General features: G+C 35.1%; 3 protein-coding genes and 1 pseudogene across 6 annotated transcripts in view; all 4 read right to left on the bottom strand.

Annotated features, from left to right (window-relative positions):
- Nucleotides 1-35,215: 35,215 nt before the first annotated feature.
- On the bottom strand, nt 35,216-39,454 carry LOC131661319 (uncharacterized). Its single transcript, XM_058930822.1, has 3 exons — nt 39,283-39,454; nt 39,047-39,105; nt 35,216-37,904 (listed from the first exon to the last, which is right to left on the bottom strand). Exon 3 carries the CDS (start codon nt 37,795-37,797, stop codon nt 35,665-35,667), a length of 2,133 nt encoding a protein of 710 aa, XP_058786805.1. The 5' UTR covers nt 37,798-37,904; nt 39,047-39,105; nt 39,283-39,454; the 3' UTR covers nt 35,216-35,664.
- Nucleotides 39,455-40,057: 603 nt separating this feature from the next.
- Nucleotides 40,058-43,108, bottom strand: LOC131658003 (putative dehydration-responsive element-binding protein 2H; annotated as a pseudogene).
- Nucleotides 43,109-52,170: 9,062 nt separating this feature from the next.
- Nucleotides 52,171-58,752, bottom strand: LOC131661318 (probable protein phosphatase 2C member 13, mitochondrial). Of its 4 annotated transcripts, none has more exons than XM_058930818.1 (9): nt 58,435-58,752; nt 58,031-58,304; nt 56,479-56,606; nt 55,212-55,310; nt 54,670-54,828; nt 54,240-54,326; nt 53,803-53,894; nt 53,054-53,128; nt 52,171-52,657 (listed from the first exon to the last, which is right to left on the bottom strand). In XM_058930818.1, the coding sequence occupies exons 2-9, from the start codon at nt 58,297-58,299 to the stop codon at nt 52,463-52,465; spliced, it is 1,104 nt and encodes a 367-aa protein (XP_058786801.1). In that variant the 5' UTR covers nt 58,300-58,304; nt 58,435-58,752; the 3' UTR covers nt 52,171-52,462. The 4 variants fall into 4 exon arrangements, with proteins under 4 accessions (XP_058786801.1, XP_058786802.1, XP_058786803.1 ...); XM_058930819.1 differs by having other exon boundaries at nt 58,031-58,299; XM_058930820.1 differs by having other exon boundaries at nt 58,463-58,752.
- Nucleotides 58,753-68,510: 9,758 nt separating this feature from the next.
- LOC131655643 (uncharacterized) overlaps nt 68,511-72,089 on the bottom strand; it is a 3,754-nt gene continuing 175 nt past the window's right edge. The window contains exons 1-9 of the mRNA XM_058925480.1: nt 71,924-72,089; nt 71,771-71,837; nt 71,509-71,537; nt 71,210-71,418; nt 70,681-70,799; nt 70,437-70,532; nt 70,276-70,351; nt 69,375-69,528; nt 68,511-69,127 (exon numbers count right to left, since the gene is read on the bottom strand). The exon at nt 71,924-72,089 is cut by the window's right edge and continues 175 nt beyond it. Of these exons, the coding sequence (XP_058781463.1) occupies nt 68,975-69,127; nt 69,375-69,528; nt 70,276-70,351; nt 70,437-70,532; nt 70,681-70,799; nt 71,210-71,418; nt 71,509-71,537; nt 71,771-71,837; nt 71,924-72,089 (1,069 nt within the window). The 3' untranslated portion in view covers nt 68,511-68,974. The remainder of the gene's footprint in view (nt 69,128-69,374; nt 69,529-70,275; nt 70,352-70,436; nt 70,533-70,680; nt 70,800-71,209; nt 71,419-71,508; nt 71,538-71,770; nt 71,838-71,923) is intronic.

Here is a 72,089-nt window from a genome sequence, read left to right as displayed (position 1 = left end):
GGTGGGATGTTCTATGAGGTAAAAGGCCCAATACCCAGACCAGAGTGACACATAGGATACCTAGGATAGAGTGGATAGTCATGACGCCGATGAGATGTCAGGTCTTGTCTAGTGCGATCATGAGACCCACGCCCAGTCGAGGTCCAAATGGGGTATCATTGTTGGCATGTAGATGCAACAACATTGGTGCCTCAGGAGGACTGATAACGCTGGTTGCCATTTTGACCTACCCTGACCTAGACTACACCTGTGAGTGGGGAGGGATATACATGACAGGTACCGTTGGTGACTATTCTGTTAGGATGGTGACTATTGTTCCTATGGTTCCATGATACAAGGTCGGACCTTTGATCTCATGACATCTGACCTATATCAGTTATTCAGAAGATTATGCAATGGTTACTTAAATTATATGGATCCTGATCCCATACTTTTGCATTGCATAACATCATCGCTTTATCCATTTCATTCGTGGGGGATCCTAAAGTCTATTTCCAAAAAAAGAGAAAAAGAAAAAGGAAATAGAAAATCAGAAAAAAGAAAAAGGAAAGATATTCTATACAAAAAAAAAGGCTTTGATTCCAAAAGAAAAAGAGAAACAAAAGTTGATGAAAAGACTTTAGGATCTCTCATAAATGAAACATGCATTCATATTATCATGCATTTCATGGTTCTCTCAGAAGCATATGGAGCCCTTTCTACTCAGATTCTAACTTCATCAGCAAAATTGACTTCTCACCGCTATGTGCTCGAAAGTTAACAATGGAACAACTCTGTGGGGTTTTGACTGAGATGAGGATAGAAATGGGGACTAACATGAATTGGTGTATGGAGGTTATTCAAGCTTTTTCTCTTAGACAAGAAGAATTAAGACAAGTCCCTCAAAGGCCAAATGCATTGTTGAGATTCCTATTCTTGGTAAAGAGAGTTCACATCATGGAAGTCTTCAGGTTCCCGATTATTGAAGTTGAAAAAAAGATTCCACCTCTTGGAGAAGAGTTTGAAAGTCATAGAAGAATGTGACTCCATTGACCTATACTTTGTTGGTTTGTGCCTAGTGTCTGATATCAAGAATTGCAAGGCTCATTAACTCTCACTCTGAATGGTTTGGATATTGAAGCTAAAATGGTAATCATCTCTTGTACATGTGTGGAAGTTGCTTGGGGCTCCCGCACGAGGGATAAGCAAGACGTACTCTTATCTTGAGCATTGCGCCATTTGCATTGCTCGAATCCCTAAAAGCATTACAAATTCCTATGTGACTTCGTCAGAATCTTCTTCCGTGTGGTAATCAAGAGTGTTCTTCATAATGCTTCTCATCCTCAAGGTTCTACTTCATATCTCAGTTGCCTTTTCTCATGATTTCCTTCTCAGTGGCCCTTGCTTGTTAACAGAGAGAAAAATATAAGAAACAAATTGATTGCCCTGTGCCCAGTTGCTTCCTCGTTTGTCAAAATTTCAGTTGGTTAAGATTCGTGTTTTGGGTCTTCTTCACCACAAATAGATCCCCTCAATCTGATGATGATGCAAGGTTATTCCATTTTATGATGGCGATTACTATTCTAGCAATTATGCTTGGGGCTCCCGCACGAGGGATAAGCAAGACGTACTCTTATCTTGAGCATTGCATCACTCGCATTGCTCGAATCCCTAAAGCAAGGCAAAAGTTTACGACTCATGGGTGACTTCGTTGGAGTTCTCTTTTGAAGTAATCTGAAGTGTTTGGAAGGAACTGCAGAAAGTATTCAAGCTCAACAAGTCCAGACGGAGTCAAGTCTCCTCAACAATGGCATTCATTTAGTTTCTTATTGCATTCTCACTTGTAACATTTCATTGTTTGTTTAAGCACTGATTGCATGTAAAAACTTGTTAATTTCTGAATGAAAATCATAATACATTGTTTATGTTTGTCTTGAAGAAATCCATTCGTTTTCACTCATATAAGATTTTGGCATTACGATACCAACTTTACTAATCGCTTGCTTAGGCAAAAAGCTGAGGGAAAATGATGAAAGATAAAAATGAAAAATCTCTAATCATGTGTTTTCGAATAAAAACCCTACTGAGGATGTACAGGCATTGTTTCAAATCCCCAAACACCGGAGATATAAGGGAGATAGACCCTCGTAAACCCCTTTGAGCCTTGGAGAAGGAGTTTATTTTCTAATCATAAAAAACCCTTATTTTAACCTTGGGGCAGGGTAGTGTTCATTTAACTTGATCGAGTGTTCAAAACTCACCAAAAGGTGCACATAAGGATACAACAATGGTTATCCTTCAAAAGGTTGAGGAATTTCAAAACCGCAATGATTATCCTTATTCCATCAAGAGGTCAAAAGAGGACGATGCCACAATGGTTATCCCTCATCAATCAGAGAATGAGGCAGTCACAATATTTCAAACAAATCGAGAGCAACGCGATATCACACGACTTGTTCAAAACAGGAGACTAAAAAAAAAAGAGCCCGCTAAGTCAATAACATGAAAATAAGTGACTTAGGCAAAAGTTAGGGCATCCCGCTGGACTCCAAAATAAAATTCAAGAGAATTTGTCCCGGCAAAAGTTAGGGAAAGCAGAAGCGAAAAACAAGAATTACGAAATAAAAATCCTCATCAAAGGGATAAAGTCGTGTGATGATGAATCAGAAGAATAAAAGGTGAGTGACTGCCATGTCCAAAGAACCTCATTGGTTCCTCAACCATTTCAAACTCCTTGTGAGGGATGAACACTCGTGTCGAGTTAACTGAACATAGGAATGGAGAACATCACGAAGGGGGTGGGTACAAATAATTTTGAGCCTAAAAATCCGTTGTTTTCTAAAAACCGTGAACCTGGCCAAATTACAACCCTTAAAAGTCCTAATTGAAGTAGGGTTTATTTCGAAGAGCGCACTCCTATGAGATAGCGTTTAACTGACTCCCAATGAAGCGAGACTCATTTCCATGTTGGTATCGTATGCTTGCTTTATCTTCTATATGCAAAAATCGAGGTTGTGTCAACTAGTGATTCGGTCACAAGAGGTCGCAACCTCACTTCATAAAAAGGTTTTACAACTTCAAGACTAACATAGGCTTTGCATTAGAATCATCATTCTTAGAATTAACATTCTTTTGCATGCAAAATATGTGCTTAATATCAAGGAAATTTTCAAGGATGAGAATCAATGAGCAACTTGATCATGTCAAAATACAAGAGACTTGAGAACTCCGAGGAGTAAAAGCTAATCATTTCAAATGTTGACCATCAAGGGGCAGATTCTCTAAAAACTCCGTTGGGCATGAACAGTTAATGCTTTCCTTGATTACCTCAAAGGGGAGAGTTTGAGGACTCCGTTGAGCGTGGTAAAGTTGTTTCCATGTTTGTTTGACTTCAAAACAAAGAAAGCTTGGGGATTCTAGTAAGATGTACCTAATCTGGGGCAATTGAGTCGAGGAATCTCTATCAAGTTCAACATATATGGGGCAATCAGGTTGAGGAATATCTCTTGAGTTTGACCAATCCGGGGCAGTTACGTCGAGATTCGACAAATCTCTCCAAGGATTCTTTAGTGCAAATCCCTTCATGGGTCATGAAACTTGGGGCACGATCTTCTGAGTTTTATTGTCCTCTCCCCAATCATAGGAGTGTATTTCTCCTGGAACCTTGGTTTCTCCCCAAGCACGGAGTGTATTTCTCCCGAGAGTTTGTTCCATTCCTCAAGCATAGGAGTTTATTTCTCCTAGGAGTTGCTCTACTTCCCCCACCTGGGCTTCTTATCTGGATCTCTCATCCCCTACATGGTGAATCGAGGGAATCTCCTCAAGCTGAAAATCCTCCAAGCAATGGCACATGGTGAGAAGTCAGAAATCATTCTTCAAGTCAAAGAAAAGTGCATCTTACAAATCAAAGTCCAATGCCTATTGGCACCTCCACATGGTCCTTAACACTAAGGGGATTCTCCCTGGTGTTTACCTCACCAATGCCTTCATTTGGCATCCTGCATATAGTGTTCACTGCATATAACATTGCATCCTCAAAAGCGTAGCATATCCGTCAAAGCGGATCATTACGCCGTAAAAACTCAAACATGCATACAAAGCATAAGCCAGATAATAGGAGCCAATGTTGAATCAGAACAATGACCCATCCTCTCAAGTTGTTACCTGTACAAACTTTGCCTGATATCTGCTATCATACTACAAACACTTCCAACCACGGTGCCGATGCGAGGTATCTTCAATCTCTGATGAGTGTCTGTGTTGAATGCAGTATAGGGCAAGCAACAGAAAAGATTTGGAAATATTGATCCGGGAATTATCGTCCACAGAGATGGAGAGATGCCATTCAACAGTTTCTACGGTTTCGAACTTTGGATTGAATGAGCAAAAAGTAAACAAAGATATAGACAGAAAAAGAATAAATACATTCTTAGAAGAGAAATAACTTATCAGGAATGTAAATATATTCACTCTTCACAAACATATACTTACCAACCCGTTATACTCAACCTACGATACTCATCTATGTCATCACATATCTCTCACACAAGTGTCCATCTCTGGAGCACAAACGAGATCATCTCACAACTAAGGTTATCTCTAACGCGAAGTCGCGAGAGCATCCGTATTCTCGCGTCGGCGATCTCTCGCGCGCCGCTCAAACACGAAAGCATTAAGTACAGATACCCACAGTGAATGCTAGCTCTAAATCTATCTCTAGAGTTCAGAACCAACAGATAATCATCCTAGATAAGGATTCAAGAAGTTTATCTCTAAAGCAACCCAAATCCCCAGCATAGAGCAAAAATCCAAGATAACATCAACACAGATTTGTAAAGCAAGTTAAACATAGCATTATAATCGGTAAATATACATAAGATTCAAGTAAATATACAAACAAAACACAACCAAAGAGAAATACACAAAGAAGAAGAGAAATGAACCGAAAATCTCCCGGTTTGTCAGCTCCGTTCGACGCTCAATCCACCCCCAATCATCCAAATGCAACCTCCGAAGTTGTTTTCTAAGCTAATCTACCCTAAGAATGAAGGTTTGATGATTTGGGAACAATTTCCCCAAAACATAACCTAAAAATGTGATTTTTACCCCTATTTAACGAGCTGCTATCTGTCATGGTCGCTCAGCGGAGGTACTCCCGCTTAGCGGCTGACAGCAAAAGTGAAATCTTGTTTTCGCCATAAGTTGAGAACCGTAACTCCGAATTGCGCCCGGTTCGAAGCGTTGGAAAGCTTATTCAATGCTCTATCCAATAATGAATGAATTGAAACCAAAATGATGATTTTGGTCATCCTTATTTTGAGCCTATGGAAGTCCGCTTGACGGTGGCTAAGCGGGCTTGCACCAAAACTGCGAAATCGAAGCCGTGCCTTTGACACTTTATTCCTCAAGGCTCCAATAAGCATGAATACCTATAAAAACAAAGAAAAAAAACTATCAAATGGTATAAAAGTATATGAAAATACAACTATTCACAAAGTATATGTATTTATACACAAAACGGGGAATTATTCAAACGGTATTAACAAAAGTATCGATAAGTGCCACTATTTACATACACAAAATAAGTACATTTTGGCACTTATCAAACTCTCCCCAACTTGAAACTTTGTTTGTCCTCAAACAATGTCAGATAAATCAAAGAATTGAAAGTAATAAACCAAAGAATTGTGAATCAACAAGTTTTGAAAAACCAAAAACAAATGTATGGCTCAATACAAAAACGTATAAACAAAGTAAATACTTACCACTATCCTACAACAACAACATGTAAACGAAACGAATCCTAAGCACAAAAAGCATACAAAACATTCTAACACAATACATGCTCACATCATGAATCACACCTAGCAAAAATTCATCAATGGATGAAGAACACACAAAGGTGAAGGACTTTTAACACTCATCCAACAATCTTGCAAACAAAAGATTAAATTATGCATTCATCCAAAAATCACATTGAAGATACAAAAGCAAGAATCACAAGGACTTTTCAAGGTTGTAATGTGGCTTGATTAACAAACAAAGGATAAGTCCTAAGGCTAATCGAAACAAAAACTTGCCTAAACCTAAGGGAGTGATCAATCCACCAAAGATTCAAACAACAAAATCTCAATTAAACTTCTTCCTTAACCACAAGTTTCTCAAACCAATCACAATACTTATTAGCACAATTATTAGCTTCTCTTTTCTTTTTGTTTTTCAAAACTTTTTCTCCTTTTTTTTCTTTCTTTTTCTTTTCTTTTCTTTTCACATTTTTTCTTTTTTTTTCTTTCTTTTCAACCTCATATCAACAACCACATAAGTAGAAACCATTTCTCTCCCCAACTTGAATTCAACCACACCATCATATGAATACTCCCTACTTTCTAAGGCAAGGTAAAAATTCATAACAAAAACCATGGTTGAGGGTTCAAGAAAACAAAGAAACAATCATCCATGCAAAAATGAGAACTAAACACTCAACGATAAGCATTTAGCAAAAACAACATGGACATTGACAAAAAGGCTCAAAAGGGTTAACAAATGATCACACACTCACAAGGTGAATTGACTATTTGGTTATGGTAGTTGTGCTCAAAATGAAACAAAATGCCTTGATCCTTTTCATGCTTTCATAAAATCAACATAAACAAAAGATTAAGCATAATAAAATCCAGTTAAAACAAACATTGTGGCCTCCAGCATATGTGAATAATGGAAAGCTTCCTCACATTTATGGTTTGGGAACTAAAGTGATTCAATCAATAAGCAAGTAATGCAAAAGAATGAATGGCATGGTAATTGTACAAATGAAAAGTTTCCTAAACATGTTATGCTATAGAAAGTGATAAATGAATACCTTGAATGATACAACTTCAAAAATAATATCCTACCATACATCCGCAAGTTGAAACACTCAAGCTTCAGAAAATCACCTCAAAAATCTTCGAATCACCGAACAAAATTTGAGTACAAACAACCAACAAAAGAATTAGAAAAAGAAAACTAATATATACTACTAATTAGCCTTGGTGAAAGTGGGAAAAATGAGTGAACCAAGTGGAATGGGAACCCCACTGGTACAAAGCAAGAAAACAAAATTTTACTGTCATCGCTTAGCGGAGCTAGGCTCGCTTAGCGGATGACAGAAAAACCAGAAAAATCATAACAGCAACAGCTGTTCTAATTTTCTTCCACTTCACCTAAATACTTCTTAATCATAAAAATAAACAAAACTTTACAACCGTTGGGGTGCCTCCCAACAAGCGCTTGTTTTACGTCGTTAGCTCGACGCCTTTATTATTTTGGTGTTTGGAAAGTAGCTTCCTCCAATCATGCCATGGTGACGTCTCACCGCACAAGCCTAAAGAAAGTGTCCTAACCAAAGCACTCAACAAACGTTACGGGTACAAATATATACAACAACTAAACGAACATAAAAATGAAAGTATACAACTATATACACAAACAAACACATATGCACAAGTATGGAACACAAACAACTATTATCATACAAAAAGGAAAAATTGGTGAATATAAACAAGTAAACATATACAAGTGAAACTATAAAAATATATATGTTATATACAAAAGTATAATTATATGTAATTATAAACAAGTAAGCTAAATTGGTGAACATAAACATGTAAACATGTACAAGTGAAAATATACAAGTAAACATATACAATATATACGTTATATACAAAGTTCAAAACCACGAAAACTATTGCGATGCAATCCACAACCATCCCCGGCAACGGCGCCATTTTGTTGAATGCAGTATAGGGCAAGCAACAGAAAAGATTTGGAAATATTGATCCGGGAATTATCGTCCACAGAGATGGAGAGATGCCATTCAACAGTTTCTACGGTTTCGAACTTTGGATTGAATGAGCAAAAAGTAAACAAAGATATAGACAGAAAAAGAATAAATACATTCTTAGAAGAGAAATAACTTATCAGGAATGTAAATATATTCACTCTTCACAAACATATACTTACCAACCCGTTATACTCAACCTACGATACTCATCTATGTCATCACATATCTCTCACACAAGCGTCCATCTCTGGAGCACAAACGAGATCATCTCACAACTAAGGTTATCTCTAACGCGAAGTCGCGAGAGCATCCGTATTCTCGCGTCGGCGATCTCTCGCGCGCCGCTCAAACACGAAAGCATTAAGTACAGATACCCACAGTGAATGCTAGCTCTAAATCTATCTCTAGAGTTCAGAACCAACAGATAATCATCCTAGATAAGGATTCAAGAAGTTTATCTCTAAAGCAACCCAAATCCCCAGCATAGAGCAAAAATCCAAGATAACATCAACACAGATTTGTAAAGCAAGTTAAACATAGCATTATAATCGGTAAATATACATAAGATTCAAGTAAATATACAAACAAAACCCAACCAAAGAGAAATACACAAAGAAGAAGAGAAATGAACCGAAAATCTCCCGGTTTGTCAGCTCCGTTCGACGCTCAATCCACCCCCAATCATCCAAATGCAACCTCCGAAGTTGTTTTCTAAGCTAATCTACCCTAAGAATGAAGGTTTGATGATTTGGGAACAATTTCCCCAAAACATAACCTAAAAATGTGATTTTTACCCCTATTTAACGAGCTGCTATCTGTCATGGTCGCTCAGCGGAGGTACTCCCGCTTAGCGGCTGACAGCAAAAGTGAAATCTTGTTTTCGCCATAAGTTGAGAACCGTAACTCCGAATTGCGCCCGGTTCAAAGCGTTGGAAAGCTTATTCAATGCTCTATCCAATAATGAATGAATTGAAACCAAAATGATGATTTTGGTCATCCTTATTTTGAGCCTATGGAAGTCCGCTTGACGGTGGCTAAGCGGGCTTGCACCAAAACTGCGAAATCGAAGCCGTGCCTTTGACACTTTATTCCTCAAGGCTCCAATAAGCATGAATACCTATAAAAACAAAGAAAAAACTATCAAATGGTATAAAAGTATATGAAAATACAACTATTCACAAAGTATATGTATTTATACACAAAACGGGGAATTATTCAAACGGTATTAACAAAAGTATCGATAAGTGCCACTATTTACATACACAAAATAAGTACATTTTGGCACTTATCAGTCTGACACAATGTCTTCTTCCGTCCCTCGATGTCGAGTCGATGTTGAGTCATAGATCGCCACGAGATCTTATTCCCTTTTCTTCTGTTGACGAGTTGATCGCCACGAGATCTTCTTTCGATGTTGAGTCATAGATCGCCACGAGATCTCTTTCCCTTTTCATCTGTTGACGGAGTTGATCGCCACGAGATCTTCTTTCGATGTTGAGTCATAGATCGCCACGAGATCTTATTCCTTTCCAAAGTGTGGAAAACCGCACGAGATCTTCTTTCGATGTTGAGTCATAAGATCGCCAGGAGATCTTATTCCCTTTTCTTCTGTTGACGAGTTGATCGCCACGAGATCTTCTTTCGATGTTGAGTCATAGATCGCCACGAGATCTTATTCCTGTCCAAAGTGTGGAAAATCCCACGAGATCTTCTTTCGATGTTGAGTCATAAGATCGCCACGAGATCTTATTCCCTTTTCTTCTGTTGACGAGTTGATCGCCACGAGATCTTCTTTCGATGTTGAGTCATAAGATCGCCACGAGATCTTATTCCCTTGTCTTCTGTTGACGAGTTGATCGCCACGAGATCTTCTTTCGATGTTGAGTCATAAGATCGCCACGAGATCTTATTCCCTTTTCTTCTGTTGACGAGTTGATCGCCACGAGATCTTCTTTCGATGTTGAGTCATAGATCGCCACGAGATCTTATTCCTTTCAGTCCTGACGAGGTCTTTTTTCTTTCGATCATTGTTTCATACAACCATTCTCTTTGAAAACCCCGTGTCGGCACCTCTACCACGTTATAAGCTATCTCCATTCAAACCCATTACCCACTGTAAATTCTTCCACCAGAAAAAACAAAAAATTTCTATCTGGCTTACGCTTTGCATTCATCTGCATCTTTCCATTAGGTCATTAACACTCATGCACCATTAATCAATAACAATTGACTTGGGACCAAGGATCATGGAATAAATAGGTTTTAACTTGGTTTGAGATGTCCGCTTGATTCTAATGGAATTCTCAATGGGTAAGGATCGGAGGGACTGAAGTTTTAGCTGGTGATTAAACAGAGACATCTTTCTCATCAACATACAAGATTATCCCTCATCAAAAGTTTCCAATGATCAAGAATTAAGGTTTTATTTCCCTAAAACTTGAGTTTGACAAATCAACCAGAGATTGGTCCTACAATCATCGCGAGCTCCTTCTCAATACTCAGGTTATAGCTACATTTTGAAAAGAGAAGGAAAAATGTGAGGCATTCAAAGAAGGGCTGACTTTTGGTTGACAAAGTAAACTACGGAGATTTGACTTGTTGACCTGCGCTCACAAAGGCTCTCTTGGTGGAATTTGAGTATTGGTGCGGTTGTTAGACACATTAATTGGTCCACACAAATAATTGTGAAAGATCCATTCATTGGAATTCAAATACAAAAGGATAGAAGTTCTCATCTGAAATGAATTCTAAAAGGATACAAGTCCAAGTACTTGTTCACATTACATTCACAAATTTCTAAGCCCATCCATACAAAGCCCATTACAAGATGAAATGAATTATAAAAGAAAAAAATCAACAATACATTATCATGTCCATATTCTATTACAAGGTCACTAAGCATGGCATTCATTATCAACCTTCAAGGGCCACGTATAATAATCCATACAGTAAGGAAACAAATTGGTCCTATTCTAATCATCATTTTCACCATGGGCATTCATGCTTCACTTCCTACAATCTACGCTACCTGCAGCATGCCATTTCATCCTCCACACCATACAATGTCTTCTATATCTAGAGCTGCCTAACTTCATGGTTATAGGAATGTCAACTCGGCTTCTCTATGGATCATTTTATGGACCGAACATGAGGAATCCGTTCTCAACGATGATGGTGTGTCCGACGAAGCTGCTTCCGAAACGTTCTCTCTGTACAGCATATCACATTTCATCGCTCCTCTAATGCCGAGACCACACAAAGTCCAGCCCTGCATAAAATTCAATAAGAACAGCTATATCAGAATTACATGCTAATCTTCAAAGTTACAAACTCGGCATAACAGGAAAACGATAGCAGCATTCAGAGTATTGGAAAACCAAATATTCAAGAAACCAAGGCAGCCACAAACCATACATTCAAAACACCTGCTCAATGTTCAGAAAACCATAACAAATCCCTACAGCATCACTACCAAAGTTCTCACAAAATCATACAAAACTAGAGCAAATTTCATACACATAAAACCATCTCATACATGACAAAAAGAAATCAATTCAAAGCCATACCAAATACTCACATTCACTCACCCATACAGTCATAAACATCACCCAGAATCACTCACACATCCCTGCATATTATCAAAGAAACCGGTTCCGAGTATTACCAACATATCCTAACAGTCCCTTCTCCCGAACTCTAACCTAACAACCTGTAACTAGCCTTTTTCTACTTTGATTCACCAACAAAATTTCACGATGTAACTAACTCAGCACCTTTAACAGAATTCCCAGCTCACTCATAACATCCCCAGTTCAAACCATTCCCTAACTACCAACTATACTAACTAACTAACAGAATGTAACTAACTTTGTTACAGTTCTAACTTCCTATAACTGAATCCATAACCCCATAACAAACTCCTAACTGATTCAATCACTACCCTTAATCCTCCAACTAACTGACTTCAATCGAGCGGCTCAGAACTTCCCACTTCAACCTATAAATTCAAATCTCCCTCCACAATTCAAAAGGGGCGCCATTTTTTCATCTTCACCCTTTCTCTCTTCTCACTCTCTGCTTCTTCTCTCTTCAATCTCCATAACCATCACTCTCCCTAAACACACGCCATAAACTTCATTCTCGTTCACCATCCAACCTTCACTCTCTGCAACCATATCCTCTCCACTCTCACCAAAGCACAACCACCAATCTTCATCAGAGTTTCGCCTTTGAACTCTGAATGAAGATGTGCTAAACCTGATTTCCATCACACCTTCAATCATCATCTCTCAGCTCTCAATGGAAATTCGCACAGAAAATTCAAAAAAAATGAAGTAGAAGAAGAAGAAGAATCGAACAAAAGAAAGGTTGCAACAAGAAAACTCACCGCGGAATCTTCACCGGAGTTCGCCGCCAATCGCCAGAATCGGTCTTCGTTCGCCACCACGATTCATCGTCGCATCACAACCGCTTCGTACAAATCTTCAACAACAACGTCTCATCATCATCATCTTTGAATCATCACCGGATCCTCAACCACCTTCGCAAAACTCCATATCTTAGGAAGATCACCTCCACCGAAATCTGCGAGAAAAAACGTAAATCATCATCAACCTCATCGTCGTCGTGAATCCGGAGATAGAAGCAGAGATGAATCGGGGAAGAGGTCGTTTATGAGGTTGCCGGAAGAAGAACGAGGACGAGTATTCGCCGGATGAGGAGAAATCCGCCGTCGCGAAAGAGGAAGAGAGAAGCTGAGAGTCCATTTGGAAGTTCAATCGTCTCAAGTAACAACCCTAATTCCCAATCTAATTTTCTTTTTTCGTCTTTTATTAATCATTTTATTTTTGGTTTTATTTTTGAATCAATAATAATAAGGGTGATAAAATGATAATCTGATAATGAGTCCATTGGATCATGAACAACACAACTATTGGGCCTATCACGAATCTGCCTTCACACCCCCCACCTGGCCCATGCGTTCTCCATTTCTCTTTCCGTTTGTTTGCTACAAAATTCTGTTGGGCCTAATTCCCATGGGCCCTGCGCCCAGTTTCATGCGTGCACCTCTATTTTAATTTTGCACCCCCCTGTGTACATATCTTCATGTTAGATTTAGGTTTTTAACATAGTTTTGTATGCTATTTTTTTAGGTAATAAAAAATGACTTAGAGGACAATAAAATCAATAAACTTGTTAGATTTTTAGGCCACTTCTAGATTTAATTTTAGTCTTAGAATTCCCCTTCACTAAAAACTCATAAAAAATATTAGCTTCTTAATTAGGTTTTAGGCTAGTTTAATTTTGACTTTTATTTGATTTCGCCTTCATAAAAAACTCGTAAAAATAGTAGTATTTTTTAGTTTCATTTTCGTACTAATGCTTGAATCATTTTTGTACTATTTCCATGTTCGTTTTGTATAATTTTTGTGTGACTTTGTTGCTTAGTTTTTGGCCTTATTTTAGGCCTATGTGGTTATACCACTTGTATGCTTCTCTTAGGACCTACCCCATGTTAACATTAGGATTTAGACTTGTATAGACAACTTAGATTAGAATCTAGATATAGTTCCCTATTGCATTCTTTTTTCTTTTCAACTTTTAAAACACTTAATAAAATACCGACAAGGATCATACCGTTACTATATTTCATAGTAGGAAAGAAATGATTGGGGCGTAGGCCCCGATGTATATTCTTTTCTACTTAGCGGAGAAGAAATGATTGAGGTGTGAAGCCTCGGTGTATTTCTTAACCGTTATTTAGAGAAACGATTGTGGCGTAGGCCTCGTTGTGCATTCTCTAAATATTCACAAAAGAACTCCTTTTTGTATTTCCTTTACTTAGCGGAGAAGAAATGATTGAGGTGTGAAGCCTCGATGTATTTCTTAACCGTTATTTAGAGAAACGATTGTGGCGTAGGCCTCGATGTGCGTTCTCTAAATATACAAAACAAAACTCTTTTTGGTATGATCTAAGTCACAAACAAAATTCCCTTAAAAAACACCAACCGAAAACACTTAAAACCTAATAAATGGTCAGATTTAAAGCAAAAGTAAGGAAGTGATGCGAGACCTTGTAGTGGGTTCTCGTCATCATGGAATTACCCTAAAAGATACAAACCAATTCTCTCTCTCTCTCTTCCCTCTTTTCTTAAGGGCATTGTTATCTCCGCTCCATTGCATCCTAGGCTGTCCCCTTATGCAAGAGCGCGAGCGTTAACGCCGCCCAACTAAAAAACACAAAAACAAACAGAAAATCGTGAGCCGAGCTACGGTAACTCTGATTCCTGAAAAGGATACGTAGGCAGCGGGGTAGGGCCCGTGCGAGTACAATTCTTTCTTTTCCCTACATTTTGCATTCATTCGCATTTAGATTTAGACATAGACATAGTACACACCCTTTAGATAGAAACAAACATAGGTGGATACCATCGAGTACGATGGGCGTGAGGGGTGCTAATACCTTCCCCTCACGTAACCGACTCCCGTACCTTGATTCTCTGGTCGCAAGACCCTGTTCCTTCCCTTGTTAGGTTTTCTGATATTCCTTTCCCTTATGGGATAAATATATTGGTGGCGACTCTGTTCATTTTTCGCGAGCGTGCGACACAAGTATGCTGCAATTTCCCAGGGGAGCTTGGTATCAAGTTGTCCTTTTGATAGTGTCGATGACATTGTACTGTGGCTGTGTATGGTGCAGGCCCTGTTTCTTTATAAGATTAGCTGTGTATTTATTGATATTTATTATTTGTCCAAGTTTGGGGTATTGGTTTTAGAACATTTATGTATTTTATTGATATATTTATTATTTGCATTCTCAAGTAAAGAAAAATAATGAAAGTTTGAGTATTCTTTTTTTACATATTTACAATATATAGCGGAGGTCAAACCCCCCCCCCCCCCCACAAATTGGCTAAAAAACCCCCGCAAATCAGCCGCATTTTTTTAGTGAAAGTAGGCCTAAGAAAGCGCTTTTCTGGAAAAAGCGCTGCTATAGGGGGTGCTATGAGAGCGCTTTTATGGAAAAAGCGCTGCTATAGAGGAGGCTACGAGAGCGCTTTTCTGGAAAAGCGCTGCTATAGGCGAGGCTACGAGAGCGCTTTTGGCGTACCAAAAAACACTGTCTTTACCTACGGCAGCGCTGGCTATGGCAGCGCTTTTAAGCGCTCTAATAGCCCAAAAAAGCGCTGTAAAAGCTGCTGTTTGGCATAGTGGTATTTTATTTTTTAAATGTTGAACTTTATGTTAATAATAAACATAACAAAGTATGGAAGACAGGAGGATAACTTGTGAATAGCATAACTTGTGAAAGTAAGGATTATAAAAAGAATATATATATAATATATAAATAGATTAAATTATTCTTAGTCAAATTATTGTCTCAATGGTATTCTAGTTTGTAAAACTGTGGATTTTAAGAATCTCTCATTTTGTTTTTCTTAGTTTAAGTTGTTGGGATTTCAACTCTCTCATTTTCTTATCCAAAAAGGGTTGAATGTCGTTTAACGGTGTTAGGAGAAGCACATTGTGTTTTCTTGAAATGTACTGTGTTTTTTAAAAAATGCGCGAATGCATTGTGTTCCCCTATGATACATTGCGTTCATGTCAAACACAATGTGTTTGCATGAATCTTTCAAATAAATTTTGAAGGCAATTCTCATAATTCTCCACTTTGAACTTAAAATTTATAATGATGTTAATATATCAATCAATCACCTTCTTGCTCTCTCCAAAGTTTGAATCACTTTTCAACAAACTTGATCAAGTTTAAGCAAAGTTTGAACCTTGATTTAGGCAATGATTTGGTGAACATAGCCGTCAGATTCTCTACATAAGCCACTTTCTAAAACACAGTCTTATTTGAATCTATCGTGTCCCTTATGAAGTGAAAATTAATGTCAATGTGATTTTTCTTCTCATGATACACTTGATTGTTGGCCAAGTGAATATAACTTTGAGTATCACAATGTATCTTCTCACATTCTTGAGTGATCTCTAACCCTTTAATCCTGCCTCTCAATCATATGACTTCCTTTATCTTTCAACAAGGGAAATATAGTTTGCTTGGGTAGTAGATAATGCAACCATAGATTGTTGATTTACCTTTCTAGATTATAGTTGTTCCAAACAACATAAACACAAAATTAAAAAGGAATTTTTTAGTGTCCACATTTTTCGCATAGATTGCATCAACAAAATCCTCCAAAACAATTTTCTCTTGATTTGTATTTGTATATTTCAAAACACACTTCAATGAACCATTCAAATATCTCAGCGCCCACTTCAAAGCTTTTCAATAAAATTGATCAGGATTAGCCATAAATCGACTTACTATACTAATTACATATACTAATTTTGGTCTACTACAAACCATGCCGTACATGATTCTTCCAACCCCATTTTCATAGGAAGTACTATTCACCATATTTGTTTCTTCTTCGATTTGATGACATTGCGTATTTAAAACTTTGTATGATCACCCAAAGAAGTATTGACAATGTTAGCATCTTACATTATAAACTCATTCACCTGTTTCTTTAAGTAATTTGATTGAGATAAAAATAGTTCACTTATTTTACAGTTTCTTATGATATACATACAGGTCCACTCTGTGGCTGTACAACAAGTACTATAGCACAGGCCCAAAATGTATAGAGGGTCTCAAAATAAAAAGATACTATATAGTGTAAATTTTTTATAACATAATACGATTAGATTGTGTGATATTACATTAAAATAATACAATGTATTTATGATATTACTAGTATATAACCCGCGCGTTGCGCGGTTGATTGTAATATATTGTATATAAATTTTAAACTTTAGATTATTATTTTGTTTATGGAGTATTTCTTAAATAATTTTATTTGAGTAATTATATGCAGTTTTATAAATTTTAAGAATAATATAGAGGATTAATTGGTTATGTTTATAGGATTTTTTTCTAGTAATTTAATTTGAATAATTATTATATGTTTATTATAATATTTGAGAATATGTATTTTATGGAATAATAAAAAAGATAGATGTAATTGTAAGTAATATTAGATTGTATCTTAAAAATTTAATAATTTTAATAAACAAATAATATATAAAATAATAGTTTGATTAGTTGTCATTTAAACGGTTAAAATTTCTATCAATAATTAGTAAAAATTATAATTTTAAAATTTCTAATAGTGAGAAATATCAAAATTTGGTACTAAGTGCAAAGTTAAAATTTTTATAAGTAGATAATATCATTAATATAATAAAATGGAGTTTCAATTTTTTAAGAGTTACAATTTGGATTGATAAATATCATAAATAGTGAAAAATATATTTTATTATTTTTAATAACTCATTAATGGTTGAAATTGAATGTAAATTCAAAGATTATTATAATTAAAAAAGAAATAAAACACAAATTTTTATAACAATTAAAATGAAAATTAAATATTATCATTATGCATTAATTATAGTGTAAGAATCTTGACTGATAGAAATAATTTGTCTAAACGAATAAAATCTTTATTTATATAAAGAATAACAACATCAACCATTCCCTGATGCTAAACCATAAAAATATTTTCAAATTGATATAACGGAAATTAAAACAAAAAAAATAAACTTCCTAACAATTAAATGGAAATTAAATATTATTGATATGGTTATATTTGAAAGAATCATAAGGGAAAGAAGAAAATTAAACAAATAATAATAATCTAATTAATATGATTGTATTTCGACGAAAGCATGTGTATTATTATAGTTCTAGAAATTTGATGATCTAAATTATTGCAAAATTCGTATATTTCAATACACATTTTAAGGTTGTTATTCGTAATGATTAAAATAATATTTAGAATTTATACTATAAAAAATAAGAATTTATTTACAAAACAAAACATAATAGCAGTGTAGCACAATTCTAGAATTGTGAAGAAAGAGGAAGAAAATTAAACAAAGAACATTAAAAATCAATAAAAAAATAAAAATTTATTAACATAAGCATATGTATTACAACTTTTAGAATTTAAATGCTCTAGATGATTGTAAGAGATATATATTTCAAATTTCGTTCTAAAATTGTTGTTTGTAGGAGCTTGCCTGATTAGACTCATTCAAATTGCAAAACCTGTAAAATAATAATTAGTAATTATATTACACAATATGAATATGAAATAAAGTTGAATATGATCAAAATAATACTTATAAAATAAATTTGAATATGATCAAAAGTAATACAATAAAATTTATATGGAAAAATATGGACATGAAATAGATTTGAATAGATGTAAAATAAAAAGAGTGAACCTTCCAAGAGCTTTTGGATTAGATAAAGATAGAAAAATCTATTCTAATTTTTAATGGTGTAGAATAGTTCACCAATTCGTCCCATCAAATGAAATGATAGTAAGAAACTAAAGGATGGTTTGAGGAAGGAATGAAATGAGTTTATCTATTTAAGGAAGAGAGTGAGACAAAAATCACGTATATTTTGATTGAATTTATAATAGCAACACAATCTACAAAATTTAATTTATATTAAATTTATAATTTAAATTTTTATTGAATGGACTGTTTCATATAACACTTTATTTCCTAAACATTAATTTTCGCAATAATTAAAAATTAATCTAATTAGAAAATTGTAACTGATTTTTCTTCCAAAAATAAATTGTAATTAAATGCAATATATTTTGCAATAATGTGTCATTATTCAAAACTATAAATATTAGAGTAATTGTAACTGAATAATTTATTTAATTAATATTTTCATAATAAATTATTTCAAAAGTTTAAATTTAAATTTTATTTAAATTTTTATTCTATTCCTATTATATATTTTTATTAATTTTCAAAGAATTGAAAAACTATTTTTAGATAATATTATAGAAAGATGGTTTAATAATATTGCTAGAAAAAAGTGGTATATAAATGCTAGTAATATTTTTTGAAAAAGATTTGTATTAATAAAGGATATTAAAATAAATAAATAAAAAAATGGTTACAAAATTGAAAATTGATTATTCACTAATGAGGTATAAAGAATAATAAGAGATATGAGAGTTACACAATATTAAAGGGATAGAGAAGTTACACGATATAGGATTTACAAAATTAAAGGGATATGAAAATTCTAAGAATAGAAAACTATTATATTTTTTTATTAATTTTTCAAAGACTGAAAAAATAATTTTAAATAACAATCACTAATGAAATGTTATGAGAATTCTAAGAGAGGTATAATAATTGTCAAACAATAATAATAATAATAATAATAATAATAATAATAATAATAAATGAGTATATATTTTTAATTAATATATTAAAAAAAATAAAAACTACTTATTAGAAATAATATTCAAATTTCGAAATTCTGAAATTTAAAATTAATCTTATTTTCATTTATATTTCCATGAGCATATATTTATTATAAAATGCAAAACTAATTTTTTTGAGTTTTGTATATATTTTATTTTCACTCACTTAAAGTACAAAAAGTTGTCTAACAAAAATAAAAATAATAATAATAATATTAAATATTAATATATCACAATTTTAATTTTATATTTTATTTTTATTTCCACTTTTATGATTCTATATTTTTATAAAATTTATTAAAAAATTTAAGGATTATTAATAAAATATAATTATTGAAGGATTAGTAATAAAGTAATAACGGTTTATTAATATTATTATACTATTGTTATTGCTAGAAAGATGATTTAATAATATTTTTAAAATATAGTGGTTAAAAAGGTGGTTTTAATAATATTGTTAGAAAAAAATAGTGGCTCATAAAAATTGAAAATTCTAAAATTATGCCACATAAGCATTATAGTTAGGATTGTGTTCAAAGTTACTAAAATCATGCCACATAAGCATTAGGGTTAGGAAGGTTGTCATCATGACAACCTTGCATTTAGATTAAGTAGATTTCAAGACAGGATCATCATTTATTGCCAATTCATTATTTGTTCTAATTATTGTATTCTTTTATTCATAAACACTTTAAGACATAGAACACGCTATAAAACTATGTCACTTCACCACTGCATTTTCCTTATCAATTAACAAGAAAGCATTTAATATATATCTTCACTTAATTTTGTAAATCCTTTTTTATTGAAATATCATTCATTATTCTTTTATACAATGCATCAATTTATGCTCTTTTATAGTGATTTAATATTTTTTTAATGTATTCTTTAACTTTTATTTTTATAATAATATATTAAAAAGTTAGTAAATTTATAATTATTTTAGTTAAATCATTACAATTTAATAAATAATAAATTAAATTGGTAAATTTAAAAGCTATTTGATTAATCTAGTCTAATATATGGTGAGAAGTTTAAATTGATCGGTTTAATTAATTGAGTTAATGATTAAAAGGAGTTAATGTACATAGTTCAATTCATAACACTAACTAGTTTAATGATAGTTATTTTTTTTATCAAATAATCTAGTGATTGAGAATCTCACTTTTAAAAATAAATGAATTGAATGTCGCGAGTTTGAATTCAAACCCTACATTTGATGTGTCTACACAGCTATGAACTAACTTAACTTTCTATTATATCTGTTATTTATAAAAGTTTTACATAATTTTTAAAGTTGAATTTAATATATATGTTATATTTTATTTTATTAACGGTTTATTATAAAAATTAGAATAGGACCTCCAGTTTGTTTGGGCCGGCCCTGTATACATACATGTGTTCCTCTTAGATTCACCAAGATTTTTCATATCCAATTCTCTATTTAAATTTTTTTTGAGGTTACCGGTCTCTTCCTTGCTAGAGTTTGCCATCAAGATATCATCAACATACAAAATGAGATTGAGAATAATTTCTCAATATTTTTCAATATGTATGTATACACAACTATCATAATTGTTTCTCACGAATCCATATTTAAATAGAAATTCATTAAACCGACAATACGACTGCTTTGAACTTTGTTTCAACCCATACAAAGATTTATTCAACAAACAATACCTTACAATTCTCCTCTACAAAACCTTTAGGTTGCTCCATGTAAATTGTCTCTTCAAGGTCTCCATGTAAGAAGTTGTTTTGACTTTCATCTATGCCAACTTAAGATTATATTCATTTAAAATTTCCATGAGTACCTTTATAGAACAATGTCTTTCCATAAGTGAAAAAATCTCATTATCAGCGGTGTCATCCACTTGAGTAAACCATTTTTCTAGTCTTTCCTTAAACCATAGTTCTTCAATTTCTCGAATAACTTCTTTTTTTTTGAAAATTAATTTGAATTTAACCATAATTTTTTACTAGGTAGTTTCACAAGCTACCAAGTATAATTTTTCATCAATGAATGCATCTTGTCATTCACCGCGTTCAACTATTTTTGAATATATTCTCTTTTGAATGCTTTTGTGAAGTTCTATTGTTATGCGTCTCTGTTGACTTCAACTTCAGAGTCATCTTCTGATCCTGGCCCATCTTCATAATTAGACTCGACTTCAAATTCAGAGTCATCTTTTGATTCTGACTCATATTCAAAGTATCCTTCAGAATCAGAAAACGCCAATCGCACAGGTTCCTTATCAGATTCATAAGTCATCAATAACACATGTTCATCATCAAGAACTCCTCTGGCTATGTTTGCTTCTTCTGATTTTCTTTCCTTATTTGACCAAGAGTCCTTAGCAAAGTGGCCAAACCTATTACAACAGTAACACTGAATCATTCTCTTGCCAAGCTTCTCCTTTCCCTTCTGATGTTTCTTCTCATAAGAGTAGGAGGCTTCTGACTTATGAGAACCACCATTTCTTTTTTTATTCTGACCAAGACTGCTTTTGGTCCTTCTTGGCAAAAGAAGCTTTTAAAGCCTGCTCTACCTCTCTTTTAGAGATTCTCTCAGTCAGATGAACTCTTGTGCTTCTAAAATGTTTTACAGCTCTTTAATTCTCATGGTGCTCATATCCTTAGAATGTTCAATAGCTACAACAATGTAATCAAATTGAGGAGTAAGTGATCTAAGTACCTTCTCAATAACCACTTGTTCTGAGAGCGTTTCTCCACAAGTTTTCATCTCATTAGTGATCAGAATCACTTTGGAGATGTACTCAGATACCTTCTCATTGCTCTTCATGTTGAGATTCTCATACTGCTTACGTAGAATCTAAAGCTTCACCTTCTTCACTGATGCGTCACCGCAATAGCATTGTACCCCACGCATCCTTCCCCGTCGTCGAATCACGTATCTTCTTGAACACATTGACATCCACGCACAGATGGTGTAGAACAGTGCTTTCTGATCTTTCACTACGCCGTACAAGGGCTTTCACAGCGCTTTTTTTGGCCTTTAACAGCGCTTTAAAGCGCTGCCAAAGCCAGCGCTGGCGTAGGCTACGAAAGCGCTTTTAAAAGCGCTCTGGTAGACCCCCCCTTTAAGAGCGCTTTCCTGGAAAAAGCGCTCTGGTAGGACCCCCTATAAGAGCGCTTTCCTGGAAAAAGCGCTCTGGTAGACCCCCCTTTAAGAGCGCTTCTTAGTAAAAGCGTTGGCAAAGACCAGTAAAAAAGCAAAAAAAATTAAAAAATTACGCAGCATACAAAAGCGCTTTTGGAAAAGCGCTCTGGTAGGCCCCCCTATGAGAGCGCTTTTTCCAGAAAAAGCGCTCTCATAGGGGGGCCTACCAGAGCGCTTTTCCAAAAGCGCTTTTGTATGCTGCGTAATTTTTTAATTTTTTTTGCTTTTTTACTGGTCTTTGCCAGCGCTTTTACTAAGAAGCGCTCTAGTATGTGGACCTTTAAGAGCGCTTTTTAGAAGCGCTGTAGTTGCTAAATGAGGTATTTTTATGTGCAGCCTATAATTTAATCCTCCCAGTCGACCTGTAATGTTTTCGACCTGTAATATTTTCGACCTGTAATATATTTTCGACCTGTAATATATTTTCGACTATATTATTTCAGCCATCAGTAAGACAATATATATACTAATATATACCATTATAATATCCAAAATTATATATATACATCATTACAAAATTATATATATACATCATTACAAAATCAACAATATTATAGTTCAAATCTGCATGAAAAATAGCTTAATATAAAATTGACACAATTCCTCTTTGATTTCTTCTAACTTTAGCTTCGAGTACCCAGCAGCACGGAATTCGTCAAGGTACTATAAAACAAAAACATAATATGAATAATATATTTAGGTAAATGTAATAAATTATATGAAATTATCTTAAGTTATAACTTTATACCGTGGGAGGAATCTCTAATTGATTCGCCTGAATGATTTCTTTCATAAACCTCAATACAAAGTATCCGCAGTCTGAACTGTTACGCTGTAGCGGACACTACATAGAAAAACAAATAAGATTCTATATAAGTTGTCTTGTTTTACCAAGTAGCATAAATATTATAAGCAAATTTGTGAAAAGTAATGTACCTGCACTTCGATCCAGGTGATGTTGTTTGATTTAGTCCGGGATACCTGTGCGTCCCGTTGACTACGGAATACTTGTATTGATCTAATTAACAAATATATAAAAGCATATGTTTAGATCAATCCCACAAATAAGTAAATATATAAATATACACGAATATATATTTAGAACGATCCCACTTACAAATCAACGATTTCCTTCATGGCCGGATAATTGGTCCATTCACCCTTTACCGAATTCAGATAATACACGACTTCCCTTATCGGGTTGATAGCAAGCAGCAACCAGTGTGCTCTATAAATTAAAACAATAGGTTATATGAAAATATTGCTATACACTAAAGAAACAGAGATTAGATGAATAAAGAATGAGAAACTAACCCTACTGGTCGGGTATTATACGCCCAAAGATGCAGACATTCTGTATTGCCGGTGGACATGAATCTATCGACTAAGCGCTGTCTAACAGATTCCGGATCCGAAACAATTTCCATTCCGCTGCAATGGGCGGAAGACACGAACCGGAATCTGTTAGACAATGCAGTCCCGCGCAACACTCTGTCATACAACAACCTTAAATAAAAACATAATAAACATTAGATTCTTTTCATTGAAAAGTGTAAATAAATTATATTGTGGGACTAATTAAATAATATATCGGATGAGTGAATATTACCGGATGTATGATTGCATATTACTGACGCCTAGTTGATCATGGTTAAAAATCTCTTGCAAGTCTTCAATTGTAATATGTGACTTGAACTCAATACCAAAGACACTTTCATCCATATCGATTTCCCGTAAAGCACCATCCTTCATATCGGACATATCAACCATTGTTGCGAGTGTCGCCCGGTATCGAGGCACAAAAGCACCGCCTTTTCTTGCCGCTTGCTTCGGAGGACCACTGGGTGGTACGCTACGAACCTGCTGCGTCACTTGTTGTGTCTGTGCAATCGTCGTTTGAAGCATACTTCCTATTACACCTCGACCCAGCATTCCCGGTACTTTTCTCACCATGCATTGTCCAACATGTATAACTTCTATCAATTCCAAACCGTAGTAAATGAGATCCCAACTGATTCCCGTCAACCTTACCCCCGGCATAACAGCAACCCAAGCAAGGACACGGCATTCGAAGCGGGTCTTTGGAGTTCGCAACCGCAAACTCAACAAATTCCCATACCCCTTTCTCGTACTCTTTCGACAATCGGTTTGAATTCATCCATGTCTTATCCATGTCTTAATTAAGCTAAACAACAACGGTCAAACTTCCACTCTTCACAAGTAACCCCTATGGCGAATTCAATTCACAAAGTTAGTAAGTACCTCCTATATTAACTCTCTAAACACATAAAACTAATGTGTTTCTGTCAAAACGCAAAGTATAAACGGAATGAATCCGAAGCAATAAAACGTAACATATATAATCACACAATTTCAGACAAATTCATCATAATACCAGTAATTTGAGAAAGAAATTTACCTCGGATGTTACCGAACTCAAGAAAACGCCAAACGTCGAACTAGGCTGGGAAACGATCAAACTTTCACTATTCACAAGTTACCCCTATAGCAAATTCACAAAGTTAGTAACCACCAAGACAAAATCGATTGAACAAAGGAAATCAACAATAGTTTGATGTGTGTACATACTCCTAAATATGTAGTACCAGAGTCAATGATACGAGCTCCAAAGAGATCCAAAGTTATCAATCCAGTCAGACCTATACAAGAAATTCAATTCAATGTATGATTATAATAAGAATGGGTGAATAGCTCATGATGCAGTTAATTAAATACACCACTACTAACACTACTAACACAAGACACACGATGCAGTTAATTAAATACACCACTACTAACACGAAGCTATAAAACTTTTTGCTCAAAAGCAAACCTTATGAATCATCCTTGTCTATATACATTAACTCACTCTTGTTTCATTCTTTACCTTTTCTCTTCCTCATTAATTCAACTCTCATAAGGTATATATTATTACTATTATTATATATTATTTATTATTTAATTTCTCTATGTGCTGTCATTCTCATACTTTACAGTACTTGGCATCCTTGAACAAGCCAATTTATTGTACAATATATACCATCACTCTCAATCTCATACACACACAACATATATATCATAGAAACTTATATTGTACAAGCTTGACCCAAAAGAAACAGTTAGAAACTGCGCTATTTCTTAGAAACTTCGTAGTAACTACCTTTTCACTAAATTGAGAAATATTGTAGGATAACTTCATGTGAATTCTAATGAATGAAAAACTGTCTGTAATGTGAGTTTTATGGCATATGGAGGGAATGGTATGATTTTAGTGCTGGTCTCTGTTTCATGAGATGTTTCATTTTTAATTATGTTCATACTGATACTATTATATATTCATTTTTATATCATTTAATTTATATTCAGTTTTATGCCCAAATATATGATGGGCATCGGTTATGCCACTAGCTAGTTATATACCTTTACACGTATGTATATACCGACATGCCTCAAAATCCACTACATATATCATCATTGGTAGAGAAATATTGCACCTCCTCCACTATCTTATACAACAGTCAAGAAACTTTACTCACAATTTCAATTCTACTAAGATAACAAGAGACTCACAATTTCAATTGTACTAAGATAAGAAGAGGCTAAGGACATAAATGGAGACCACAAATTAAGAATAAGAGCCTCTCTATGGAACAGAACTCAAAAGATAAGAAGAGGTTAAATTTATATTTTGTGAAAACCATACAAGCAGACCCCAAACAATCCAACAGCCACCATTTCACAGTTCAACAGAACTCAAAACCCTATCACTTAGAAGTTTCTAGAACAAACCCTATCACCTAAAATCACACGTTTCTGGAACTAGGCAATTGCTAACAGAAATATTATGTATGTATATATATATCAAAGGCCTTAAGAAAAGAGCATTCCATCAAATTCAGAATCACAAGGATACATTGATACATCTAGGGTTTTGTTAAAAGCTATGAGAAGTGTGATACCTGGGTGGCGCAAAGCAAGTTGCTACCAGAGGAGAAGAGACGGAGACGAAACGATGGTGGTGGACGGAGGAGAAGAAGTTCGCGCGATGGTGGTGGACGGAGGACCGATAAGGTTGACGGAGGACCGATAAGGTTGACGGAGGACCGACGACGGTGAGGGGTGGGGTTTCTGGTTCGCGTGCAGAGAGAAAAAGAAAGAGAGAAAGTGAGAAACAGTAGAAGCGTGTTTTTGGTTTTAATTTTAGTAATAAGGCTACTAAAGCGCTTCTGGAAAGCGCTCTCATAGCCTGGGCTATACCAGCGCTTTTGACAAAAAGCGCTCTCATTAAACACCCCTACCAGAGCGCTTTTGAAAAGCGCTTTCGTTCCCCCCACGTTCCCCCCACCTACCAGAGCGCTTTTGTAAAGCGCTTTCGTACCCCCCCCCCCTACCAGAGCGCTTTTGAAAAGCGCTCTCATAACCCCCCCCCCTACCAGAGCGCTTCTTAAAAGCGCTTTCATACCCCCCCACTATTAGAGCGCTTTTTTAGCGTGTTTTTTAATTTTGTCTTTAGCGAAGCCTATGCCAGCGCTTTTCCTAAAAGCGCTTTCGTAGGGGTGCTGCTAAAAGCCAAATTTGGCGTAGTGTTTCTTTCTCGTTGCGCGTTTCTTTGCACTTTCGTTGCATCCGCGTCAACAGGCGTGTAACCGTCGTTGGCAAGATCGAGCACATCTTAAGCGCCAAACAACACACGCATTTGAATCATCCATCGATTTCAGTTCTTTCCATAAAACACCGGAAATTTTGTATTCAAATCACTGTTTCCACCGTTCATCTTTGAAATTGTGCAAGAAATCACTCAGATATATATCACCAAACACTCGTGTTTCCCGGTCCCTCGATATATATCCAAAATTATTATTTACTATAATACTATAATGTATCTTACATAATTTCATTTATTCGCAGTATTTTTTACTAACAACTATAATTCTTTTTGCTACTATTTCTAGAATAATATGTCGGAATATTTGTTTGTAGTCTTTGTCTTAGCTTGATTAGCACATAAGTAGAGAAACAACTAGTGAAAAAATATATATATCTTCTTTGCCACCATGATTTTAAAAATGAGACTGGGAAAAAATGGTGACTTTTTTCTTCATATGTCGGTATAATAATATGTGTAGTTTTCGAAAAAGACCATGATAATTTGTGTTCTTAATAAATTTTAAAATAAAAGTTTTATCATTAAATGATAGAGTTTAATTGGAATGCATCGACAGTGTAAAGAAGTTTTACACCGTCAGTGAATAATAAACGTTGGATTGTAAATTATATTTTATTTTTAATTTAATTATTTATTAATTTGTAGTGGGTGGTTATGATTCACTGACTGTGTAAAAAATTTTACACCGACCGTTTATAGTAATTAATCTCTTAAATGATATTATACTTTAACTTCTAAATAATTGAATCGATTTTTAAAACGAATAATCTATTTATGGTTTTTTAACTTGTGTCTTAAAGCACAAGTTTGCATTAGTCTAAAATAATACGTAAGTAACCAATTCCGACAAATATATCATTCTCATAAATTAAAAAAATACTTAAAACACTCTATAGATTATTACCATGTTTTCATGAAAGTATAATAATACTTCTGAATTCTAGAGAAACATATTCAGACGCTCTTTAATTCTATATATTCTTGAATCAGGCCCTAAGACAATAAAAAAATATTACAGAAATTTATCTCTGTAAAAATTTTGGAGATGCATCTTCAGACGCTATTTGATCAAAAACGCGGCAGAATCCTTTGTCCTTTCTCATTTCTAAAAAAACAACTCTAAACCACTCAAACTCTCCCAACTCACATTATCTCAAAATCATTCAACCAACTTCAAAGCTTCTTCCATCAACATCAAGTCCATCAAAAAGCTCACTCAACACCAAAGTATACTCACAATTTGTAAATTTTTTTTAGTTTTTATATAAATTTGTAGAAAGTGGGGATTAGGTTATGAAATAGGTAATTTATACATGTAATGTAAATGAGAAATGTGTTTGATATTTTGAGGGATTGCGTTTCTGTCATTGACTCTAGTATGAGTTGCAGAAAATTTCGGAGATGCGTCTCCAAAGTTTATCAACGTTTAGATCCCCAGAACCTGGAGATGCATCTCTGAAGTATGTCAGTATGAATTTTGTTTCTTCTTTTATAGAACTCATGGTGTTTCGTATGTATACTTACACGCATTATGGGTGATAGGCTAGACAGATGAGGCACGTCATGATTGCACAACATGCTTCATTTCAGAGGGGAAATAGTCAACCATCGCATGCACCTATTATTTCTAGCACGTTTAGTGCGAAGGCGTCATCTTTTCGGGCTCATGCATCTCTTCCTTCTTCTTCCCGTAGGAGACGGGTGTCACCTACTCATGCATCTCTGCATTCGTCTTCCCATAAGATATATGTTTCACCTATTAATGCACCAGATGTAACCGAGTCACCTGAGGCATTAGGGACACCCCAGGCACATGAGGCCCTACAGGCACTTGAGGGATTTGAAGGAGGCCCGTCAGACTTGTCTCTGCTACTTCTTTACCCGGACCATGCTGCTAGATATGTTTGGGACAGAGAGGTAAATTTTAGTTGGTTTCATTCTTTGTAAATCATGTTAGTTATAATATAAAAAGTTTCTGACGATAATTTATTTTTCTGCAAGATCGTGATGCTCTAAAATTCATCAACCGTGGGTGGAAGATTACTTACCTGAAATAGCCTAATGAGCAGGTTTCATGATGTTTTGCGGCTTTTTGGGCTAAGAGACTTGTGCAGGACCGGTTATGTTACAGTTGACCATGGTATGATGTCTGTATTTTAGAAATATGGCATATAGAGACGTCATCATTTCATCGTCCACATGGTGAGATGTCTATCACATTGAATGATGTCTCGTGTCTGCTTCATCTTCCAATTAGGGGGGAAAATCTTAGATCATGGGAAGATTAACACAGATGATGCACTAGAGATGATGGTATACTATCTGGGAGTTGGTCCAGAGGGTTCCATGAAGGATTTAGAAGCCACCAAAGGGTGTCATGTTAGGTTTTGATTCCTGGAGAGGGAGTATATACAGGAGCTGCATAGAGCATAGCAGGTTGCTGGTGATGAAGAGTAAGTTACGCAACATAGAGCATACACTCTAAGAGAATACTTGTTATATTAGGTTGGCACGTCCATTTTTGGGGACAAGAGTGCCACTTATGTGGATGTCATCTACCTGCGATACTTCAATTACTTCGAGCGGATCCATGAGTACAACTAGGGGGCGCTTGTTTGGTTTACTTGTACTCCAAGTTATTTAAAAGTTGTATGTGGAAGACCAAACAGGTGACAGACAACATCACACTATTGGCAGTAAAATTTCTTGGTCATATAGTGTTTGTGTGTCATTTTAATAACACTTTTGCAACACCATTAATATTGATTCATCTGCACTTCCCACGCATATCCTGCTTGTCATATGTTCTAACATACACCGGGGATATGCCAAGTGGTTCGGCATTCGTTTTGCTCAAAGAGAATCGAGTGACGGAGAGCCATACCAGGTGTATCTTAGTCGTTTGGTAACAGAGGACATACACTTCCATTCTTACGTCATTCATCGTGAGACGCGTCTCTTGGAGATCATTAATTATCTTCTACTATGAATCGTTTTCTTGTGATTCGCGTCTGACATATTCTCATCTTCCTGAGCGCGTCATGCGACAATTCAGATACATGCAATATATTCCCATAGACCCTTCTATGTTTGCTCCTCCCGCTATGACACGTAGAGATATGGATGTTAACATCTGATATCATAGGAGGCACAAAATACCATAGCTCCTAACAAATGGAGCTACGCATATGGTTACATCCGGTGGTTCTTAAGGATGTCACATCCTTATATGATATATGATGCTCCAGGAGATCCACCGAGGCCTACTCATCTGAAGATATTATAGGAGGAGCAGGCTAGGGTAGATCATGTTGTCGATGTGTTACCTAGATGTCAGTGTATTATAGAGATTGGGCAAGGAGGTTAATGATAGAGGACTCTTTCTAGATGGCTCCGAGGTCAGGGACGTTGTAGATGCCATGATAGAGGAGGCACGTGAAGCATTACAGTATAGGAGGAAGTGTAGGAATAAGGGGTCCCGAGTCTGATATAGGCAATAGTTTATAGTATTTGTACTCTGGATTTATTATTGGTTGTATTTTATTTTGACTTATTTCGAATTCATTGTGTACTTTAGATGTATTACTTTATATTTGTCATTTTCTTCATATTCGTTGTATGGTTTAATTCATCATAGTATTGTTATAACATATCGTCTAATTCATCATAGTTTATCTAAATCAAAGTCAAAAACTATTGTTGGTGTGGTTCGGGAGATGCACCTCCGAATTATATCTGGTGTGAATATGGAGATGCATCTTCAAAATAATTTATGACAAAAAATGACGTTTCGGTGAGGGATGCATAGTGTGTATATTGAATTATTGCAGAGATGCATCTTCGAAATAAATTTTGAAAAATATATCGAGTATGACTCAGTTTTAACGTTTTGACTGAAACAAATAGTGCGTTCGGAGATGCATCTCTAAAACCTAAGGGACAATTTAAAATTTTCTTAAGGTTTTTCCACCACTTAAGGTGGAATTAATAATTTCCAGAAACTAAAACATGATCTAAACTATTATTCGACAAAATACTCCTGAGATCCAACTAGCCCATTACATATGATCATATTTCTCATACAAAAAGACAAGACAAATAAAAAGAGAGAATTTCTTTTTCCACCTCTATGTCTTCTTAGGGGCCTCTAGCGTAATTCTTTTTTTGCCCTCATAATTCAGAGATGCATCCCCGAACGCACCACATTTCTTTTTTTTTTTGAGGTGTTTTTCGAAGATGCATCTCCGATTTCACTTTTTGTTCAAAATCAGGGGTGTTTTGGATATGCATCTCCGAATAAACCTATTTTTTTAATTCTGGACTTTTCGGAGATGCATCTCCGAATTAGGCTATATAATGTAACTCACGACAGAACCACCTTCATTCTGTCTATTTCCAAACCTCAAACAACCTTAAACCTCAAACATCCAAAAACCCTTAAATCAACATTTCCAAACTTCATTTCCATCAATTTCCACAAATATTATTCCATTCATTGCAACTCCTTACAACTCATTGCAACATCATTCAACACATTTCAACAAATTTTCACATATTGAATAAGTTTTACAAAAAAATCTTTTTCTATTTGCATGTGTATAAAATGATGTTTAGGATCATTTATAGTTAGTAGATATTGTATAATGTTGGTTGTTTGAAGTTTAAACTGTGTAAAATGACATTTTTGTGTGATTGAGGTTGAAGCTCCAAAAATATAGGTCGCACGTATTTTCGAAAGCGCATCTCCGAAAACACCTCTGAGGTAGGGGTGGCAAAACGGGCGGTGGCCCGTCGGGTCGGCCCGCGCACCTGCCAAAAATGGCGGGTTGGGTTGGGATTTTAGGCCCGCCGCCCAATAAAGTTTGCGCTGCCAAAACCCACCTAAGCTCGCCCCGTCAAAACCCATCGCCCGCTAAAACTCGCCTCATCTATTCGTTAAGCTCGTCTCGCCTTAAGCCCTCCCTGTTTTAGTTAATTCTAGTAATTCAAATTCTTGATGGTTTTATTTTATACATTTATTTGTAAATATATGCAATATTTTTGTAGGTAAACTTTGGCGGGGCGAGCATGATTTTTATGCCTATTTTACTTGACGGGTTTGCTCGCCCCGCTCGCTGTTTGGAGGACTTAAGGCGGACGCGGGGCGGGACGGGTGGTCCGTCTTGCCACCCCTACTCTGAGGGGTTTCGGAGATGCATCTCTAAAATAATGACTGAGTTTTTTAAAAATTTTTCAAACTCGACCTATTCTTGTCATTATTATTTTTCCAGGAAAAATATCTGACAACCCTAACAGAGTTAGACTCGGTAGGCCAACCTAAACAGCTTCTACTCTACGTGAGAGAGTTGAGCCGGCTGCAAGGGGTCGTAAACATCGTCGGGTACTGCGGAAGGAAGTCGATGGACCAACTGCTTCTGCTATCAGGATTCGTCTATCCCGTGCGTCCTCATCTAGGGATAATGAGGAGGCATCGGATGAGTAACATGTTCCTGCACCCGAGGAGGCACTAGAGGAGGTACATGTTCCTGCACCCGTGCATATTACCCCAGCTTACCCAAGAGGGCTCTCTGACACCTCCCTCTTGATATATTACTCCAATCATGTCGCACGACATGTTTCCCGTGGAGAGGTATATTTTTTATTACAGTTTTACTTTTTTATTACACTTTTGTACTATACCTCCATCTTGATATTAATTTTTATTTTAAAGGAGTAGTTGATACTAAAGTCTGTGAACCACGCTCGCAAAATATGCATTTTGCATCATCCTGCTACGAATTGGTTCAGGGATGTCATTATTGCCTCCGGACTTTCAGGACTTTGTTGTTACGGTTACAACACCATTAGCCACGGAATGCAGGGGCATTCGTAGAGAGATGGCACAAGGAGACATCGTCTTTCCACTTTTTGGTTAGAGAGATGACGATCACTCTGGATGACGTCGCCTGTCTGTTACACCTTCTTATTCAAGGGAGGCTCCTTAACCACTACCGCATCACTCCTGATGTTGTCACTGAGTGGATGGTTGACATTTGGGTGCTCAACCAGAAATGGCAATTGAGCAGTGTTCTTCGACCAATGGGACACATGTGAAGTTCATGTTCTTTAAGGACCTTTATGAAGACCACCTTATTGCGGCAGCTGATTCCGAGACTGAGGGCGACGACTTCTTTGTTCAGTATCATCGTCAGTCTGCTTTGAGGTGTTACTTCATGTACTTGGTTGGCACGTCCCTTTTTGTGGACAAAAGTGTTAAGTGCATGGATGTAATATACCTCCGGTACTTTATGGATTTGGATGCGGTGTGTGAGTGGAACTGGGGGGGTCGGGTGTTTGGTATACCTATACCAAAAGTTGAATGAAGCCTCTAACTGGAGGACGATGCAGCTTACAGACTCTTGCATGCTGTTGATAGTACCTTTCATTCCCACTATTAAATTTATTTTACTATTAACAATTTTTGCATACATGTCTCTTATTCGTTACTTCAGGGATGGATCATTTCTCACTTCCACCACATTCATGGATATGCTCTTGATCTTAACTATACGGAGGTTATGCTGAGGGCTACCATGTATCTCCCCCACAGAGGGAATTAGGCTGTGCTCCCATTCTGGGTGTATCTCGATCAGACTGTTCATGATGATATCCTATGGACGTCGTTCGAGGATCACAGAGAGATTATCTCATTCGACTTCATCTCTTTGTACTCTGGGTGGCTGGCATGTAGGACCGGCACTATGGTCAGGTATCTGTCGGAGCAATGCATGCGGCAGTTTGGCTATGTCCAGATCATACCCAAATCTCCATCTCATGCTGCTCCCGACACCATTTTCCGCTGGAATCTCGATGAGATCTTTGATGATTGGGAGCATCATTTAGTGCCACGGGACTATCGGATGATTTCGGCATCCAGTAGTTGGCATTGTGTAGAGGGATATGTGACATGGTTCTACACACTGTCACACCCTATCATGACATCGGATGCTCCTGGACGTCCACCTAGGCCAGCTCATGAGGAGATTCTGAAGAACCAGCAGGTCGAAGATGATCATGTCACTGATGTCTTGTCGGTCTTTCATCGGATACAAGAGATTAGGGAGGAGGCTCTGGACTTAGGAATCATTGAGAGGGGCAGACCTAAGGCGGTGGCCATCATGGAGAGGATGGTTAGCAAGGCAGCGACTGCATTGGGATACAGGAGGCAAATGAGGGGCTAGGGAGTGAGGATTATGCATACGTAGTATTGGCTATGTTTTTTTTATTCCAGAACAATTTATGTATAATATTTTACTATTTTCATAACAACATATTATCGTTTGTTATCGTTATGCCTATCGTTTATTATAGTTTGATATTGCTTATTATCGTTTGTGATTATTGTTGTTTAACATTTTTATTCCATTCGCGTTTTTTTTTATTCGTATCAAAACTTAACTTTTGATGAATTTCTATAAAAAAAAAAAACATTGTCAGTGGTTATTTCAGATAGACATCTCCGAAACACCTTTTTGTAATGCGTTCGAAGATGCATCTCCGAATGACATTTTGGGATTTTCAAGAATAATTTTTACCAGCATGTTGAAAAAGAAATATTCCAAAAAAACGAATATTGAAAAATTTTGAACATCATCCCAATTTCTCACACAAATAAGATTTCAATTGAGTAATTCCACATCTGTCTATTATTAAATAGCCTCCATGCAAGTAAGAGAACCTTACAAGGCACCAATTTGTTCCCGATAGCATCACAAGTTGAAGAATCATCTTTGTTGACATGATCTTTTTCATATGGTAATCTCTTTTGAATGAATAGCAATCTCTCTTGAGTTCTAATTTCACACCCAAACAATTAACATATTTTCAAAACGTTAGCCAACAAAATCCTACTACATCATCTTCCTATTGACATAGTCTCACTTCCCCGTCATGCTAAAGAACCTACTAAATCTATTAAAATTCTTGAGCAGCTCCTCCCACTCAGGGATCAAACTAAAAATATGTATCTGACAATTTCCGACCAACTTTATGCCTGGTATGTAATCTACCATTCACCAACCCATACTTAGTGATAGTTGCCAAGCAGAGACCCATGTAGATCACAGAAGAACACGAGTGTTTTTCTATTAAAAACAGGAAGTCGTAATAAAAAACAATGTGCAGTTTTTTTAATCTACATTAAATGCAGTTTTAAATAAATGCTTCATTGCATCACGTATAGAACTGCAATTAGCAAATGAATCAGACAGAAGTAAAACTCATTAATAGAATGGGCCTGTTCATAAACTGGAAAAGCAAATCACCAGGCACTGAAAGCACGTAATAATCCCAAAACAACAGTATAATCATCTTGTTTGAAGATTGATGAGTAATAACTGTGTTCACCATGAGTATGGACATCCATATGAAGTCTAGGAATAACATGTCTAAAAATTATACAACAAAAAACCAAAAGACACTAGAGATTATCTGAGTTGGACTTACAAAATCAAAAAGTTGAGTAAGAGGGTGTATTTTCATCAATTTTAATTTGAATTTCCCAAGCCTACTGCATAAAAGGTCACAATGTTGTGCATTGTCATCTACCATCCCATTTTTTGTTTGTCATCCTCGTTTGAACATTTCTGCCCTACAAGGTGTCGAAGCATCCTCTCTCCTATTCAAGATGCATGCTCTTCAGTAGAACTGAACTGTAGGTTATGTGTCTTGCTCAGGCTTTCTTAACATTACCTGCTGTCTCGTTAGCTTCCGTGTCTATCTGAAGGAGATCTAAAGGAGTAGCTGCTGGATCCAACTCTCGACAGCCTATTGGAGCATTATGAGCTTCTTGCCCACTAAGCAAGTGATTAGGAACCTGATGAGAGAATCGGAACATCTCCTCTTTAGGAATCCTCTTAACCTCATTCTGGTCCTGGTGCCTTCGAAATACTGTCCTAAAGCCAGGAAACTTAACAAGGGGAGTGACTGATATACCTTGCTCTTCACTGAAATCATCAAGCACCTCTACCATGTCATACTTATGTATCACTTCATCAGGAGTATGTTCATTCCAATCAGGTGACCAGTTTCTATAAAGTGCCCAGACTTCTCCCCTACCTGGAAAGATGCGCACAACTCCTCTGTTGCCTTTTGTCCACCTAACCTTGTGTGAAAATGAATTTAATGATTCAGTTACTTCATGCTTTCCAGTCCTGAAATCCCCACAAGTTTTATAAAAACCAGAACCTACCCAATCTATTGGGCCCAATTCAGTGTTGTTTCGAGAGTTAAGCCAACTGATTCGCATTCTAAATGGTTTAATGGAGATCACCTTGTGAATTCTAGCATAATATCTAGGCATTCCATCATCGTCATCATAAGCAGCCCAGACCTGATCCTCTGCAAAGGAACTTTCAGCTCTATCCAAGTCAAAATTGTGAAAATCAGGATCCGGAACATTGATTGTAACATAGGCTTGGCTCTTAACTGTATCATCAGATGTGGCGGGTAAAGAACCAATACCAACATGCTTATTACCATTAACATTGGACTCTTTATAATTCTCTGAACCAGTTGTTTTGTCATTAAGCATATTTTTGTGTCTCTTATTCTCTTTGTTCTTGTTGATAATCTTAGCTTCAGCCCTTAACTTCCATTCTTCAAGTTTCTTACGAATTTCATTCCGTGCCTTATTTACCAACATGTTTCGTAACTCAAACATTGACAACTCTCGCGTGCTATTATGCTTGCTTGAAAGACCTGAAAAACCATAAATCCTTTCTTTTTCCATGTTAACCTTTCCTGATTCAGAGAAACTGCCCAAGCCTGCTGCTCCATGTCCCATAGCCATATGATTTGCCATATATCCTGGATAACCATTAGTGCGCATATCATCTGTCCTCCTTTTCTTCATAGAACCATCAGCCCTCTTAGACATTTGAATCCTCTCCCATTCAGCAATTGACGGTGCTCCTTCTCTCTTCACTTTCTCACTTGCCTTCTGCACAACACTTGCAGCTTGGGCGGCAACAGATGACGATCCATCTGTGCTACCAAAACCAGCCATTCTGGACTGGGAACCCCACAGATGGTTTGAATTATTAGTTCCTGGATGACGTCGAGAATTTTGGTGCTGCTGATGTGAGGAGGGCGAACTTGACGGCTTAAAAACATTGGGAGGAGGACCCCTCTCTACAGCCACAAAAGCTTCATTACAGTTGGGACATAAAAGGGTGTGATTCAAATAAACTCTGAGATATTCATAATGTGTCCTGCACCGATTACAGATAGTCCAAAAGGTTTCAGCCTTTTTCTGGGGAGGAGGAACAGAAGTTGCAGGCGCCCTCGCATTATTATTCCCAGTCCTCACATTTGAAGATGCATTCTTCTTAAAATGATAATAACTATTTGAACTAGGCGCTGCTGATGGATGCCCACGGTTGGGAGTATTATGTTGGAAGCCTTTCAAACTCCTCTTCTGGTTATATTCTAATCTCTTTGTCTTATCTGATAACAAACTCCATGCCTCTGAAACCAGTTTAAATGCACCCTCTGCACCTAAAGACTTGTTTTTGTCAGGATGAAGGGTGAGCGCTAACTTCCTGTACTGCTTTCTAACAGTCTCTTCATCAGCAAAGGGGCTCACTCCAAGTATACCATACCAATCCATCTCTCCGCTTACTTTGTTCTCAGCAGATATATAAATGTCAATAGTAGTCAAAAACTGGGGAACATCCTCCAAATCAGGATACAAACTTTGAGCCTTAATAGCAAACTTCTTCGCACCAATATATTCCCTTTCAGAAAATTTCCTCTCTGCTATTTCTTTGGCCCTAACTGCCTCATCTTTGTTGCACTCCATCATTTCAAACCTGTGATATGTTTTCCTCCACACTTAGCTAAAAGACAAATGATTTAAACCTCAACTAGAGTCTGTAGCAAGACACCTTTGCATGAGGAAACCTCGTGTACCTGAACCAAAAGAAAAACAAGCTGAGATATACAATTGAAATTCTTGAGATTTAGGTGTGTTGATCAACAATTAAACCAAACCAGGTTTTCAAAGTATGCATCACGTATCAATATTCAAAACGATTACAGAAAAAGACTATGATTTCTTAAATCATGTTAGCAACTTGTAAGAAATATTCAGTTTTTAATAATCAAACTTAGGGTCTTGCATTGAACATCATAGAAAAAATTTATGGGCACCTCTATGGAATAACATATGTTACATGTGTCAAAGAGAGACAAGTTTCAAAGTGTCATTTTTGTCAAATTACAACATAGCAAATCAGCATAAATGCAACTGAAGAAAAATGGAAAAACAGTGTCCAACCAGGTCTGATGTAGCACTGACAAATAATCAAGTAATCAAGTACACTTGGAAAGAGCAGAAAAGGTAAATTTGAGTTTTTTATAGAAAAATGCCGATTGTTCGTGTATTACATTAGCAGTTAGGATTTAAAACTTGAGCCTTGTCTCAAAGTCCTTCGGATTCCCTAACTCAATCACTTGAGCTACAGCTTAGAACAAAATGTTAACTCAGAGTTAGTAACATTCATAAGCTCCTCTTCAAATTGTTCTCCATAAATATGTTGTTTTAAGGTATAGCAATAAGACACTCCGAGTATACAAGAATATCATACTCAAATACTCATACAGAACCCATCAGCGTTAACAAAACAAATATCTCAATCCTCTTCATACCAAGTTTCTTAGCAACACTAGAAGTAACACGGCTCAATTTTTTCTTATACAAAGCATGTGTTAGGACAGCTCAACATTAACTGCCACAGATCATATAGTTATTATAACTTGTTTACAAAAACAAGATGCAAATAGCAACACCGTTTCCAGTCATAATCACAAGAACATGGTAAATAAATGCCATTCAATAATCAACTACTCATTTGCAAACTCACCAAACACACACTTACACAGCATTAACATAGTAACTAGCATGAAGTCATCACAAATCAAAAGCACCGAACCCACCAAACGATCCAAATTCTCACCCAAAAAAAAAAAATCAAAATTCTTAAAAGAATCTTACTGTGAAAAAAAAGGACAACAACAAGAGATGACAGAGTGAGGAATGTTCGGAAACCAACCTGTGACTTCGGGACACGAATTTCGAAGCTAACAAAATCCCGCCACAGATCTACAGGAGCTGAACAATCGAAAACAAACAAGAACGGTTAAAATTCACAGAAACATCACAATTGAGCTCGCCGATCAAGAAAAATGGAAACCCTAGAACTTGCGCGCGTTTCGAATTGAACGAAAAGTGAAACAGCAAAAGACATAACACAAGGTGTTTGATGAAATGATGAACAAATGGAATTACCTAATTGGAGAAAAAGGCTGTAACGTTGAGAAATTTGAATCTGAGAAGACGGTCACGATGTACAGTGACCCATCTGTCAAAGCCCTTACAAACTGTGAAGAATCTATCTTGCCCCAATTTTACTACTACTGCCTCTTGCTTTGCTGGTTAATCATTTTCCTTTTCTTTTATTTTTGTCTAAGTTTTTGTTCTCTTAACCCAAACATACTACCTTTTTATAATGGAATGGGGCCCAACTACCTTAACTATGGTTAAATTTTAACTATGGTTTCCAATTGTTAGTTTTAGCTTTGGGAATAGGTAAAAACAATTCTAAAGGTATAGAATTGATTATAAAATGATTTTGAGGTGTTTGATTTTTATAAAATTGAATTCGTTTATGTTAGGGATTTATTCAAAACTACGTTCACATCGTGCGTTTGATAAAAGCAAGGATTTGTTGCTTCAGAAAATCACGATATTTTAACTATGGTTTCCAAGTTTTAGTTTTAGCTTTGGGAATAGGCAAAAATAAGAGAATTTCTTTCTTGACCTCCCTACCTTCTTGGTCACTTCTGGCGAAAACTTCAAAATGCCCTTAAACTTCGGAAATGCATTTCCGAAGTCATTTTTTTCAAAATTTTCTTAAAATTCGAAAATGCACTTCCGAAAACATCAAATGAGGGTATTTTCGGAGATGCATTTCCGAAAACACCCATTTTTGGGGGTTTCGGAAATATACTTCCGAAAAAAGACAAAAAAATAGCAAATTAGTGCTACTATTGAGAAAGATCACTCAGCTTCCTACTTGGCCCTGAACTAAATCCATAAGGTGCACTTCCATTATTTCCACTCTCAAACGAGCACTAGGTCCATACATAGCCTTAGCTGCTTTATCATAAGCAAGAGCAGCTTCATGTGTTGTAGAGAAAGAACCAAGCCAAAGCCTATTTGCTTTCTCACCAACATGTTTACCATTGATAGGTTCGCGGATCTCAGCGACCCATTTACCCCAAATCCTCTGTCTAACTCCTCTGAAATTGCAATCTGAATTCTGAGGACCACCTTTACCTCTCATGCACCCTTTTCTCGAACCTTTTACAGGAACTTTGTGAATCTTTTCAGCTCCATTATCTCCACTACCAAGTTTTTGTTGTTGCTGCTTGTTGTATTTCTTCCACTTCTCAAGAGTATCTTCCACTGAATCCCTTCTTTCGCCATTGTGTTCTTCTCTTGCGTGATTTCCTTTTTCTGCGTCTCAAGAGGAGTTTGTTATTTTTTTGTCTTTTTTCGGAAGTATACTTCAGAAACCCCTAAAAATGGGTGTTTTCGAAAATGCATCTCCGAAAATACCCCTCATTTGATGTTTTCGGAAGTGCATTTCCGAATTCTGGGAAAATTTTGAAAAAAAATATTTCGTAAATTCATTTCCGAAGTAGAGGTATTTTTGGTTTTTCGCGGGAGGTGACCCCCATAGGGGGTGAATAAAGAAATTCTCAAAAACAATTCTAAAGGTATAGAATTGATTCTAAAATGATTTTGAGGTGTTTGATTTTTATAAAATTGAATTCATCTATGTTAGGGATTTATTCAAAACTACGTTTACATCGTGCGTTTGATAAAAGCAAGGATTTGTTGCTTCAGAAAATCATGATACATATACTTTTAAACGTACGATAGCGGTAACTGGTTGGGAAATCAAACATAGGCGTCATTATACTTTCAGAATTAATTCTATTTGAAGCTACAATTAGCTTTTGAATTTAAATGTGATTTTTATAATGAAATTTATTGTTCAATCCACTGTAGCATAAATGTATTCAAAAATAAATCACTTTACATTCAATTCACTTTTAATAAGAATCAATACTACAAAATTAATTCACTTAGAATCAGATCCGTTCACCGCAAAACCAAACATATAAGTATTGATTTAGCAGATTGGTTTAGTTCAATTTTTTTATTTTATTTATGTGTGGCGTAACATTTCATTTAGAGATGTATTTAATTATATCATGCCAATTAAATATTTATTGGGATAGTTTTAGAATTAAACTAAAAAATTATATTGTCGAGTGATCGGATTATATGCATATGTCAAAAAAAAAACTTAAACTATCATTACAAAGATGTTAATCTATTTTTCAAATGCGAAAAATCGAACAAAGAATGAGCATATTTAATATAATTGAGTGAGTCTTTTTTAATTTGAACAAAAGTTAATGTATTTAGTCTTCTTTTTTTAACTAAATACATCAATTTGTAAATATTTGTATTTATATTTCAGAACTCATTGATACAAAGTGTTAAAGTTATCGCACTTACATATTTAATAATTATTCGTAAAAAACAAATTAAATTAATTTAACGTTTGAATCATTCGTGTATCGTCCAAAAAGGTACATGTGTGTGTATGTGTTTCCCCTACAAGGGCAGTGAGATTTAGAGACCCTAATATGTATATTACATATTTGAGGGTGAGGGTTAACTCACGATGGCAAGTAACCTTGTCTGGTGGTTTTTGAGGTTGTTTAATGGACCAGCACACGTGAGATGAAAGGCTCTGCTAGTGGTCGGCGCACCTAGGTTGCAGACAACCGAGCATGGTGATGTTGCTAGGGTTACTCGGAGCTGAGTGATCTTTGAGTAGTGTTGGATAGTAGTAAGTGTGTATGACATGTGAGATCCCCCTATCTATTTGAGGGGTAGTCTATTTATAGGAACTCTTGAGGGCTAGTGTTTATGCCCCTCTATACGTAGTCTTAATTGTTCCCCTTTATTAAGGAGGTTATTGACCGGCTATATTTTTGGAGTCAACATGGACTTTCTCTTATTAACTTCTATGTTGGACGAACTATGTGGGCGACTCCATTGGATTTCGTCTGGAAGGCCCATTTGTTTAAGCGTTGGGCGCCCTAATCTAGGACTTTGCCAAATAGGACACAGACACTGTAGCAACCGGCTTAAAAATTTATGTTTAAACGAGTCGTCACTCACTAATTGTTTTATCCTAATGAAAGGACAGTGCAAGTGAGAAACCCTTAAAATAAGAGATCTGGATAAGTAGGTAAATTAGGCAAAGGGAATGTGTTGGGCACCCCTTACCTTCCTTGTACTCAAGAGGATCCATTTAGTCTTTAGGTTTTAAAAATGAGGTTTTGGGGTTTTTTATCGTTGTTGTTTATTAAGATCAACGGTTTTGTTATTGTTCGTCAAGATCAACGATTTTGTTGTTGTTCGTCAAGATCAACGATTTTGTTGTTGTTCGTCAAGAACAACAACTTAGGGAGAGTGATTTAGGAATTGTGGAATTTTGGATGATTGTGGGTATTTGATAAAAAAATTGAAATAACCATTAAGAATCATCATATGGTTTTAAGAAATAATTAAAAATAACAAAATTGAAAGTAAAAGGGGGCCTCATATGAAATCATCGGCCAAAATAGTTTTTTTGAAAATAAGGTTTAAAAAACATAAGTGTTTGTAAAATTGCAAGTTGTGAGAGATTGTGTGTGTGTGTGTGTGAAATTCTAGAATTTCAGGGTGATTGTTGGTGACAAAATAGGGTGAAGAGAGCCCTATTTATGGAACTAAAATTTTGGCCAAAAATAAAAAACCCAAAAATAAAAAACCCAAAATTATCTTGCTCACCAAGATTAAGAATCTCGACATACTTGTGTCCAGGTATAAAAAAGATTAAAAATAACCAAAAAATAACGAAAGTACACCAAGTGAGATTCGAACCCACGATCTCATGCTTGAGCAACCTCTGCTTCTTTACCAACTGTGTTATCTCATTTATTCGAAATAGAGAACTAGTTGAAAGTATATGAAGGTTATGTGACATTTCGTTAAAAATACAAATAATTTTAAATAAACTATTTTATATTTTTAAGTAAGCGGAACGAAGTAATATCCAAACCAAATGTTTAATAAAAACCCAAAATAAACTAAAGAAATTTATAAAACCCAATTTTGAAAATCATTTGAATTTTCTTCGAAATAGGGCGGGAAAACTTGGGGTATGACAGCTGCCCCTATTCAATTACTCTTTGAAGAGTGTGACGGGGCGCAGTTCGCGCATGTTCGAATCAGAGGGTTATTAAATAATGGAAGACCCTAAAATTCAACCAGTAAATTGCAGCTTGATATGAAAAAGCATGAAAGGGACGTGGGTGGCGCAGTTAACCTATCGATGTCTGGAATAAGATTCGACATATCGATATTTTCTAAGAGACTGATCCAATAGATATGCGAAGAGTATTTAACGTAGACTTATCATGACCTAGAGGGTAAGTGAATGAGGGTGTCGACTCTATTTTTGCTAAGGGACTAATCCAATAGAGTTGAAAAGGTTTGAAGAACACTTGCTAAAGATTAGAGACTAATATAGCAGGTTGTATTACTGAAGTAGATATCTAGGGAAAAGATAATGCGGGATCAATCTTATCTTTGCTAAGGGACTAATTTGATAAGATTGATGAGTTGGATAACATATCACTGCTTAGAGACTTATGTGAATAGTTATGGTTTCCCGTGTCTACTACAACCTAGGGAGTAAAAGTTGCAGATATTCACTTTGTTTATGCCAAGGGACTAATTAAACAATGTCGAATGAATATGGAAAATAACTGCTAACGCTTGGAGACTAACATAGCAGATTGTATCATAGATTTTGTACATTTATCGCTATCTAGGGGATAAATGACGTGGATTTGAAATTTGATATTGGAAATGGTGTCGGTTGTGTTTGTCCTCAACCAAGACTGAAATTTGATAATGGTGCCGGTTGTGTCTGTTCTCAACCAAGACTGGAATTTGATAATGGTGTCGGTTGTGTCTGTTCTCAACCAAGACTGGAATTTGATAATGGTGTCGGTTATGTCTGTTCTCAACCAAGATTTGATAGTATAAAAAATGCTAGATTAACACATTTATCACTGCAAAGGGAATGATGTGATAATGTGGACCAACTGATCACTGCTAGGGGACTAATGTGATAAATTGTAACTTGTTACTGCTTGGGGACTAACGTAATCAAGGAATGTCGTAGATAATCAATTCAACCACTTTTCGAGGACTAACATGATTTGATTAGAAGTAGCTTATTACTACTCGGGGACTAACGTAATAAGTTGAAAGTTGATTTGTTACTGCTCGGGGACTAACGTAACAAGGAAAAACGTAGATAATCAATCAATCACTGCTCGGGGACTAACGTGACTTGATTGAAGGTAGCTTATTACTGCTCGGGGACTATTGTAATAAGTCAAATCGTAGACTTTGTGTATTCACCACAACCTAGGGGGTGAACAACACTGGCTTAAAAAGAGGATGAATAGTCGCTGTTGAGAGATTAATGCAACAATATCGCATATTCGACGTATCTATCACAACCTAGGGGATAGATAACATGGACATTAACTCAACTTACTAAAGCTAGGGGACTAACATAGTAAATTGTATCGCCGACTTTGCACATTTATCGCTACCCAGGGGATAAATTTATGCGTGTTTTGTGAACAAAAAAACTTATTGCTGTTAGGAGACTAAAGCATTAAGTTATATCGTAGATGTTCATATACCTACCACAACCTAAGGGGTAGATACTTGGGTTTTTAGATAATCTACTATTGCTGGGAGACTGACGCATTAGACTATATCGTAGATCTTCTAGTGCACCTACCATGACCTTGGGGTAGATAACCTAAAAAGAAAGAATAACCTATCGATGCTAGGAGATTGGCGCATTAGGTTATATCGCAAAAGTTGCATTCTTATCACAACCTAGGGGATAGAAGATAACTTATCGTTACTGGGTAACTGATGCAATAAGGTATATCACAAATTTTGCAAACCTACCACAACCTAGGAGGTAGATAATACGAGTTTGAAAAGGTAACTTACTAAAGCTCCAAGACTAACATAGTAAGTTATATCGCAAATATCACATATTTATCACAACCTAGAGGATAAATAATGCAGAGTTTGATAATTTGTTGAGGCTTCGAGACTAACACAACAAATTATACCGCTGACTTCGCACACCTACCACAACCTAAAGGGTAGATACTACGGGTTAAAAAATAGATAACTTATTGCTGCTTCGAGACTAACGCAATGAGTTATATCGTAGATTTGTATGTTCACCACAATCTAGGGGACAAACGTAATAAGTTAATGATTCATCACTGCTTTGAGACTAACACGATGAACTATAACTCATATCTTGCATACTTATCCCAACCCAAGGGATAAATATGGTGAGTTTTGAAAATAACTTACTAACGCTTCGGGACTAACATATGAAATCATCGGCCTCAAAAGTTTGAGAGTAACACCAATAGAAGATAAAAGGTTTGGATAAAAAGGTTTTGAAAAATAGTGTGAAAAAAAATTGAGAATCGTAGTGTGTGAATTTTGTAGGAAATTGTCGGTGAGAAAAATAGGGTGAAGATAGCCCTATTTATAGATGAAGAATTTAGGTTAAAAACTACCAAAAAAGAAATTGTCCAAAAGAAAAAAACCCAAAGTTTGATATTTTGAAAAAGGAAAGAAAATTAGTGAAAAATAAGAGGAAAAATGCAAAAATGTGAGATAGTGGGATTCAAACTCGTGACATTGTGATTACAATCTTTGTTCCCTTACCAATTGTGTTATGTTTCTTCACTCAAAAAAGGAAGCCAGTTGAAAGTATATAAGGACGAGCAAGCAATTGCTATTTTTAAAATATAAATAATTTTTAAATAAACTATCATATTTTTAAATAGACTTGAAAACAAATATTTATAAAACCCAAGATGTCAGTGTAAATAAACCAAAGAAAATTAAAAACCCAAAATGTTAGGTAACCCCATTGATATAAGTAATTTGAGGATTTTTGGGTGTCCATCATATGTGTATATTTCCAATGAGAATCGATCTAAACTTGACCCCAAGTCAAAATATTGCATCTTTATTGGCTACAATAAATGTGTGAAGGGTTAAAAGTTGTGGTATCCTATTAAGAGGAAGGTGGTTGTCAGTGGAGATGTTATATTTGATGACCAGACAATGTTGAAATAGTTAGATGTGACAATTGTGCTAGATATTGAGGTAGCAAATTCTATCCAGGACAAGATTCAAGTGGACATTGAAGAGCCACCCGTGAGTCTAAGGCAGATTGTAACCCAACAACAGGATGAATTAGGCTCATATTCATGTGGAGTGCAAGATTCATAAAAATGACAAGATTATACACTTGTGCGTGATAGGGACCCTGTCGTATTACACCTTTAATAAGATATGGGATTGAATACTTTGCAGCATATGCTCTTATTACCAGTTCAGGATACCCTTTTATTTTTTGAAAGGCTATGGATATCCAGGAGAAAGATAAGTGGATGGGTGCTATGGTGGAAGAGATGGAGTCTTTAAAAAAGAACGAGACATGGGATCTTGTTCAACTGCCACAAGGAAAGAGAGTTATTGGTTGCAAGTGGGTATATAGAGAAAAAGCCAACAATAATAGAAAAAGAAGGGGAAAAGTTCAAGGCTTGACTAATTACAAAGAGGTATTCACAACAGAAGGGGATTAATTATGATGATATTTTCAATTAGGTCGTCAGACACACTTCTATTAGAGCAATATTGACCCTGGTAGCCAGCAGGAATGTGCATTTATAACAAATGAATGTGAAAACGAATTTCTTCCATGGTAATCTAGAGGAGCAAATCTACATGAAGCAACCAGAGAGATTCAATGATACTGGACATGGCAGACTTGTTTGCAAATTAAAGAGGTCTTTATATGTCTTCAAGCATCCTCCAAGACAGTGGTACAAGCGCTTTGATTTATACATGCTCTGGATTGGTTATGGAAGGTGTGATTATGATTGTTGTGTTTATGTGGGGAGCCTTGATGATGACTTTTTTACTTTCATATTACTTTATGTTGATGATATGTTGATTGTTGCCGACCATTTGCATGATGTAAATGAGTTGAAGACCAAGTTGGGTAAGGAGTTTGATATGAAGGATCCGGGTGCCATAAAAAGGTTTCTTGAGATGAAAATTCACAGGGACAGAGGAGCTAATAAATTTTGGTTGTCTCAGAAAAACTTTGTTGAAGGTGTTTTGAGCATATTTGACTTGAGTAAAGCAAAGCCTGTGAGTACTCCATTGGTGAATCGTTTTAAGCTCTCTTTAGAACAATGTCCAAAGACAGACTCATAGATTAAAAATATGTCTAAGATTTCTTATGCCATTGTAGTTTGGTTATTAGATGTATGTTATGGCTTGCACTAGACCGAACTTGGGAAAAGTAATTAGTCAAGTGTGCAAGTTCATGTCTAAGCTAGGGAAGCAACATTGGAAAGCACTCCAGTGGATCCTAAGGTACTTGAAGGGTACAGTAGATTATGGTATTATGTTCAACATATATCATATGTGGATTCTGACTATGCTAGTGATCTGGATGATATGAGGTCTATAATAGGTTATGTATTTACTCTTGTGGGGGTCTATATATTGAAAATCATTATTTCAATCCATAGTAGTCATGTCTATAAATGAGGAAGAATACATGGCAGTAATTGAAGCCGCGAAAGAAGCATTGTAGCTTACAGGGTTAGTGAAAGAGTTGAGTGTTGAGCAAGGTAGAGTTCAGTTGCATTGTGATAGTAAAAGTGACATCTATTTAGCAAACAATAAGGTGTATGCTAGGACCAAGCATATTGATGTGTGATTCCACAAGATCAAGGAGTTGTTGGCGTTTGAACAAATATTATTTCAGAAGGTTCACACTTCAGAGAATGCAGCTGATATGTTGACCAAGCCAGTCACCAGTGACATGTTCAAATACTATTTGGACTTGTTACATTTTTCTTAATGTAAAGCAGGAGGTGTACCTCCCCATTTTCCAGGACAAATCGTTATGCAAGAAGTATTCATAGGGGTTTGATATTCGTCAAGGTGGAGATTGTTGAATATGGCTCATATTGTTGAGATAATTATAGGTTATTGAGATAATTATGAGTTGTTGAGATAACTACATGTTGTTTAGAGAATATCTCATATTGCTGTAATAATTAATTATGGATAAAGATAATTGTCGGTTTAGGAAAACTAGGGGTTAGAGTTTTAAATAAACTAAAATCTTATATTATATATATATATGACTTCTAACAGTGTAATCTAAATACAATGTAATTTACAAAACATAAATAAAATGAACTATAATTACTCTTGACCGAATTGTATAAACAAAATTTGTGTATATTTCTCTCTACTATAATTTATATTCGCGTCTCTGTTCTAACATGTAGTTTAAGTATCACTTAGCTAGTTGTGAAGTGATAACATTTTATAAGATCTCTTCATTTTACTAGATGGTGAGAATCCAATGATCATTTTACTATATGGTTAGCCAATGAGCATTCTTAAACATCATTCTTAATCATTTTACTAGATAGTTAGCACAAGCATTCCCCTCCTTAAGAGTATGAAATATTTGAACTCTTTATTCCTCAGAGAGATGCTCTTTAATGTTGTGGAGAATCGCTATATAGTGATGTCAAACATTAACCGACTCTGAGATAAACTTGATAGTAGAGTTGAAGTTAGAATAACACATCAAGTCTTTGATGTCAAGTTCTCAGGTCATAAGCAAACCATGATATAGCGTCATCAGCTCAACATGAAGGATGTTGAAATAATCTACATTACCCGATAAATTATGAAACCAAACACCATCATCATTTCGAATCAATCCACCAAAACTTGAGACACCGAGATTAACGAGGCTACTGCCATCAACTCTCAAAATCATATTACTACCTTTGTGTGCATTCCACGAGATCGTTCTCGTTGTATGAGACAAATTATGCTTGAGAAAATATTTAGCTAACATATTAGCATAATTCACTGTAATGAATTTCAAAATACAAAAAGATATCACTTCATTAGCAAAATACAATTTACTCTTAGCGCTACAACCACCAACAAGAAGGCAAAAAGATAGAGATTTCATCAATGTCATGTCTAGTCCAATCATATAAATTATCCCCTTGGAAGAATATTGGGTCCAAGAAGTTAATAGATTTCCAAAAGCGAGTAGAAAATCCACACTCTCAGGTAGTGTAAAGTCATCTCATCTTCCTGATTGCATATAGGACAGAGAATCGTTTAGAGCATATCACGATGACACAACATTGACCTCGTAGGAAGTGACTTATGTAAATTTTTTCAAAGGAAGAATTTCACCTTCTCAAGAGCAGGAATATACCACACCCACTTCCAAGAGTTATTGTCTATTATATCATAAATAAATTCAAGTCTGTTGATCTAGTTATAATCATCCCAAGCAATTTAGATATTGAAGAAGATTTAGAATCAATTTCACTAATAGATGCAAAAATATTACCATAAACATCCTTAATAATGTGGTCAAATTCAACTTTCTCCAAATGATCTTTACACTCTTTCATGCACATATCTAAAAGTTCTTTTCTCTCTAGGGAATTTTGAGGAATTAGTATGTTTCCCCGATCATCGCACATATTACCACCATTATGTAAATTAAACAAAAGAAAAGTAAGGTAAAAACGAGAATACATGAAGTTGTTTCGTAGATGTTGGTGGTGTAAAGGTTTAAAGGACCACTCTGGGAGAGAGTTTCCAAATATTCAAATTTTAAAGAATGTAGAGTTTGGAAAAGAGACGTTTGGTATTTATCCACTAAGTGTTATGATTATGAAACGGATAAGAAGGCTATGTAATTTAGAATCATAATGAGCTTAGTTTTTTCATAATAAGGCATCATTACGAAGAGAGATAAAAAATCCCATGAAATATTTAAAATCAGTACCAATTTAACGCTCCAACATATCATCCAGTAAAGACCGGTGGTCAGGATCTAGTCGGATCAAGATCGAGTTGGGACAGGGTTTGCATGGACGTAACAAATGCCAAGATTTTTGATCCAAACTAGTCACCCTTACAGGTCTTGTGCTTAGGGGGCTTATGTACATCTCGTATTTTTAGCTTAGTCGAAATATCTCTTTTAGTTCAGATGAGATGATGGTTTAAATATACAAGAATTCATACGATTAGAAAAACCATGATAGAAGCTGATTTATCGGGTTAGTAATCAGGGTCATGAAGGATCCGAATAGATCACTAGAGTCACACCATGATAGAAACTTGTTTGCCATGTTGGTAACCCATCATAACAGTGAAGAGGCAGTCCAAGGTGTCGCATGGAGGTTACGAAGTTGGTGTTTGATCCATTCTAACTCGTGATTAGTGGTAATTATTGAGACGACGGACGCTACCTTGAGCATTTAATCATGAGAAACGTAGAGGGAGCTCATTATGGCTCATTGTTGAAGGAATCAGATGGTTAAAACAAAGATTATATAAGGAACACCAAAGCAAATGTTGAGGCTTCTAAAAATCATCTGACATAAAGACATTGATAAAGTAGCACACTAGAAACAAATTTCCAACATTTGTAATCTCACCTGACTAACATCAGGGAGATTATCCAAACAGTTTTTTTGCAAGAACATATATCATACAAATTCTCTTTCCAAATTAACTGACCAGGCACCATAGAATTCAAATAAATAGGGAGCGCTTTCGGCGGTCACAAACACCCGAAGGAACATTTGTATATAATAAATTGAAGTTCCAATTTGCACCTTGTATATATCACTCACCTGCATTTCCAAATCGTTGATATCCACATAGGAAACCTGCTCCGCTAATTTCTTACCCCGGGCCAATTGGAAAATCAGAAAGAGAATTTCTCATCCTCCAATATAAATTCAAAACAATCTTTAAGAGTATGAAGAGCTTTCATAATTACATTCTAAGTAAGTGATCTAAATTTCTTTTTCATACTAAGGAACTTTTTTTCACTAATGTTCTTATGTTTCAAAACTTGCACTTATAAGAAATCACAATTTCTATGGAGACTCCAAACCAGCTTACCCAACATGTCTTGTTTTTTGAATCCCAAAACAACATAGCTTCTTGGTCGTAGTGATTTTGTTTTAGCCAATGAAATGCACACCCGAATTTAAATTACATTTTTACAAAAATTTCTAACTATTCTATCAATAAAATCACAATCACAAGTTGGCTAAGTTGACCACAATTATTGATTAATTATTTAATGATATTTTTAAAAATTTAATGACTTATTAAAAAGATAAAGTGAAAAACCCTCGCCAATAAATTGGAGAGTGCCCAAAAAAATAGAGTAATAGGGATTTTGTCAAATGGAGTATTTTGAGATTTTTTTTTAAAATGGTATTATTTAAAAATAAACCATTTTTTACCATAAGAGTTTTTCAAATGCTTTTTGATCAATTTTTTTTTTTTGATACAGATGAGGGCCTAGGCCCGAAAGAAAACGCAACTTGATCAATTTTATTCGCACAACCTTTCGACTTCTGCATGCATTGTCATTGAATACTCAAGCTCTGAGAAAAAAATTGACCTTCGTCATTTTTTTACTTGATTGCGCCATTTCTAGCAAGCGTTACGGCTGATTTTTGTGTATTTTGCTGGCCTTGGTTGAAGATAATTCTGATATGTGTTTTCATTTTACTCGTCACCTATTTCACTGAAATACATCATTCATTTTACAAGAAGTAAACCTTTAATGATACAATTCATTTACAAGACTTCTAACTAGGGGATAGACAATGCTTCATTTTGATAGCAAAAAGAGATTTCCATTTTCAATACCTAACGATCAATCATTAATAAATACTTTTATTGAATTTTATTTCCTATATATTTTCTGTTTTCCTTTCTCTTCTCGTACATGTACAATTAGTTACGTTATTAGTTAAGTATTGCTGAAATCAATTGCGTAAAGAAGAAGAAAATATGATTGTGACCCCATCAGTATGAAACTCCTAACACAAAAAGATGCAAGTTGCATTTATTATAGATAAAAACAAAAAATACCAAACTGGAGCCTCTACAAGCAGCAAACTTATTTATAGCAAACACCATAATAAGTTTTAAAAAGAGCATAAATCCATCAATGACCACGATCCAAGAGTAACTTACATTACAAAACGGATGAATAAACAAATCATCAGTTGTTTGACATGCACAAGTCAGCCATAAAGCATGTGCAGACTTCAGTGTGTTCCCTTCCCTCAATAAACCACACACATGTTGAGTGTTTTTCCTTGTCTACTCATCATGCATGCTGACTGCTTTTTTCAGGATTAGCTGGATCAGCTTTATCAGGATTAGCTGGGTGTCTTTTTTCATGATTGAATCGTACCACAATGCAAGTAATGTTATCTGCACTACCGCGATTAAATGCGGCTTCTGTTAACTTCCGAGCAGCTGCCTCGGCTGCCTCTTCCGCCCGGGCAATAGAAACAGCGTCCTGTTAAAAGTAAATGTAAATAACTACTCAAGTACCAATGAGAAAAATAAGCCCGGCATAGCAATTAAAAAAGAAACCCTCACTTTAGCAGAGAAGGACAAAAACATTTTATTTGGTATATAATCATGCCAGTTTGGCAACACAATAAATCGAAGTTATTATCTTTGTTGAATAATATATGGGCAATATAATGATAAGATTAGGTTCTGAAAGTGGGAAAACATGGAGTTTCCCCCTGCCAAAATATACATCTCCGTGCTTATTATTTTTCTTGTTTATTTTACCAATTGTATTCGTTACCGATGCCAATCAACTCCTGCATGATTTAGAGGGGAATATATAGCCATATCTGTAAGCAACAAAGAGTACAGGGCTAAGAAAGAAGACCAATCTTACATCATTCTGTACTACATCCCAGAGTCCATCACTTGCAAGAACAAGCACCTCGGTTTCTTCATCTATTTTCTGCTCCTGAAAATAAATGAGGAAAAAAGGCAGAATGTGAACATAATAATAATAATATAATTCTTCACTTCAACATGCAATCTCTTTTATAATACAGATGTTATCAACATCATGGAAAAGAAGTTAAGGCCTCCTGCATCATCAAAGGAAAATTGATTATCTAATTGTTTTCTTGTTACAGTTGCTGTGAATAAAATATTTAATCTCACTTGGCATGCTGTAATATGGGGAGTGGCTTCCAGAAAATTGAAAATCTTGCTTACATGACAATTTTTTTTGCAAAAGCATCATAGTTCACAGGGTATAGACATAATACACATGGATCTTAAAAGAATAGAACACTGCAATTAAAAAAGACTAATGCCATAAATGATTTTAAGCATTTCTCATTGTAATCAGTGAAAACACTGTTTTCTATGAAAAATCTGTAAAAAAAAAGGCAATAACAAAGTGACATTTTAGTCTTTACTGTTTTATTAGTCTTTGAGAATAGGAAACAAAATTAAAAAAAAAAAAAAAAACAGAAACATTTTCTCAAATTAAATAGTCCATAATAGTTTCTATTAGAGAAATTATCCACCCTCACTGTTGGGATTGCGAGGAAATGATCACTTGCTTGAACCATCAAATAAAATAATAGATTATATATCTTTGAGGTACACAAGGTAATCAAGGATCACCTGGATCTCAGGTTCTGCTACAACAAACGGCTTCAGCATACGGTTGCCAAATGCACGAGACATTGCCAGCACCCCTCCAACTCTCCAAGTACCTGACCAGAATATAAACACAAGTGAATGTCTCTTTCCTGAGCTACTCATTCCATTTCTTAATCAAATCATATCCCTTGGATGGCCAGAAAATTTTAAGGCAGGGATACAGAGGCATACACCAAATGTCAATATGATGTACATTCACTCTCATTGTTACTCAAAACACAGAACATGTAACAGAGTAACAGACACAAGCTAGAAACACATTTACAAAATAACAATGTAGTTTACTTCTGTGGTTCAAAACTTCCACGCATGTTAAAAACATATTAATCAAACAGAAGATAATACTTCATGCCAGTCATCTATAGTAGTGAGTTTTCTACTTAAAAGCCATGTGTTACCTGCCCACATGACAACACCCCCAGCATTCTCAATTCTCTTCCGCTCGTCACTTCTATTAGGCTTATGATCCTCAGAGAGAGCAATTGCTGTCAAAAACGAAATCTCAAGTTTAAGAAGTCCGTACATGCTAATAGTTATTAAAATGTATTTAGATGAAAGTAAATAAGAAAATTAAGCATACACTAATCCAAAAAGCAGGCAAGGAAACCCTTGTCTTGTTAGAAATGCTTTAATTTCCATGTGGCCTCTTATATTTATATTTTACACTATTAGCATATTTCACACTATAAGTTTTCTCCTGAATACGTATCAGTATATAAATTTATTTTTATGACTATATATGATATGAGAACTTAAAGACTACCAATATTATTACTTAGTTAGACAAGAAATGTAATGTGAATAATTAGTAGGTAATCTAAATATTACCTTTTCCAGCTTTTGATATTACAGTTCTAGAATCTCCAACATTAGCAACATAAAGATGGTTATCGACCAAAACAGCTGTTGAAGCAGTAGAACCGTCATCCCGGAAATTATCTTTTACAGAGTCCAGAAACTCAGCATCGGTTTTCTGATATGTTTCACCTGCAGGGTTACTTAAGTTACAATACATGCACGTACAGATAGTGAAAAATTAAAATCACACCGAGCAGGAACCAACCCTAGACCCCTTCAGTGAAATAGGACCAACACAATAAATGTGCACTCAATGGTGCTAAAGATGTTAGATTTGACAAGAATGTATAAACAAATGGTAGAAAGTGACATGTCCCGTTAAGCCAGCTCGGTTGATAGCTGTAATGGGACATCCGACTGCATGGGTACAGGGTCGAACCCGCGACATCCCACTTATTCACCTTTAAGAGGTGAAACTACTAGACCAAAAATATAAATGGTAAAAACTGACATGTTCTCAATATTACAAGAAACCACAAATGAAATTGGAGACCAAGAGCATGAAAACACACTTATAGCCAATTTGGTATCCGTCAAAAACTTTGGATGCTTCGTGAGATTTTCAAATAGATGATCCTTCAAATACTCAGCAGCACGAGAACCACCATGACCTGTAGAATATCAAAAATTCATATAGACACTCACGGACAACTACAAACAGATAAACACGCACCCTATTGAGATATGCATGATAAATATAATTATTGACTTAGTTAAAATATAGATAACCCATTTCATGGTACAGATAAAATTGTGTAAGATCAGCATTCAATGTCAAAAATCCAGTGTCATCAAAAATCCGCAATGGCGATTTATGGTGGTTTATGGTAAATAACGGCCGATATTGCGGGTTTTTCTGCCATAATCCACTACAGTGGTGCCGCAAAGTGGCCGGAATGGCAGGAATTCTGTTCTATGCCATGGACAGACATCCCGGCATCAACAACACTGAAAATCAAACTGCTTAAAGTATTTGCATTTTTAGTCCTTTCCATCAACTAAAAATGGAAAATAAATAGAGGGCTGCGTTGAGGGTTCGGTGGAACTTGATTCAAGAAGCAGGTTTTTGCAACTATATTTTCGAATAGAGTCAATATGCTTTGCATTTTGCATGGTATGGGCTAGTTTTCACATGTTGAAAGTTCACATGGACAAACTCCAAATTTGAAACTTCATGTCTCTATTTGCTACAAGGTTTCATGAAGACAGGGTTAGTTAGCAAAAGATACAAAGTGGTGCAAGATATTTACTTTTTTTCATTTTATTTCTGTCATTATTTTTATTTTTCTTCGATTGAAGATAAACATAGGGAAACAACTTTTAGAGTTTGAGGCAAGCTTTTCTGCTTAGGATTTGCAACATAGAACATGCTCACTCATTTTACCTCAAAACATGACATATACAGCCACAAACATGTACAACCCAAGAACCATTTTTTATACAGTATTTAATGCTATGAACACAATTGGATGTTATACTTTTTTTTGCTTGGGGTAAGAAACAAAATACTAAGTTGCAATTTGTAATATTGGGAAACTAGTAATAAACCAGAGTTGGTTTAAGCTTATTGTTTCATGTTTCCCTGAAATTTTAGAATTATTCTCTCAGCTTGTCATTTTGTGTATCATGAAAAAGCTTATTTTTTCACATGTAATGCCTACACAACATGGATAGTCAATATTATTATTTAAAAATATGTCGGAAACTTTTTTGAGTTGCCTAGAGAGCTAGAAAGATTTGTCATTCTAGCAAGTAAGTAATGAGGCTGGAAATTTTTACCATCAAATATTCCAAATAAGCTCACTGAACGACCGTCAATGATTGATGTCTTAACATCATAGAAATCTTCCATGGTCACTCTCTTCCCTCTAAAGCTTGAATACCCACAGACAAGTCTTTCATCTTCACTGCCAATTAAAAATTCAGCCAAATAAGCATAACTTGATCATAATATAGGATAGGAAAAAAGCATAAAGTACAACACAAATCCAACCCCTCAACCATTCTTCCACTAAACGACCTACTAAAACCTCACATCTAATGGAATTTGGTCTGGATGAATAAAGATAAATTCAGCTTAGGAATGTCCAGAGAGTAGAAACAAGTATCATGAATAAAACCCCCTTTCCGATTTAATGTGCTACTGGTCAGTATTCATACTTTAACCACTAATAGTAGCTAATGACTTTTTGACAAAAATTACAATCTGTCATAGCTCCTAGTTATTCTTCCGTCTAATTTTGTGCGAACAAAGATACAATCCAAAATCAAAAGATAAATCAGTGCATTAGCTTCACTGACTTGAAGATCTCTTACCACTAACTACACATGGTATACATTTTGTAAGATTGCATCCACCCAATTATATTGTGTGTTTTTATCTCGTATTAAAACTGCATCTACAAATCTCACTTCAAATGGACAAGCCACTTTTCCATTTTGGTAGTGTAATATGAATGAATACTCATTACTTTGGATGAGTGGTCACACGAGATAGAATCAAGAATAAAATCATTGGAGAAATAATAGGGATAGATTCCATAGTAGAAAATATGGTAGAATCTTTCTATAAGTTAATTGGTATATGTGGGAAGTAAAAGTAGGGGCACAGATGAGCTTTTGATGCAACTGAACAAATAAAACTGATCCATGAATTATCAATTAACTTCTAGCCCCATTTGGTAAAAATAATCGAACTTCCTAAATAACAACCTCTTTTAGCTAACAGATAGCTCTAAAACCAATCGTAGTAAAATTGATTTTATTTAAAAAATCTTAAAAGCTTCGACAAGCCAAACACCCACAACGTTAGAGACCACGAGTCACGACCGCCACTCAACAGACAATACTTTGATTATAATCTTACAACGAACAAACGGGAATATAAAATATTGAGAAAAACTCAAGTTCCACATCGGAAAGAAATAAGGCTTCAAAAGAATTTATAAACAGTTGTAGCCCTAACCTTATCAGCCAATTTTTTAAGAATGAGTTACGCTCGTTACAAAAACGTAATTTAAAAGCATGCTACTGCAATCCAGGCAACAACAAAAAAGGAGAGGATCAAGCTATTTCCCTCCTCGCAAGCAATATACATTTCCCGTATATAAAATCCAGCAATAAGTTCTCAATCATAGCACGAGCAATATACATTTCCCACATATAAAATCCAATAAGCAACTCAATCATAGCGCGAGCAATATACATTTCCCGCGTATAAAATCCAATAAGTACTCAATCATAGCGCGAGCAACATACATTTCCCGCATATAAAATCACATAAGCAAATAGCAATAAAGATCAAACGGTGAAAAATGAAAACCATATTAACCTCTTCCATCCACCAGTAACAAAACCAGACCGAGCGGAATCATCATCTTTCTGCGACGCCGTATCCATAGAAGGACCAGCCCTAGTCGACATAGAACCTGTATCAACCATCATCCCTAGATACCTCTTAAACACACGATTCGGAAAATCAACAGCAACTTCCTGACCAACTCTAGGCAACAAACCCTTCCCAACAAAGCTGAATCGCAATCTCCTGTTCAAAATTCCAGCTCGAACAAAAATAGAACTCACACACCTGCCGCATACCATCTACCCTAGAATCACATACATAATTACATCAGACATCAACCATAATCAACAATAATCAACAATAATCAGCAATAACCGAATCAGAAAATGCGAAATCGATGAAATCAACGAGATCAACGATGAATCGCTACTCACATTCACATTCAATACCAAATAGTAATACCTAACGATGCATTCGAAAAACGAGATTAAGCGAGATAATTAAATGATTAAGAAATAATAAGCGTGGATTATGATCTGATAATGAAAAGTGAAATCTGATTGGGATTGAAAGAGGGGGTGAAAAAAGGAACAAGTGTGAAGGTGAAGTTAGAGCCGCGTGTTCAGCATCTCGTTAACTGAATTTTGGTTCTGTGTAGAATTAAAAACCGTTTGAATCTAAAAGGGATAGATAGATGAGGGTTCCAGCACAGGCTTCCCGGAGGACACTTGTGACAAGAAGAGGCTTATTTTATTTTTCTATATATATAGAGTTTAATTTTCTTTTTCAATGTAATTTTTGTCAAATAAAAAATATTGGATCTACATACAAGAGCTTAAAGGTAGTGTACTGTCAGTTTAAATTTTTTTACACAGTCAGTGCATCACAACCCTTAAAAATTAATACTTTAAATGTTATTTAAAGAAAAAGTCAAATATTTATAAAAGTTAACTGTTTGAATTTCACTGACAGTGTAAAACTGCTTTACACTGTCGTATATTTCCATTAAATCCTACGTACAAATACATAATAGATAAAAAATCATGTAAGAAAAAATAGTTGTTTGAATTTAAAAGCTACAAAATCATTGAATTTAAAAGCTACAAAATCATCATGGACCCCCTTTATCTTTTTCTGTTTTATATGTTTGATATTTTTTTGTGTTGGAGACTTTCTTTTTCATCAAGGAAAATTATTAAAGTTCCATCATCCCAAGAAACATGTATCTGCATTATACTGATATCGTCTAACATTGTGACAAGCGATACTTCATATCTCTTTCTATAGGCTAAGACGAATGACCCTTAAGTTTAAGAGAGCCTCAAACCTAAACAGATTTATTCTACTTTTATTCTTTTTAGAAATACCACAAAAGACGTAATATTTGTAAAACAAAATCTGAGTCATTAGAATGGGATGGAGGGAATCGACAAAGTCCACCAAAAAGACAATATGAGGCCTTTTCGGACCCCCCGCGTAAAAAAAAAAGTCACATATTCCCCTAACACTTTGAAAAAGTCACTCTTAAAACATTTGACAGGATATGTTACCAAAAATACTAATGTGTCAATGTTTTTCAGATTTTTTCATTATTTTTTATTTTCACTTGTATTTAGTCACTTTTACTTGGACAATTATACCCTTGGGTTAGAAACAAAATAGCTTCATAAAGGTCACCTGTATTGGGTGGAATCCCTAATCTATTTCTCCTTTTTACCTATTCTATCGTTTTCTCGTGTTCTATCGGTGACCATCTGTATTTCATCTTCTTTGTTCATCGGTTTCACTCAAGATCAATGAAAATGTTCAGTTGTTTACGGTCAAGCATGTCCAGCATAGATTCAAACGACAGAAGAACTCCTAAATGTGGTCATAATCTCCCCATGAAGTTGTTTATTTCAAAATCAGTTGTAAAATTTGGTAAGAAGTATTGGAAGTGTAATTTTTTGGGTAAAGAAAATGATTGTGTGTTATTTCTTTGGCATGATGAGTTTTTTAGTGAAAGAGAAGCAAATACAGATGGAGAAGTGTTGGAGTTTTTGAAGCAAATGGACAAAGAAATTGCTAGAAAGATGGAGGTATTAGAGAATAAGGTTCAAGGCTTAAGGAAGAAGATGAATTTTCTGATAGTTGTGATTACTTGTAGCTAGTTGTTCTTTGGTATAGGGTCATGTAACAGACAATAGGTGAGAAGGAGAAATGAATTAGGGATTCCATCCAACACGGGTGACCTTTATAAAGTTGTTTTGTTTCGAACCTAATGGTATAATTGTCCAACTAAAAATGACTAAATACAGGTGGAAATAAAAACTAATGAAAAAATATGAAAAAACATTGACACATCAGCATTTTTGGTGACTTGGCCTACCAAAGAATCCATGTGACTTTTTTTTTACGGGGGTTTTCAAAAATGCCCCATATGACAGGGGGATAAATAGGTATTGACCTTATAAAGTATTAATTGTAGTTTTAGTTAGGATGACAAACAAGCATGCTTGTCCTGGTTAGGTTCGCTTCGTAAAAGTCTACAAAAAAACAAGACAGATGGACATAGTAAAGGGGGGAGCGGGAAACTTAATGATGATGACACTCTGTCATTACGTAATATTAATGAGTATTATGGGTGTAATTGAGTTATTTTTTGAGCAAAATATGAGCTAGAGTGAAGAAGAGATAGGAAGAAAGTGACGAAGTTGAAGAAACAGAGCAAAACCGAGAAATCGTAAAGAAATTGTGAAGAAACGAGTATTTTTCAGCATAATTTAGATCATGATGTATGTCTAGTAATTTGATCATATATGGAGTTTCATAACTCAGATTGAAATAATACTTTTTGCAAAAGAAAGTTAAAAAAAGATCTAGCCACTAGAATTATCGTGGTCGCGATAACACTATCGTGGTCGTGATGGTACACGGTTTTTGCGGTTTTAAAAGGAAAAGTGAGTTACTTTTGCAAGGGTTTCAGTTTTGACAATAGAAAGCTGCGCCCTTTAGTTCTCAAACAAGGATTTAGAGCAATTTGGAGTCGTTGAAGAGATAATTTTTCCTTAATTTTCATGTACGCTTCATCTAAATTCATAGTATTTCATTATTTAACTATGAGTAGCTAGATTTCTCTGGATTAGGTCTTAGAAGATGATCTTGATTATATTCTATTGGATCATATGATTGTTTGATGTTATTTAAATGGTTCTGATTTTATAATTGCTATTCAATTGTTTTTATTTTAAATGCTATTTGTGTGTTAACAAGCGTGCAAAGTGAAATTGGATTAGTATGGATTATTGAATGTAAGTCTATTGATCGGAAATAAAGAAATTGTTCAACTTAAGAATTAACTAGGGATAGGTAATTATAAGTTGTGGCTAGAGAATTAAGGCGCGTAGTTCGCCTAGTTTTACTTTGAATTTGTCTAAGAAATTAGAAAATTGTAGTCTAAATTAATGAGTTGAACACCAAGGAATTAAATAATGCACAACCATTAATATGAGAAAATTAAGAGATTCGAATAAGATCTAATCGCTTTCTTATTATCGTACCTTTTAATAACTTTATTTATGTAACTACTTTTCACAAACCAAACTAAAAAAATCATCATATTTACTTCAAAAAACACAATTACGACCTTGTTAGAATTAGCAATCCATGTGGAGACGATTTCTTTATTACTTAGACATGATTAGTTCACTTGTTAATTACGTCAATAAGTTTTTGGCATCGTCGTTGCTGGAGATTGTTGAGTTATTCCAACAATGTAATTTTTGTGTTTAGTTTGTTATTTTAAAATTTTTAGATTTAGTTTTGAATTTTCTTTGTTGTTATTTATTTGTTGTTTTATCTTTATTTTTGTTATAGTTTGTTTTATTTTTATTATTTAGTTTAATTTTAATTTTTCTATTTCTTACATTTTTATTTTTTATTTTATAATTTTATTGTTATAATTTTTTTTTTGTGAATTAATGCAGTGCTACTTATGTATTTTCTTGTTGTTTATGTGAAGTTAAGGATAGAGAAGACAACGAAAGCAACCTGAAAATCATCTCGATTAGCATGGTTAACAAAGAGAGTACAAGCAGAAAATGTCACAACCAATACACTGAGGCAGACCATGGGAGACAGTTACAAAATAACTGACGTTGAGCGGGTATCTCTCGGGTTCCAACTGATTAATCATGTTTCTTTTGACATTTAAAATGTTGTTCTTGCAGGTTTAAGAGACAGACAATTTGATGGAAGTGCCATTAGAGATTCATGGGAACATCTGACAAGTTTTTACGAGACATGCTCTATTTGCAATCTAGACGGGATAACTGAAACTCATATCAAGTTGAAACTTTTTGGATTTTCATTGACTAGAAGAGCAAAAGATTGATTTCATTATCTACCATTCTACCGAGTGTTACAATTCAGATATGGACAGAGTTAGAAGACAAGTTTCTAGAGAGGTATTTCTTTAATGCTCAGTTTTTAAAAAGGAAAGCTGAAATTTCAAATTTCGATCAAGATGAATATGAGTCATTATCTGATGTGTGGGGGAAATTCAAGTTATTACTCCGAAGATGTCCAAATTATAATATGAGTGTTATAGAATAGATGACACGCTTTATCAGCATTCTTAAAAATCCAACAAGAATCCTTCTAGATGTCTTAGTTGGAGGTACCTTAAGAACTAAGAATGAAGAAGAGGTATAAGAGTTGATTGAAAGCACGTGCCAAAATGAGTATCGCTCAAGGGAGCGAACAGTGAAACAAAAAAGGTATTCTTGTTGTAGGTTCGAATACAACAGTGTTAGTATAACTTGAGGTAATATCAAAATAGTTAGCTGCATCCACCCTCAGTCAAGCAAATGTGAGTTAAGTTCAAACACTCAAGTGTGGTTTCTGTGGGGAAAGACATGCTAATGGCAATTATGTACTAGAGGGATATACAGAAGAGGCGTATTATGTTGGAACCTTTAAAGAGGTAATCCTTATTCTAATAGTTACTCCCTCCGTCCCAAATTATAAGAGAAAATCACTTTTTAGATTCATTGAATAATTAATGTATCTGGTTTATATATAGACCAGATACATTAATTATTCAATGAATATAAAAAGTGATGTTCTCTTATAATTTGGGACGGAGGGAGTATAATGCAGGTTGGAAAGATCGCCCAAATTTCAAGTGGAGTAACAACCAAGGAGTTCCTCACTTTCCTCAAACTCCACCATATGAGAAACCATCACCACTCGAAGAAGGCTTAACCAATTTTATGAAAGCCACTCAAACAAGTTTTGAACAAGTTGGAAAGAGTAAGAACAAAATGTTTAAAACCATTCTATTTGCTTCAAAAAAATGTTTAAAACCCAAAAGGAGATGGAAAAGAGCAAGATACCATGAGCAAAATTACTAAAGCTTCGATAAAAAATTTAGAAATTCAAATTGGTAAATTGTCTTGAAAAATGGAAGCACAAACTAGTTTAAGTGGGGAATTTGTTGGAAACACGATCGACAACCCAAAAATGAGAGTTGAAAAGCCATTGATTTGAGAAATAGAGGGACACTCTCAAACCAAAAGGTTGGTGATGAGAGAAAAGAATCAAGTGAGGGTGATAAAACGAGTAAAAAGAGGTAGTAGTTGAAAAAAGGTTGAAAAAAATTAGAGGAGAAGAAAGTGAGGATGGAGTTAGATGGGACACCCTTGATAAACTCATAGACCAGAGAAATAGATGTTGATTGAACTCAACCCCGAGCTACTTGATTACATTAAACCACCTTACCCGGTCTTAAAAAAGAAACCAAAGAAAGGAATGGAAGTGAGTCAATTCAAAATTTTTATGGAGATGCTGACAAAAATATATGTTAATATTCCATTCTCTGATCTCGAACAAATGTCGGTTTATGCAAAATTCATGAAAGAACTTTTATTGGGAAAGCGTAAATTAAAGTATGACAAGAATATCACTTTAGCATAAGAGTGCAACACAATCATTCAACAAAATCTTCCACCCAAACTCACAGATCCATGTAGGTTTACTATCTCATGTAATATTTGTTTACTAACTATTGGTCATGATTTTATGATTTATGAGTTGGCATTAATTTAATGTCATTGTCCATGATGAGAAAGTTAAATTATGGTGAACCAAAGCCAACTCAGATGACTCTGACATTAGTTGATAGTTTTATCACCTATCTATACAAAGTTTTTGAATATGTACTGGTTAGAGTAAATTATTTGTTTGTTCCCAATAGATTTTGCGATTCTTGACATGTCAGAAGATTCTAAAACACCATGATTTCTCGGAAGACCGTTCTTAGCAATAGATAGAGCTCTTATTGATATGGAGACGAGATAATTGATTTTGAGATTCAACAGAGAGCATGTTATGTTTAAGGTGTTTGAAGCCATGAAACATGAATAAAAAAGAAAGAAGCCTCAATGCTATAAAGTTGATATGGTTGAAGATGTAGTCGAGGAAGTGTCTCCAAGTGAGTCGACTTTGTTACCTATTATATATATAATGATAAATTATATCGACACTATTAAGGAATAACACGATAAAGAATTCAATGAGTATGCGCATGTCATATCAAAGAGTGAGACCTTGAGTAATCTTGAATCAAGTGTCTTAATGTCCTCAAAAGTTCAAAATTTAGGATCTTTGACGTTAAAGGGAATCCTCCGCAATCAAAGCTTGCTTTCTTGAGAAAACAACCAACACCACCTCATTGAACCTGTAGTCCTTTATCTAGTTTAGAAAAAGAGAAACCTAGAAGAGGATTGAGAAAGAATAGGGGAACATGTGATTTGAACATATGTGGTATAAAGGGGAGAAATCCAATTGAATCCATGTAAAAGACTGAGTTTGATTTCAAACCAATTAGATACATAGATACAAGTTTGAAGTGTTAGACGATGAGACCTTATTTAGAGAGGGATGAATATATTCCCTAATTAAAAATTACAAGTTTTAAAGTTTTTTAAAAGAGTTTAAACTTTGGCTAGCGAAAGTTTCGCGGTTAGATCGAAAGTTGTTAAAACGAACAAGTTATTGGAACTCGGATATGTGCTACCGTAGACGGTATGAAAATGAGATAATAAGAGTTAACAATTGAAGTATCCATAAGCTTATCAGTTTCCAACCAATTTAAAACATAAAACAATCAAGTGTCGTATTATTGAATACTTTTCGTGCGATTGATTTTTCAGAAATTTCTTTCAAGTTTGTTGATACCCAAATACTCTTACAATCAAATTGATTGCAAGAATATCAACAACTCAACTATTATCAAAATAATTTCCAAAAAATTTCTACGAATCAATCGCTCAATCAATGTGTTAAACAATTTGATAATGGAAATTTAAGTGCAAGAGAAATAAAGAGATAAAGAGAGATAGGGAACACAAGGAGTTTGTTTAGGCAGTTCACTGATCATCCTCTCTATGGCTACGTTTGCCCCCAATTCCAATTTGGAATTGAGAAATCAATCTTACTATGCAAAAAATTATTTGCAAGAGATGTCAAGAAATCCAACCCTACAAACCCTATGTTTAATGTTGATCCTTGCACTTCTCTTCCCTTGATCTGAGTTTGATCAAGTCACCCAACAAACATCAATTGATTCACCGTCTCGCGCTACTCCTTTGCAAGAAACCACTGTTCTTCAAAGCCTTTCACTCGGTCGAATCCAAATTTCAAGTTATTGTCCCAAGATTACTAATTGATTCACCGTCTCACGCTACTCCTTTGCAAGAACCACATGTTCTTTAAAGCTCTTCACTCAATTGAATTCAATTGCGTAAATCTTATCGAAAACCTCCAAATACATACTTTGATCTTGGAGTAAAAATCCTCATAGTTTTTTTCGATGAAACCCCCTATGATTCGCAACCAAATCTCAGGTAACAACCAACCTAAATAAAACGTTATCAACCAAGTCTAGATGGCACCCAAATAATTAATGAGTATGTATACTTTGTTTGGGTGTATGCATAAAGGCTGAAGATGATGAGCAATCTTAGTATGTGTTTATAGTTTCATCGACTTGAAAAAGATGCATGTATGAGACATATATAGGTGTGAGACTTAGAGGCACAAGAAAGACTTAGAAACTCAATAGAAACATTGATTTTTGGAATTTGTTTCAATATGTTCCAACAAAAGCAAGTTATTAGATGACACATAATGGGGAACATTGATTCATGAACAAGAGTATTTCTCTTTTTTTGCACTTCTATATAAACAAGAGTAATATCTAGTTGATTAATACTCTTCCTATTGTGTACTACTTCTCTATGCTTTACTTAATGAACTAGTTTGTTGTTGTTGTTGTTTATTTCAGTTAATAATTTGCTACCTTACTAGTGACAATATGAAAAAGCAAAAAGAAAATAAGCCACCAAAAAATGAACAAAATTTTATCATTATAGAAGTTCCCATTGCAGATGGATATTTGATGAAGAAAAGGAAAAATCAATTGAATTGTCTTCAATCTTCAGATACCTCAACTAGTAAGGTTTGAGCCAAAAATTCCACAGCTTTTCCTTCTTATAAGAGTATCCGTATAATAGTTATTTACTAGAATTTGCTTTATTTCTATTGAGTCTATTGGTTTGATAAAAAGCATATTGAGGCACTTGTTTGTGAAAACTCTGAGCCTTTTTAAGCCAACTTGTATGAAATGTTTATATTCGTTATTTAACCACTTTGAGTCCGAGTCATTCTTTCGGTGACTTAGCCTATTATATAGTCATTTGACTTGAAAGATTAAATCTTTCCACACTCTTTAGAGTTAAGTAGAAAAATTATTTTTCTTGTCACATGCTAAAGTATAAGTTTGGGATTGCTCTTGGAAGTGAACAACGTTTAAGTTTAGCGTTGGGGTACTAGAGAAGTTAGTCAAAATAAAGAAAAAGAAAATAAAAATTTAAAATAATTTCTTCAAAATAATTTAATGAGGAAAAAAAGTACGAATATGACCAACATATTGCATTCTCTAGTACCGGTTGACCAGACAAAAGATTGTTATGAAAGGCACATGGTAACATAAGAAAAACTAGATACCTAACTCCAAAGGTTTAAGTCTACTATCCCAATTGATCCTACCCGGACATAAGCCATGTTACAACATTGAAAAGACATCAAAAGTGCAGTGTCAAAATATGACTTTGATTGACTTTGTTAAATGTTTTGCAAACTTATGGTTAAATGCTTTTGTACGTTGATCGTGTGATTATCATGTAAGTTCGAGTGAACAAAAGTGAGATGAGATACATATTGAGTCTTTGTGATGTTGGAAGAACTTTTCAGAATTATTTGGATTGAAGTAGGGAATGAACGTGTTGATCAGGAAAAAAAAGGTGATGCTCATTGGTAAAGGTAAGCAATTTTGTTTCTGTTAAATTTTTTCAATTTACAGGCAGGTTACTTGAGAACAAGCAACAAAGTAAGCTTGGGGTTGCGATAACACTTTATCATTACGTAATATTTACGAGTATTTTTTATAAAACTGAGTTATTTTTTAGCAAAATTTGATCTAAGGTGGAGAATAAGTAGGAAGAAAGTGAATAAGTTGAAGAAACAAAGCAAAACCGAGAAATCGTGAAGAAACGAGCATTTTTCAACATAATTTACAACTTGACGTATGTCTAGTAATTTGATCATATACAAAGTTTCGTAACTCGGATTGAGACGAGATTGTTTGCAAAAGAGAGCTAAAAAGGAGATCTAATCCTTGGAATAATCGTGGTTGCAATGGTACACGATTCTGATGCATTTTGGCTGCTTTAAAAAGGAAAAGTGAGTTATTTTTGCAAGGGTTTCTGGTTTTGACAATATAAAGTTACACCTTGGAGTTTTCAGATAAGAATTTAGAGCAATTTTGAGTCATTAAAGAGATAATTCTTCCTTGATTTTCATGTACTCTTCATCTAAACCCATGATATTTTATTGTTTAATTATGAGTACTTAGATTTCTCTTAATTAGGTCTTAGAAGATGAAGTTGATTTTACTCTATTAGATCATATGATTGTATGATGTTATTTAAATGTTTTGATTTTATAATTTCTATTCAATTGTTTTTATTCTCAATGCTCCTTGTGTATTAACGAGCACACAAAATGAAATTAGATGAGTATGTAAGGATAATTGACCATAAATCTATCTATCAAAAATAAAAAAATTATTTAACTTAATAATTAACTAGAAATAAATAATTATAAATTATGGTTATAAAATTATCGCGCGTAGTTTTACTTTGAATCAAAGGAGTAAACTAAAATATTAAATTAAGTCAAGAGACTAAAACATAGCATCAAGCCATTTTTTTCTATCAAATTCACTGTACATTTCTTGTTCACCAAGTGAAGAATACTTTGTATCCGTTTATTTTTTATTTATTTTTTTGACAAACTTATTCATCACCCGTTGAGAATTTGAATTTGGAAAATACATATGCTTGAATCAAAATTGGAAGTAACTTTTATATGTATATATAAACCACTCATCAAACTTACTTTTAATCAATTGGATTTTAGAAATGAAAGTAACTTGATACTAACTAAATTTACAAACATAATCTGGTGATATCAAAAGTGAACAATTTTATGCAATAAGCACTGGCAATGATTTCATTGCAGTGTTTCCTTATGTCTTCAAGCAGTAGCAGGTTGTTGAAATTTATGTCATCGCAAGCTGTTGTTTCATGCTTTAGGACACGTTAAACAAACGGAAACCACTTGTCTCTTCCAATGTTCAGGAGACTGGTCGTAAAATCATAAAACAAACGTGCAAAATAATTGAGATCCTTGTTGACCAGTTATTTTAGAAATGCCGATAAATTTTGCGTTAGTATCTCCAGTAAACAGCCAAGCGATAGCTTAATATGCATTAGAAAGCTCAAAGCTGCATATGTTATCACTTATTACACATCTACATCAGGTATGTGCCGGTAATTCTCTTTGTTACATGACTTGACATGCAATCCAATGCTAAAAACTGTTTCTCTCATTACCAAAGGGAGTTACCGATAGCATGTTGCATGTAGTTTCCCAAAGCTCATGTGCTAATTTGGCGTTTCGTGAAAGTTCTGAAGAGTTTATAGTTCTACCTTTCCCCCCAAAAAAGTAAGCTCCTGATGTTCCCTGGAAAATTTTAAGAGTAACATTTTGAACTCAATGGCTCCAGTCAAGACAAATTCATATGAAAAACCAGTCATCGAGGATAAGGCATCAGGAGATATTGCATCAGATGAAACCTTAGACATGACTACAGCTGATGGTATAATAAGTAAATGAGTTGGTAGACAACACCTTTGGTCATTTTGAAACTTCAAAGCATGCATGAAAATATGAAATGGAATTCAACAAAGATCGTTAAAAATGTACTCACAGGTGGTGCAAAAGCAGCATCAATAATCGAATCTTTCCCGCAGTCAGGGGATTGCAATAGGCGTAGGCGTTTCAGTACAAAGTATGCCAACCAAGACAAGCATGCTGGAATTTCTCGCATGATGTTTGTTTTTACAATTCCGGGATCTGTAACACTGATGCATAACAATACAGAAAATGAATGTTATAAGTGGAGTAGAATCCATGGCTATAACCAGAAATAGAATAAAGCTTTATCTACAAAACTTAAAACATTTTGCATCTCTCTTTTTTTCTTGCAACTTTTATTTTCCTGTCTAATTTTTATTTATGTTGATTCTCCTTGCAACACTAGCTCAAAAACCCCACATTCACTCTTATTGGTGCTATTTATGCAACACTGGATCTAAACCCAACCACAAGTGCACAAGTGAGTTTTAATAAGAGTGTAGCTGCTTTCGTTTAAACATTTTTCGGTCAAACTAATTTGATGATTAGGTAGTTGTAGCTTAGTTGGGACTTAGGAGCAGGGGCGGGGCATGCTTCTTGTTGGGAGCCAAAGATTGTGAAATTATCCTTAACAAGAGAGGGGTGCAGAACAGGACTCAGTCTTTAATTGAAAATTCAGAACCGTAAAAGAATTACATGTCTAGCATGAGATTAGCTGACAAAACAGTGTCCAGATTGGCATATACATTTGTCAAAAGCAAGAGCCCATGGGTTGTGTAGAAAAGAGAGTTGTGAAACAAATTTTTGTAGGAAAGTCATGGAAGCACTCAGACAAACATATTCGAGCAACAAAGATAACAGTAATACGTTATTTGGTTAACCTATACAAAAACAGATGTTCTATCTTAACAAATATACACAGCACTTAGAAACAAGAAAGCAAAAGGAAATAAAAGTTGATTTAATAAACATACTTGACAAATATCTGATGAGATTTACCCATTTGGGTAAGCTGTCGGTGGAGCTCGAATGAGAAGAGAAGTAGGCATACTTCAACAAAATTAAATGCTAATTAGGAATTAGGACTATAGATACAATGTAGCCGGTATAAGTTCATCCAGAATATGCAGCTTACGTTTTGAGTACTCATAGACCTGAGCATATGGATATTGCTTTGAACTTAAAACTTTTTTTCCGGATACAGTTCCCTCATCAACCTGCATATTAGTAACTGAAGAAAAGAGCTTGAGAAGGTTCTATAGGAGCGCTATTCTAGAGAAAATCTGATAATTTTTTTATATAAAACAGTAAAATCCACAAAATAGGATCACCAGACAATAAGATAAATAAAAAAGTAAGGACTAAAATGATTATCCTACCAGCTCGGTGAGTAAAGGATGTTACATTCACAATTTTGGAAGACACGGGACTGTTTTCAAGAAGTGGTAATAGAAGCTTGGTCAAAACAAATGCCCCAACATAATTTGTGCCGATCATCCTGAGAGAGAGTGTAAAATGTGTGGATTTCAAAAGTTAGTACGAATTTTAAAACAGATAAATAATCTTGTATCAAAGGCTCTCATAAAAAATGCATCAACTGTGCATACAAACACTGCTATGTGCTATCTGTGTTTCTCAATTTTCAGATTCATAAATTCATGGTGATCATGCAAGGCAACATTGTCTCAATTTGTCGACATTTAACAAAATCCTATTACCCGTATCCCCAAAGCTTAAATAAATAATTAACAGTAGGAAAGTAATATTAAATGAAAGTTAATGTCATATCATAGGAGTCCTATGTGCCTTTTGTTGTGTCATGCTAGGCAAGCATGAGCATGGAAGTTCCAATCATAAAGATAGAATTTGTTAACACTACCACAAGAGATTTAGGAAAAAAGTAATTACTGATCGTAGCCCTCAGCCGTGACTCTAGGAGATGTAGCAAGTATTCCAGCATTGTTTATTAGTATTTGCACCGAGCAGTGCAAATTGGAATCCAAAAGCCACTGCCGCAGAGAATCTTTGAACTTTATAATGGACTCAACCGACGAAAGGTCAGCCTGAAAAGCTTTGAGTTGAGCATCCTCGTTCAAATCTTTGATCTTTCTTATGGTCTATCAAACAATACAAAGAACACCAATAAGATATTTACAAGGCACGGAATCATGTTACCGTGATGCTAACAATTAATATTAGCAAAGTACCTCTGATAACAACTTCTCTGATCTTCCAACTGCATAATCCACAACTGGAATCTTAGGTATACATTTAAGAAATAAAAGTAAAAAAACATTTCCACACTGTAAATAGACCTAAGCTATTTTGGTATTTCTTATTTTTTTTATACGAAGAATCACTGAAACTTACGCACAGAGTACCAGAGTTCGAACTCTAGTGATGACGTTTAGCCTAATATCAGTATTTGTGCTCTTTCTGACATGATGATAAAAAAGAATAAAGAATTACCAATGACAACAATAAATCCTTCCTTGGAAATCTTGCAGGCAGTAGAAAATCCCAAACCAGATGTTGCCTGCAACAAAAAACAAAAATCATATCATATGCTTCTCATAATAATAATGATAATGATAATGAAAACTGCCTGAGAGTGAGATTTACACCGGTGATGACGCAAACGGGAGAATTAGGAAACGTGGAAGACGAACACCTGGGATATACGATTTTGTGAGAAAAGAGCGAATCCTTGAGCAATTGGAAGTGAGAAAATAGAACGGAGAGTGTCCATAGCAACGCCATTCTCCAGAATTGAATCGATAGAACGAAA

The sequence above is a fragment of the Vicia villosa genome, linkage group LG3, assembly GCF_029867415.1.
Source record: "Vicia villosa cultivar HV-30 ecotype Madison, WI linkage group LG3, Vvil1.0, whole genome shotgun sequence".
NCBI classification, from domain to species: Eukaryota; Viridiplantae; Streptophyta; class Magnoliopsida; order Fabales; family Fabaceae; genus Vicia; species Vicia villosa.
The sequence above is the reverse complement of the archived record's forward strand: the minus strand, read 5'-3'. Positions and strand labels throughout refer to the sequence as shown.

Excerpts from the sequence above, each read along its gene's own strand:
- LOC131661318 (XM_058930818.1), bottom strand. The coding sequence starts at position 58,299 with ATGGTATGCGGCAGGTGTGTGAGTTCTATTTTTGTTCGAGCTGGAATT. Across the intron at positions 55,311-56,478 it reads CTTATTTGGAATATTTGATG|GTCATGGTGGTTCTCGTGCT; the intron begins GTAAAAATTTCC and ends GATATTCTACAG. Across the intron at positions 54,829-55,211 it reads GGATACCAAATTGGCTATAA|GTGAAACATATCAGAAAACC; the intron begins GTGTGTTTTCAT and ends GTAACCCTGCAG.
- LOC131661319 (XM_058930822.1), bottom strand. The coding sequence starts at position 37,797 with ATGATGGAGTGCAACAAAGATGAGGCAGTTAGGGCCAAAGAAATAGCA.